This window comes from Pollicipes pollicipes, unplaced genomic scaffold (assembly GCF_011947565.3).
Source record: "Pollicipes pollicipes isolate AB1234 unplaced genomic scaffold, Ppol_2.1 Scaffold_2555;HRSCAF=2994_pilon_pilon_pilon, whole genome shotgun sequence".
Lineage (NCBI taxonomy): Eukaryota > Metazoa > Arthropoda > Thecostraca > Pollicipedomorpha > Pollicipedidae > Pollicipes > Pollicipes pollicipes.
This window is the reverse complement of record NW_023596136.1, coordinates 4,684,008-4,756,096: the sequence shown is the minus strand read 5'-3', so window position 1 is coordinate 4,756,096 and position 72,089 is coordinate 4,684,008. Positions and strand designations below refer to the sequence as shown.

At 48.9% G+C, this 72,089-nt stretch overlaps 1 protein-coding gene and 1 pseudogene across 1 annotated transcript; one reads left to right on the top strand and one right to left on the bottom strand.

The window, feature by feature from the left end:
• Window positions 1-12,728: 12,728 nt before the first annotated feature.
• LOC119103507 (ATP-binding cassette sub-family G member 1) lies at window positions 12,729-55,977 on the bottom strand. Its single transcript, XM_037227083.1, has 13 exons — window positions 55,922-55,977; window positions 43,919-44,046; window positions 32,946-33,063; window positions 29,670-29,859; window positions 27,474-27,619; window positions 26,666-26,904; window positions 23,128-23,265; window positions 20,940-21,538; window positions 20,364-20,532; window positions 18,293-18,393; window positions 17,897-18,052; window positions 16,909-17,133; window positions 12,729-14,355 (listed from the first exon to the last, which is right to left on the bottom strand). The coding sequence occupies exons 2-13, from the start codon at window positions 44,016-44,018 to the stop codon at window positions 14,236-14,238; spliced, it is 2,301 nt and encodes a 766-aa protein (XP_037082978.1). The 5' UTR covers window positions 44,019-44,046; window positions 55,922-55,977; the 3' UTR covers window positions 12,729-14,235.
• Window positions 55,978-70,877: 14,900 nt separating this feature from the next.
• Window positions 70,878-72,089, top strand: part of LOC119103516 (dihydrolipoyllysine-residue succinyltransferase component of 2-oxoglutarate dehydrogenase complex, mitochondrial-like) — an 11,750-nt pseudogene continuing 10,538 nt past the window's right edge.

Sequence of the window (72,089 nt, the reverse complement as noted above, 5' to 3'; positions counted from 1 at the left end):
TGCCCCACAAGGACGGAATTTCTTTCACTGGCGGATGCAGGCAGAACTAGTTTGTGGGCCTTATAAACAATGAACATTAGGAACTGCCGGCATCATGAACTTTCATTGTGCGTTCCCTTCTCATGGCATCCCTTCACTAAAACATCACACTCCTGCTTTTGTCACCATCAAGGTTGCATCTCCAACCCTAAATACATCAATTGAACACGTTTGGAATAATAGAAAAATGGATGCAGACAAGCCTCCACAGCTTCTGGTAAATACGGACTGAGACAAGGTACTTAATCATGCCATGGACGAAACCGTGGGTCAATGCTGCACTGACATAAAGGTGATGAAGAGAGGCAGACTTTTCAGGCTTGCTCAGACCTATTCGACTGACGACCATCAGGACAGCTGAAAACAGTAAAAAGAGCTGACCATACACAGGAACAATCAGCTTAAGAACAACCACGTGCAACATCAAGTAGACAGCCTGTTGCATGCAAAGCAAATCCCACACGGGTGCCATCGCATTAGTAAACAAATCGTAGGACGAACACGAACTGAGGCAGTGCCAGCCACCGCTAGTAGGACCTGATGCAATGCCATTGACAGCAGAGTTATACAAAGCTAACCTACTAGGTGACTTTTTGCCGAACAATCACGACTCGTAGCTGACGGCCTACTTGTCTCCGAGACCGTGCTTGCGGATCCACCACCCACGTTTGATGGCATAACCATCACAGAGGACAAAGTCCTGAGCGAACTCAACTCTCTCGATCCAAACAAATCACGCGGCGCTGAAAGCCTCCCAGAAAAAACATTAAACCTGACGGCCAGGATGATAAAGTGTACACTCACTGACTGTTTAATGTGTCACCAAGCCAAGTTTTCCTTTCACCTGCAAAAATTCCATTTTAATGAAGTGTTAAGTCACTAAACTGTTTAAGATGTCACTAAGTTAGGATATTTTCCTTTCATCGGAAAAGGGAAAGGCTTACCCCAGCAAATAAAGGCAAAGGGTCAAGCTAGTATCCTGTCAGTTACAGACCGACCAATTTACTTCTATGTCTGCCGAAAAATCTTGAAATAATCCCTTTTCAAACTGTATGTCAGCATCTGATAGGACATGTGCTGCTCTCTGAGAAACAAAGTGGATACCATCTGGAACTTAGCACACGAGTTCAGTTCGTACATTTTACTAAAAATATTTAGGCAGCTTTGGACTGAGGTAATGACTTGTGAGCCATGTACTCGGACATTAGTAAATATTTGACAAGATGCGGCGTTTTACTCGAGGGCCTTCTACTCAAGTGCAAGAACTATTGTTGCTTGTCAGATACCCTCTTAAATCGGCTAGAACCACAAAATGCGTGCGTGCGTGCGTGCGTGCGTGCGTGCGAGCGTGCGTTCGTGTGTTCTAAGACTCAATCTAAGCATTTTGAATGGATAACAATCTGGGATCAGAGCTATGCGTGCGTGTGTTTTAAGATTTCATACAAATATTTTGAATGGATGACAATCCGGGATCAGAGTTTATACTAAGCAGAGCTTGCGTAAGCCGCTTTGTGAGCTTATACTAAGAAGAGCTTGTATGAGCCCTGACCCGTACCATTCGATCGTGCAATTCCAGGTCGACATCAATGTCAGCAAAAAGGATCATGCTAAAATGATGCGTTTATCTCATTTGACTAACATAATAAGGTTTTTATTTACTATAATGCAACATTTCACACATGTTCATGTGCGTACCAATCACTACAGCCCAAGACCAACATCCCACCATCCGCACTACCGGGATAACAATATATGTCCAAAGGCCCTGTGGTTCAGGATATATCAATAGCGTGCTCACCCATGAGATCATGCTGTTCCTCTGTGTATTGAGTACCGCAATTTCCCCGACGACGTTTTCAAATCGCCGCCCCATACAACTATCTACCTCCTCCCCACCCTCTACCACATCGGCCAACCGACCCCTCTGTCCCGCTGAAGCAATTCACAAGTCTGCTGGAATTCCCACACAGTGCAGTCTTTCTATTCGCGTCGAGCAAAACACACTCGCAAACTTCTCCCACACCCACCCCCCCCCCCCAAAAAAACATTTCTGTGGCTTGTATGGATTACATTGCTGTGGGTCAGTGCGTATGAAACACCGCCGAGTTCAGTACTAATCCTTACTAATAACCTTCCCCCTCTAAGTGCGAATTTGGTATTACATTTTTCCCAGGGCGTGTTGGCGCATCGTTCAGGCAACCAGCGTCGCCTGTTGGGACAGTATTACTATGCACTGCCCGGTAAGGGTTAGGGTGTGTCATCAGTAACAAAGCCAAGTGAGACAAAGGAATGCTTTGGCACAGGAGTCCAAAAGTACGCGGAATAGGAAAAGCTCTTCGCAAAAACTTAAATTCGTCAGCCGTGAATTGATCGAAACATCACCGTAAGCCGACACCCGACGTTGCAGTCACCCAATGCTGGGCGACATCTGCCGCTGCAAGTAGCACCAAGCCGTGGGCGGCAAACGACACAAAATACCTTGGCGTATAGAAACGATGCTACCGAGCCCTTCTTAAGCCGTCGTACGGGAATGTCCCGATCTAAGGTCTAATAGGCGGATCAGACATTGCCCGATTGATTGCCATTTGGCGGAAACTTTATGTGTTGTTGAGTATGGACTCGTACGAGTGTTCTAGTTGACATTGCTTTAGACTTTCGCTTCTCTAAAACGACTCACGTGATGCAAACAAAACTATGTATAGGATACGGCTCAGAATATATTGTCTGGGGTACAGCTTAATACATACAGCAAGTTCTGCAGCCTGTATCACGGACGTAGAGTTCGGGGGTGGGGGCGGTAGGGTGACCCCATGCACATCTTGCTCCTTGCCGAGCCTGTGTAGTCGATGCACCGGCCCAAATAGCAACTGCTCACGGACTGGAATCCCAAAATGCGGGTGGGCAGAGATCGCACGGTAGCAGAAATACCTTCGCAGCTGGGCTCCACATATTTCCGAAGCTCCAGCTCCAGCCGCAGATGTCCTCAGCAGTGCGGCGCTGCGTCGCACTCCTAGTGTGAGCCAAATAGGGCAAAATGGCCAGAGGTGCCTGCACTTTGTTCCGCAGCTCGCAGTCGCTGAGGTCTCGCAGTGGAGGCTGTGCGACTGGTCCGTGCCAGGGAATCAGTTCGGTGTACCTCACCGGTACCGGTGTTCGGTGTGCCTCGAAGTTTATCGCTGAGATGACGAAGACCCTGGGCTGAAGGAGACACTCGGTTTGCTGCTCACGAGCGGCGCGACGATCGGAACCGCCTGTTCGCGGACCATGCGGTTCTCATCCCACACCATGTCCAGCGGCAGCTGTTCCGGACGGACCCGGTACCCGTTACTCTGGAGGACTGGCTGCACCGTGGCCTATGTGTGCTGCGGCAAGTCGCGGAACAGCGCGATGCTCCGGAACAGGTTGCGTGAGCCAAAGTCGCAGCCGCTGCTTTGCCAGATGGCGGACCATGCCGACACATAGTGGCCGACCACGTACTGGACGAGGTCCTTGAGAGCGCTGCTGGAGGTCTCGATAGAGATGTGAAATAGGAACAGACGAGCGGCGAGTGTCAACCATCTGAAAACAAAAGTGAATATATTGGAACAACTCGCTACGAACTTAGCATTAGGTCATAACAAATTATTGCGCCTATTTAATGTATGTAATTATGCTGATATCCAGAGTCCTCAAATGTGAGGGAATGCGTATCAGCAAATATGCTAGAAAGCATGAAGCAACCAGCAAATGATGTGACATACTACGGCACAAGGTATAATAATAAGTAAGTGCTCAACAGCGAGCACATGAAATATCAACGGATACCTGAACTTTAGACACGCATTGCTATAAATTCGAAGATAATGCGTTTTCATATTTACCTGACATGGTTCGATGGTCCGATTCGCCGCTGGCCTGCCACGTTTCGGACGGAGCCGTTTTGAACGCCGGAGGCCAGAAGGTACAGCAGCTGCTGGTTGGTGCTCAGCTGCTGAATTCGGTCGATCGACAGGTTTGGCACGTGCCCCGACCTAGAATGCCACAACGTCCCTCTCCCAGACCTCCCTGGCCCAGGTCTTGCCGACGGGTCCAGAAAAAATTTAGATCTCGTGGTCGTGCCGTCCAATCTCAACAGCAGGTGGAGGCAGTTCAGCTCGTTGCCTTGCAGCTGACAGATAAACCAGTGTACGGGTGACTCGGTGGCCAGCTCAAACAGCCGGAACAGGACGCCTATCGTTTCGGTGTTGACGGCCGTGCCATCGCAGCCGAGCACATTAATGTAACCGTCGCATTGCGGGCCCACTGAGTGTAGGTCGTTGAACAAGTGCAGGGCGCGGCCGAATTCGGACGTAAAATGAGTCACGTAGCGGCTGCCTAGCACTATGATGACGACCACGTGCTTTCGACGGCATTCGTCTGGCTCCATGTGGCTCATGTAGCTCCTGCCTTCGCGGCCGTCAGAGAAGAGGATGGTCAAACCTGACTCGTGGATTGCTTCAAAACTTTTACGAGCCGTCTCCCTTCTCGCTCTGTCTTTTGCGCAGCAGGTCTTTTTAAGATCTACGATATTTGGTTTCAAGCAGCCAGTCCGTCTCTGCTGTCTTGTTGAAAGGCGTTGATGATAGCAGCAGCGGCCCGGTTCGAGCCACTGTAACAGTCAACCCCCAGAGCGGTGTTAGTCAGATCGTTAACGCTATATTCTACAGTGACAGTGGTCTCAATCGGAGCAGACAACCGGCGTCGTCACCACCTTCTACCATGTACGGAACCGTGTAAGAATCCTTGCTCTCGGCTAACTCGCCAGCGTTGAGACCACTTGGTCCTGGAGCAGGCTCGGGGTCAGCACTAGCAGTCAGCGCTGGCTCAGCAGACGGTGGGGAAGGCGATTCGGGTTCAGCAGCAGACACCGTCTCACTGGCGGCCGAGCCACAACGCCCCTGGAGATGTTTGGCCATCCTCCGCCCTCGCGAGCCTCCGTAATCACAACCATATCCCGGTCATATGACCCCAGGGTAAGCTTCCGGTGCATGCACTGGTCCTTCATGGCAACCTCCTCCTGATTCACTATGCAGGCAACTGGGCATGGAAATCTTCACTGAGGCTTGCACTTGCATTTCGCGACATCAAGAAGCTTGTTGAATTTCCTGGTGGCGGCATTGCTGTGTCACTCTTTTTCTTTCTTTGATTTCTTGCAGATAACTCTTTTGGGATGATATCATGATATCAATCCCTCCCGATCAATTTTGCCACGTATTTTAGATCATGAACAGGGATCACTTCCTTCTACCGTCGCGGTCTTGAAGATGATATTAGTGAGATTCCTCTTCGATTCGCTCAGCCACCTGATGGAGCTCAAGGCTTTCCCGTAGTCGGCAGTTGGTGGTGGGACAGTAGAGCCGAGTGGCTTATCACAAAATGTTTTGTGCGCGGCCGTGTAGCCTCCGTCATGCTTATGCAAGTCATTATTCGAAAGAAATGTTTCAGTACCAACAAAACTAAACTAATAAACCCATATATCCCACGCAAAAAGCACATAAATTGCAAATCAACATCACAATGGTGCGTTAGCAATAACAAACTTGAACGTAGTCCGATCTACTGGAGTATTCTCACAGCTGCACAGCTTTAGGTTTTACCAAAAATTAATGTTCTTTACTAAAAAGTCAACTTAAAAGCTGATTGGCAATGTTTTGCTGGAGATCTTCGTGATATACATATATGTATGCATATATATATATATATATATATATATATATGTCTCTCTTTCTCTCTCTCTCTCTTATATATATATATATATATATATATATATATATATATTTCACACTTAATCCACCAAGTACCAGTAGTGTGGAAAGTGGGGGCTTTGAGGTGGTTGGAGGAAAATCCCAGTGAGTAAAATAGGTGGCGTTAGTATCCAATACGGCTCTCTCGACCTATCGAAGAAAAACTGCTCTCGCGTCACGAATATCAACATCGGTGCGGTGCGATAGACCTGAAAGTTTATCATTAATCCGCGTGCCAAGAAAAAGCTCTGCCTCAGCTGATTACAAGAGATTCACCCCCTCAAAGACACACCCCAGAAAGGGTGTCCACCGGTCGCGTGTGTAGGACGGCCAGATCCCGCATGTAAGGTGGCCAGAACTCGCGTGTAGGGCAGCCAGATCCTACGTGTCACGTGGCCAGATCCCGCGTGCAAGGCGGCCAGATCCCGCGTGTAGGGTGATCAAATCCTGCGTGTACGGCGGCCAGATCTCGCGTGTCAAGCGGCCAGAACCTGCGTGTCAGGTGACCATATCCCGTGTGTACGGCGGCCAGATCTCGCGTGTCAGGCGGCCAGACCCCGGGAGCATCAGCACGCGGCGGTCTCCGCTCGTTGGTCGGCTGCGTCTTATAGCGTGGCCATCTACTTGGAAGCTTCCTGGTCTTCAAAGCGCTAGAGTGGACTGAGAACATTGGAAAACGTGCTCTGCGAATGCTTCCATGACAATTCAGTGTGATGCCAACATGCTGCAGACGGACGTTGCGCGTGTGTTTGTTACACCCTGTCTGCGCCAAAACACATCCCAGTGTGTCTGGTGACGGTTAAGGTGTGACCTACGTTATTGCGGTTGATGATACACTGAGCAGACCTTCAAAACATCCCAGTATGTTGACTGACGGAGGCTGCATCCTCATAAGCCTTTGTTCGAAAACAGCTGAAAATCTTAATTCCAGCATCATTGCATTCTGAACAATGCATTCCATTGCTTTCGTAGACCTGGCCCAACGGAGCCATCATCGATCTCAGCCAGCTCTCGTTATTGGAGCTTTCCGACGCCTCTCACCATGGTGACGCACTTAGCAGCTGGGGTCATATAGCGCCTCCGGTCTCTCCCGCCAATTGTACACGCAGATTGAACCCCCGCGCCTTGGTTTCCCAGACACGCAGTTAATCACTGCACTGTCAGCGCTACTGCCACTCGATTCTGTGACCCGTTTCACTCAGAAGGTCAATGTGCTTGTTGCTGATTTAGACCTGATGAAGTGTACGTTCTTTAATCACTTATGGTCTTTGATGAAACACAAGCAGTGAGGATCTATGATTTCTTCGAGGGGGCAGGGGTAATGCAACATTGTGCTCCCCTGAAGTTTGGCCCCTCAAAATAATTCTTGCGTTTTGGTCATTGGATTTTAAGATCCTTATGTATCCTGTTTGCCATGCGGAATGCATCTTCCTGTGAGCAGCCCGAGAAAACTAGGCGTGTTTCGTATTTATACACTTCAAGCACTTCCATTTTCTTCAATTAATGGTGGATCCTATCAGTTTCAGGCAAATATTTTGGACAACATCTGGCGAACTTAGGTACATTTGGCAGCTAAATGTCATCAAAATCAAACTCGACACTTGCCTCCAAGGTTGGTTACGGCTAGCCCGTTCCCGGCGGCTGGTCAAGCTGCTAGTCGATGTGATCACCTGATGGCTAACGACAAATAACGAGTTTTTGTTTCGCACATAGTGAGGGAGCATGCTACCATTCCAAATGTGTTACGAACGTGGTGCAAAAGTAAAAAATGACCCCCGCCGAAAAGTCAACCAAAACAGCACCTACGACGTCAGCGGTATGTAAAATTATCTTAGGCAATTGCCCGTTAAAATTGGTTGGAACACATGCGGCTGCTGCTCTCTACGACCAAAGGGCTAAGGGAAATCGCCATGTATAGATAGGATTGTATAGATCTCGGGCTTGCGCACATGAACCAATGAAGCTAGGCTCGTTCACACGAGCAAGGAAGACACTATGAGTGACGGGAGTGCTACGCTCGCAAGCACATGAGGGGCTTCTAACAACAGCCAAGTCCTTCAAGCTTCGCCGGAAGAGCCCAAGGCCACTGTGGGGGGCCCCGCGGCGATAGTGAGCGCCCCAGCCGATTAACGTTTACAGCGTGCCCCGTCAGCCAAGATAGGAGATCAGAGCAAGAGTGCTCCGTCAACAGCGTAGGTCCTCCGATAAAATGGGAAACCCGAGACCAATATGGACGGCACCTGAGCAATCGGGCGATCGAGGGTCATGCAGACCAACCAAGAGGCTGCCGTTGGCAATGTAGGATTTTTCGAGCAGACGAGAAAAAACCAACACCAATGTGCATGAATCAATGGCCGTGAACGATCGAGAGTGCCTTGGCAAATGAATGTATAAGGCTCCGGACAACAGCTTAGAAGCCTCCGAGGAAATACGAACCGTCCGAAACCATTGTTGCGGCCCCTGTGCGATCAATAGTGTCAGGACAGGCTAACAGAAAGGACTCCGACAGAAGTGAAAGGTCCTCCACAAATGAGATCAAAGGGAAAAAGCCCAAGATAAGCATGAAAGGCCTCTGAGCAGCGAATGCCCCGTTGTGTTTCGTTATATGGGCTCCAGCAACAGCACAGGGCCCTCCGAGAAAGTGGAAAGAACCCGATACCAATGTGAATGGCCCCTGAGCAGCCCAGAGAGCCCGGGTAGGTGAACATATGCAGCGCCGGGAATACCGTACGGAGCCCTTCGGGCAAATGGGAAGAATCAAAGGAAGGCCGCTGATCTATCAAGAGTGTCCCGCCAGCACATAGTGTCCTGACAGCAGCGAAGGACCTCTGGATAGCGTTATGGATCTAAAAGCCTCAATAACCACCATCCCCTCAATCAGCCAGGAGTTAGTTTTGTCTGCTCATGGGCACTTTAGGTTCGCCTGCTGCCGTTTTCGGTTGCGTGGAAGCACAAAGACGTCCAGTTTTGTATCGTTTGATGTTAAAAAAAAACTTGCTCCCATTCGGTCGGTTGTGGGCCCATTCAGACCCTATGGGCTCCCTCGGCGCCCAAGGGTGGGAGCAAAGCCCCGCAGCCCTCTTTCTGCATCCGCCACTGAACATGGGTGTCTGCTGTCATTGAATTTGACATGTTGACACACACATGACATGACCCAACAAAAAGGCCTGGCATGTGTTTCTTCATTTTATCCTGCCAAAGCCGCCTAAAAATTTGTCTCTGAATATTGGCATACGCCGGTGCCACACGTCGCCACTACTTCTGCCGTGCTGAAGTTACGCAGAAACATCTTCAGCACGGATGTGAAACGTAAATTCCACCCGAGTTATTCACACTGGGATTGGGCCGCCCATGGGGAACAGCAGCCTCAACAAACGGTCCGTAGCAAATCGGATTTGTGTAAAGCCGCACCCATATTTTATTGACCGAGGTCTCCAGCCTCCCTGGAGTCATGCATTATAGTCTAGGGCAAATCGGACCAAAGGGAGTAAGCTCCACGTAGCTTTGCAGGGAATCTTCCTCACCTTCCACCAGGGGCCCGCTAATATGCAAACTAAACACGTTAGCAGGGCACCTCTATTTGCCAGCAACGTATATATATATATATATATATATATATATATATATATATATATATAAGCCGTGCTGCTAAAGGAACCACGATCAGACAGAGGGCTTTGCATATGTTAAAAATCCTGAACACCCAAAGAGGCCTTGAACGGCCCGTAGCGTACTGAAAACCCGCAGGAACATCTCAATAGCCAGTGGGCTCTTCAGTGGCTATAGCAACCCTGCAATAGCCAGACCCCCGGCGAGCAGCTAAAAGGCCCCTGAGCGGCAAGGGACACTGAGCAGACAACGAGGTAGGTACATCAGTGACTGGATGGTTCCACATGGGACTCTCCAGTGTTACACTCCTGGGGGATCACTCTGGGAACCATACAATGGCAAGAGTGGTCACCTATTTTGACCAAAAACGTTTTGGGACTCATTTTATTGATCTCCTACATTTTCCTTCATACCGCGTGAGCCAAAAAGAACCATCATCCCCCAATCACCGGAACCCCAGTCTACTAGACCTCTCCCCCCTTTGGACATCTGAACTCCTCATATTTTAGGTCCGCCAGGACCCGGGAATCTCAGTGGTACCTCTTCCCCAGTCCTCCCCCCCCCCCCCGCTGCTATCGTCGTGGGCCATGTTCCGTCACGATAACGTGGCTCTGCTGGGGCTGAGCTACCATCTATGGGGAGGCAGCATAGCAAAGGGGTAGTCAAGCCCCCGCCCCCGCATGCCCGAATTTATTTGTTATAGATAGCTGCAGACATAAAGAACATCAACGTCGTGCCTGCCATTACCGAGACCCCTCTCCCCCAACTCGCTTTATGAAATGCTGCCTGCGCTCATGCGGCATAGTCATTATCATACTCATAGTCATAAGCTTTGCAATTTTAGTCTTAAACGTGCATGCATGCAACGTGCAAATCACATCAATCTGTATGCATGTTTCATTCGCAACGGCATGTCACAAAATGTCTCGATTTTTCATTAACCGCAAAATTTTTTCCGGTTTTCCGCTACTCGAGGCTCGCTAGGGGCTAAAAAAGAAAATACGCTGGTAGCAATGGCACATTTAGATATAGTTCCATTATGGCGTTATCGAATGCTTTGTCGCTGAAAACGTTATCGGCAAGCACACTATGCGCACGCGGTCAAGAGCTGTCCGCTTCCCGACATAAAAGACCGCCAATAGCCTTTCAATCGTTTCCAGGCGTTACTTTGTGAACAACTATGACTTTGCTGATGAGCAACCGCGCTTGCTTGGTCTCTTAGCCAGGAGATAAATGGTGGTCGGCCGAGACGTCACGCGAAAGGCAGACAACGTCTTAGGGCGGACAGACGTACTCGAGGTAGGAAATCAGGGATGGGCTTTTGCAGTGATGTCAGGCGCCCGTTCTGCATTCGCCAATGGAAACCCATTCCCAAATTCTAGCAGCCCCATTCAAGCCATGACGTACCTAGCGACTGATCAGTGACGTCACGACCTAAGTCCATCCCTCACTTGGCTGAGAGGCTGAGCAAATTAGGTCGTTCACAAATAATTCGTGGTTGTATGCAAAACGACTACCAATGGTCGACGCGCTCTTGTTGGTCTTGGATGTCGGGTAAGTGGACAACATGTGGACGAAAGTGATAGAAGATGATGATTTTGACAACGTAACTAACGGTCGAATCGCATAAATTCCAAGTGCGCCATTGCTGCGGACTACATGTCTACATGAGCCAAATCAGCTGCTTCTGGGCTTCCTCTGCTTCTTTTTCTCCTTGCCTGGGTTTTTGCCCATACTTGTACCTATATAGGCGTTTTTGAAAGACGCACATGACGCACTTGCCTAAGACGTCATATGTTGTTACCCCAATGGGCGGAGCTTGGGTTCATAAGTAAGTCAGATAGGTGAGTCATAGGTGGAATAGGTGTGCTCAAATTAAGAAAGGTTTGATAGCTTTAGAAAGGTTTGATAGCTTTAGAAAGGTTTGATAGCTTTAGAAAGGTTTGATAGCTTTAGAAAGGTTAGGTTAGAAAGGCCAGAAACAAAAGGTTAGATAGCTTGATACCTTTGATAGCAAGCTATGATTCATAGCTTGTGTTTGAGAACGGAGAACTGGCCGAAGAACAGCAGAAAATAAACTTATGAAGACCATGCTTAACCAGGCGCATTTAGGACTGCAATAATCTAGGATTTAGTACTCGAGAAAACGCGACAATTTTTATTCATGCAAAGGCGCTGAAAGGGAGAAAGAGGGATTGTTCGTGTACGAGCCAAGAATGAGCGGGATGACGTTGGTCTCAGCGGATGTGTATGCTTGGAGTAATGTGGTAAGGTGCCTATTGTATGAAGCGTGTGGCTTAGTTAAGGACGACAGGGCTCCCGGGGCTGACATGTAATTCAGTGTAATTCGCTGGCTGCGTGAGATCGTTGCCAATTTACGGCTACCATGGCATTTAGGAAGCTTTTTCAAAGCATCTGGTTCCGATTTGCCCCGTTTCGATGATATGACCAACCAAACGGCGAGGGTGGGATACCGTGGTTAAGAGCACACAACCATGTGCGTGGAGACAGCCGTTCATGGTGCCATCCCGCCAGTACGCCGGCCACCCCCTTCATCCCAGCTGTCTGGCTCACACTTGTGTGTTGGTGCCCGGTGTACCAGTCTGCACGTGCTGCGTAGTGCGCCTAACGTCATCCGGCTCGTTTGCTGACCCGTGGGCTTCTGATTATAATTGACTGCCGTGAGGAGACGTAAAGAGGCAGCTGGCGACGCGCAGCACCAGCGGCAGCCAGAACTGCCGTGAGGAGATGAGATAGAGGCAGCTGGCGACGCACAGCACCAGCGGCAGCCAGAACTGCCGTGAGGAGATGAGATAGAGGCAGCTGGCGACGCACAGCACCAGCGGCAGCCAGAACTGCCGTGAGGAGATGAGATAGAGGCAGCTGGCGACGCACAGCACCAGCGGCAACCAGAACTGCCGTGAGGAGATGAGATAGAGGCAGCTGGCGACGCACAGCACCAGCGGCAGCCAGAACTGCGATGAGGAGATGAGATAGAGGCAGCTGGCGACGCGCAGCACCAGCGGCAGCCAGAACTGCCGTGAGGAGATGAGATAGAGGCAGCTGGCGACGCACAGCACCAGCGGCAGCCAGAACTGCGATGAGGAGATGAGATAGAGGCAGCTGGCGACGCGCAGCACCAGCGGCAGCCAGGACTGCCGTGAGGAGATGAGATAGAGGCAGCTGGCGACGCGCAGCACCAGCGGCAGCCAGGTAACTGCAGAACGCACGCACGCATGTCCAGACGCCCCCCCCCCCCCCCCCACATACACACACATCTGCCATTGGTTGCATGTGCGCAAGATAATGTGAGGCGGTTACCATTCAGCGGTAGTCATTTATTTCCAAACGACTTGTTTGCACGCAATGCGCATACGTGTCTGTTAACGGTTCAGAAGCGTCGGTAACAAAAACTCTTCCTTGTATCTTGAGAGTTCTACCCCGTTCCACCGGCCATAATGTCTGTCAAATACATTGTTTAGATTCATTCTTTGGGCTTATTTTGATAACTGTCTCGGTGACCTTTGAGACACATGGAATACCAACGACAAGATTTGCTGGCGCATAAACGCTCAAGGTAATTAACCCACCGGCCGGAAAAAAACTTGCCAGTCTATAGGAATCACCAATACCATGCCAAGAAGGTGTTCATTGCTGCGGACCTTAGGGGTGGGCGTTGGATCCCATTCATCCGGCCCGCGTCATAGATCTTCCAGGGTCTGCGATTCATCCCGATTTATGTCTTCTTGGTGTCCTGGACCCAATTCAAAACTGTGCTGAAGGTTTTCCAGGGTCTTGCCTGGGCCTTTTCCAAAGATTCGTTGGGCTCCATGGTATTTTGCTTGGTTTCGTTTTAACCTGGGACCTTTCCTTGGCATTCAGGCATGACCAATACAGCTAACATGATGAGGAAACTTTACGATAGCTTACAGCAAACATCTGTGGCACCGCACAGGTTATATTGCTTGACGACCGCAGTCACTCTCACTTGAGTACAGCTTAATGGTGGGTCCATCGCGAGCTTGCAATAATATCAGTATCATATCAGAACTGAGGCGGACGGTATTGCGTGACCTTTTTGCAGCATCTTTCAGTTAAGAGCCGTTGGTCGCCATATTTGCCACTGATCTCCGCCTAACGCAAATCCGCTGAATGTAAATGATCCAACGCATTGCCTTCAAAATGTAATCTAAAGTTACACCGATCGAAATCAACTCCAGCATGCAAAAGTTCCCATGCCTTCCGATCCATTCCTCTAAACACGATCAAAACGAAAAAAGATAACTGTGGCTTCTGATACAACTCAATTACAGCTTGGAAAACACCTCGTAGCTTCTTTCCTATCCTAGAAATATCGTAATGTCACATGCATTTGTTTCGGAGAGCGGCCGAATGGCGAAGTTGAGGCGCGATGTCTTCCAGGCACCCGGAACCTCACTCGTTCCGCCGGGGCGCTGGTGGAACGCCAGCGGACGGCGCCGAACTGGCGGCGTTCAAACGGTCGTCCACGGGCCACCTGGCTCAGGCTGGGGCCAGTGTGGCGTTACGGGCTGTACAGCCAGACCACAGCACCAAACGGAAGAGTGTGCGCAGGTCAGACCCGTGTCTAGTCAGCGCAGCCCGTACGCACGCGGTCCCGCACGCTCCATCGCTGATGAGCCGCAGCCCTCCCGCACACGGTCCCGCACGCTCCACCGCAGCCCGCACGCACACGGTCCCGCACGCTCCGCCGCTGATGAGCCGCTGCCCCAACATCCAGCCCGGTGTTGGGCTGTTGTCCAGACTGCCACACCGGTCGCTGGTGTCACCAGAGTGGTGACAGGCCTCATCGCTCCATCTTGAGCTTCCAGCGGAGCACGAAGTATCCAATGAGTCGCAGGCAGACGGTCATCGCGCAGAGCACGGCCACATCCGTCCAGTAGTCGGCGTCCAGCATGTCCATCTCCTGGAGGGAAGCCCACACAGATAGATCAGCACGGGAAGACAGCGCGTGCGGTACAAGAGAAAGCAGCGTTGCATAGTAAACATGTTTCGCAGCAGGAAAGTCCCTGTGGCATAGATATCACATTCAGGCCACGCTCGGGATCGGGTATAGTCATAATTACGCAGTCATTGAGGATTCGGAGAGTCTGCAGAAAAGTACGGTTGGTGAAGGCTCGTTCACGTAAGAAAAAAGCACGCTCGTAGCTTATGATGGTAAAGCCTACCTGATACTAATGTTTCTTAGATTATCAAAGTAGCGCACATACATTTGTGAAAGCTGAGAAACGAAGTTGAAACTACGAACATTTCTACTAGACATGACGAAAAATGCCAGGACATAGGATTTGACCAGAGAGCCTACTATTGGAAATCCAAGAAAAATTATATCGCAAAATAATGAAGCAATGCGATAATGCGGACACTGTACTGAGAAAAAGTTCCATGTTTGCTTCATACGCTTAAAGGAAACGTTCCACATTGGGAGATATGGAAGCAAGCATCAGTCATGATGAAATAGCTCCCTTATAACCATTGGTATACTTTAAAGTGGGAAAGACTGCTCTCGACAACACAGTTCTTTATTTAATAAAAATGTCCCTCAATATATCATTGTTTGATTGTGTCATGGAGCATTTACATTACAACATTCATTTATAGCTTTTCAATCTCCCGAGAGGTGGCCCACGGCCGTGCTGGATGTGCGCTAACCAAGCATCGTCAGGTGCTCGTGTTTTGGTTCATTCCTCGTGGTGTTCTTGCGTATTTATCCTGAGTTTAATGTATTTAATTGCATCCTCACGCTCGGCCATAGCGTTTTTCATAACTCACTCGATTGCAAGTCTGATTTCCGTAATAATTACGAAAAATGCTTAACTTTTTGTATTTTTCTTTTTTGTGTTATGTAAAACACAACGTAATTCGTGTCAGCACCTTGCATAGCTTGCACACATCGGCTGAGTCAGCTGACGGCCGTTATGTCTGAAAATCGTGCTTACGAACGCCAGGTATGGACGAATGAATAATCATATTTGTCTTTACCACGAGCGTCGCATGACCGGAGGAACGGCTGACACGGATGACGTTATTTGAACGTCACGAATGCCTAGGTGACCTTGAAATATTCTGCACGAAACAGTGTGCACATCTTCGCAAACGTACAGCTCAGAAATTGGGCGGTTTCAGGTCTGAAGAAGAGCATGACTGTGAACTGCGCCGAATGATCTTTAAGAAAATTATTTCAGTTAAAAACCCTTACGTATCTGGCACATTCCTTTTAAAGCTAGAGCACGTTGTAAAATGTGAAAAAGCATGCAAATTAGGTTGTGAAAAATGTTTTGAGTCGACAAGTTTTCCTCACTAATTACTATACATTTTCTGAGCTCATTTTATTTAAAAAACAACAACGCGACGCATGTTGTTTCGACACTTTGCTGAAACCTCAATAGCTTCGCCTACCATTTAAGCGCTCAGGGACCCTATTGTAACTATTGTAACCGGCATTCGAGCTCGTGCCCCACACAGAGGTCCAATGAGCTAACCAATCGGCCATTACAGGTAATTTTATGAGTTATATGGTTTTCTCTCCTTTCCCCGGCTGTAAGGACGACATTTGAGCTGTCACCTTGTGGTGAGCTGCTATTCCTCATCCAAGGCAAGCACGGAAAATTTGGTCCATTGAACACGAACAGCTGGCTTCCTGCACATGGAGTGAGCGCTCCCACTATTGAGCTACTTAAGACCCAGCTTATCCCTGCTTTGCTACATGTAGGTGCGATCTAATGTAACGTGCCACATGAACATTTTCCGCACAGCTGTAGTACGGAGAGAAAAACATCATACGCACAGAAACGTCAGGAGGAAAATCCATCCGAGCCTACCCAAGTCTTAAAACTACGACTGACTAACCATTCATCCAACCCATTCATTCAAACATTTCTCAATCACTCATCCCTTCTTTTGAGTTATGGTCCAGCCATTCATTAACACAACAGCTATCAAATGAACCTCCCACCTGCCCGCAACTAATCATATATTAGTCAGGTTTTGAGTGAATGTATTCCCCGGTAGAATTATATAAATGTAGCGATGTTGAATGTAAACTGACAAGTCAATGTTCCCAGTGACTCTGGGTCACTGCGTGACCTCGTGGCCACGAGGTCACGCAATACGGCGCGCGTACGGCGTGGACCATGCGTAAATCATACGCCCAACGTGACCGAATGATGTCCAAATAACACAAAGCCGGGCAAATGTTGGACTCCAAGTTGATCAATGGTGAGAGCGTGTCTCGATCGCTAGTGTTTCATTCCCGGCGGGGCGGAGCTGACCGTGATTAGCTCAGGTGAGCCACACGTTTCATGCAACGTGCCAGCCCAAACGCTATCCTCATGGTTGGAGCATGAATACAAACACCACACGCAAGCTCTTCTTGTTGTGCTTGCTGCTTCGTAAATATTTTCCTGTACACGCCACTTGATAAGGTATGCTGGACGTCACAATTCTCAAGGGTACCCACCTTGAGAAACTTCTCAGGGCTCCTGAAGTGGCAGTAGGGTAGTGAGCAGTGCATATCTTCGCGACCAAAGCCGTAGACGGACAGCATGAGGCCCTGGAAGCTGTATCGGGCGTACGAGATGTACGACACCCACGACAGCCACACCGGAATCGTGTTCAGGTTCACAAAGAAGCCCGAAAACAGGATGATGGGGATCATCGTGACCGGCCCCAGGAACACGGCCAGCTGTAACGACAGCACAACGCCACTGTAGCGCACCTGAAGCACGTCTCCGTTGGCAACGGCTCGCGACCACCGCAAGAACGCATGCCAATGGCTTATCGTAAAAACGGTTGGTAATAACTGCTGACCAAAATTCGAAAAACGTTTTTTCTCAGTCCAATGCTAGTATTCTGAGCTGAATGGAACATCCAGTGTTCACAAAATAATCACACGCTTTATTGCTCTTATGTCCCTGAAACTTCGAACGCCCATCAGTCAGTTCTATCGCATGTCAGAACGAAAGCAGCTAAATGAACCTATTCGGAAAAGGCAAGAGACAAAGACATGTAAGAAAACACACTACGTCCATGTTCAGCAGACGGTTTAGCAGCAAAATATTTGCGAGGACGAAGTACTACGCAGAACACAACAAACATACACAGAAACACGTCTAACACTAGGCCGCGCCGAACCCACGCGGCGGTCAACGGATGCTCCTCATGGCAGACGCGCGCCCGTCACGCTCAGAGGGCGAGGCGGGCTCACACTTCTCAGCCTCCCTCGAACCCAGCCACGGGCCGGCCAGGTATTCCGCCCGAAGAAAACGGGTGGCGGACGGGCGGGCCAGACTCCATAACCTGAGGGGTGTTGCTCCCCTCCCCTCCCCTCACCCCAGCAGCGGCCGATTGCACGGTCCGGTTCGCGTGTTCCCGTGTGTGCCAAGACGGGTTCATAATCGCTGTAGGTTACTGAGAGATGCACATGCACTCCAGCCATGGTGCGTTACCTGTATTCCACAGCAGGCGCCTATGACTAGACCGACGCTCTGCGCTACAAGCGACGTCAGAATCGTCATCAAGCAGAACATGCAGAACCGGTCCCACTCCAAGGGCTGTGACGTCATGAAGTACACGATGGCGTCGTAGATAACCGGAAATGCTATCTGCAGTACGAGGACGGAGTCGGATGACGCCCGGAAAATATCACATACTGAAGCCATTTGGGACATACACGCAGCGACTACATCAAGAGTGTGGAGAGAAGTCATGTATAAATTGGTAGGAGATTTGAGCCCCAAATTATTCAGTACCCGCTAGCATTTCGCCGGCATTATAAGAGACGATGAAAAAATAGAGAAGCGATGAAGGCACCAAAAATATGAAACATACTTTCTGAGCCTTACCTGAAATGGCAAATCAGCTAACGTCTTGGCTAGATAGTATGACTTGACAGAATACCAGCAGTTCATGTACTCCTTCTTGAAAACAGACATCTCCAATGGAACTGGAAAAGGGGCCGGCGGAGTGACCACGAGTGAGGAGAACTGACGCGTCCTCGTAGATATCAGAGCTGGCGCTGATGATGATGAGGTCATGACACGACATTTCATCCCTTGTGAAATGCACATATGCATGGTAATGTTCCATTAATGCAAAAGTAATTCGGTTTTTGTCAAGGTACCGCTCCCAGTGCGAAAGCATAACGTCCGCCAGAGAACGGCTGAAATGAGAGTAAATTGCGATGCTTACTACTCGTTTAATTGGCCAACTGTTGCTGAACGGGCCTCGGAAGTCACTACCGCCAATTTTCCGTATCAACAACACCACCTTGCAGCGCGTAGAAGTACCATGAGTGAGTCACCCCGTTTGATACAGCGGCAGCTTTGGAGCGACAGCTCCGGCAGCGACTCTGACGTCATAAAGACTTCCCATGACGTAATCAAACGATGCCTAATGCGGACCATACCTACCCATTAGTAAATTTGTATCACTAGAACATTCTTCTGCGGTTAGAAACGTAACCGTTAGTTACAAATAAATTTTCCCATCACACCTGGTGTTTGCCCAAATATCTTAGAAGGTGAAGAGCACCCTTAAGGCCTGGCACACGCCCCATTACTCACAACATTTATAAACTTTTTTATAGGAGTCCATTCACTATGACGATCGTTGAGTGTCCTTGGTCTGCTGCAAGCATGGCAACCATGAACAAGTACAGGAGACAAACTACAGAAACTTCTAGCACACAAACATCCTGCTGGATGGCCCAGCGATTGGTGTCTGTATGCAAATTGTAGGTCTGTGGGTCCAAAGCCTGATGCTACGTTGACGGCTAACATGCACACATGCCTACGTGACGCGCATATACAGAAAGTTCCCAGGATCGATAAATTCTTCCCAGAATTCACCGCATTGCATAACATGGACGGATGAGGGTGGCCAAGATCACCTCCGTAGTATATCCAACCTGAAAATTATAGAACCTTCCAGAAAGACCGCTGGATTGTCCTTTTGGAGACCGCGTTTGGCCAAGTGCTTTGTATTCCTTGATACCATACTAAGCCAGGCAAAAGCAAATTTTTCCTGAACGCTGATAATTACAACGTTTTCTACCAACATTCACAAACACACGCCACACAGAAATACAAAACTGATACCAAAGTTTTCTTTGTGAATTTTGAGCACAATCGTACCTGTTTTGTTTTGAGCAGACATGAGTGATACGGGGTGCTGTAAACCTCACAGTGGCGTCTCACCGCTTACGATCTGCAGATTCGTTGGTTGCTGACCGCCTCTTGTAATGTTAGTAGCTACTTGGGAAGTAAAAAGGCTCAAAGGAAGGGTTCCACATTTGTGTCGGTTGTTAAACTAACATCGCCATTTTGAAGATAATTCTGTGTAGTTCACTGCCCTGCTCTTTTCAAAGCTTAAAACTCCTTGATCCCTGAGGTAAACGACAGCGCAGTTGTGAGAGCTTTTTTTGTGCACATTATTTCAAGGTCATCCGGGCATGCATGACGCAATAGGAACGTCACTCAACTTGTGTTGAGTGACGTTCTCCCGCGATAGGTAACGACGACATTCAAGGCCACGACAACTATGGTCGTGGGATCATTCGCGTCTGGTGTACGAAGAACGATTTCTGGATTTACAGGATTTGAATTTGCTCCCAACCGACGTTTTGCACTCAGTGCATATTTCACACATTTAATTGTTTGGATAAGAGCTCTTTTGAGAGGAAATGGTCATTTCAGGGTTATGGGATGAAGGAGAATGGATATCGGTGGGAGAGGACTACACGCGCCTGGGGAGCCAACCGCTAAACGACGCACTCAGCTGCTGAGGTGAGAACTAGTGATGCACAGGTCAGGAGAGTGAGCAGGAGTATGTCTGTCTATAATAATGCAGATGGGGCGATAGCGAGCGGCGACATGACTGACCTAGCCCGCGACCGGGCGAGCACTGCAGACTCACAGGTGAGAATCGTGGGCATGAGCGCGCTGAACAGCAGGAACATGAGCGCGAAGAACAGCTGCGCAGCGTTGTTGTACACATCTTTTGCCTCGTTGCCAATGCGGAAATAAAGGCTGCCGATGAGCAGGCCGAACAGCAGGTGAGACGCCAGGCGGGCCATGGTCAGCATCTGACACAAACGCCATCAACACGCTGTCAGGCGACGCCACAGGGTCGCAGATAATTGAACTATAAATCAACAATCAGTGCGTGCTCCGGAACAGGGCGTTCTGTCAAGATAGTGATCGTTGAAAAGAAAATGTTCGAGCCTTTCCAAGCATCGGGAAACAAACAGGAGCACAACGAATGCAATACCAAATCTCTGACGAACTCCCAAGAACTGTTCAGTCATTGACAGTGGTGTGATAAACAATACTAGTCCCAAAAGAAAGCAAACTTTTAGTTTCGTAACTTATCGGATGCTTAACACATCAATCGACAGACAAGCTCCTATAGGTTATGCAGAGTAATCAGATCCAAGCACGGCGTCTGGTGATGCAAAATCAGAGAATAGTGAGACACCAGCAATGGCCTTACCGGATCGCGAACGATCGACTTGCACGTGCGTTTGAGTAGCACGCAGAACTGCGTGGTGGCCGTCGTCCTGTACAGCTCCCGGCCCGAGTCCAGCCGCTGCAGCCGGCACACGGGGTCGAGCGGCCGAGCTCCGGCGTCGGCTTCGAGCCTCGGACAGAGGACGCCCAGCTGGACACGCTCGGCGTGGTCCCCAGCCGCCTGCTCTTCCAGCAGTCGGCTGGTGCAGCACGGCTCGTCGGCCTCGCAGCTCAGGGGCGATCCTGGTGCGCTCGACAGAGCGCCCGAAGCGCCGTTCGGATGCTGAGCCGCGCGACTATGATGCGGTACGCTCCCGTCCACGTACTGAGGTAGCGAAGACACGCCTTGGTTTGCCGAAGCGCTGCTATGGTGGGATGAAATGTCATTCGAGCGGGGTAACGGACCACTAAGGTGGGACACCGAGAAGTTCTGTTGGAGTGACGGTCCGTTTTGGTGAGATGACGAGCAGTTCTGGAGGGGTGGCGAGCTATTCTGGTGGTGCAACTGACTGCCACCATTACTCTTCCCGTCCGCCAGCAGTTCACCGTTAGCCAGCCTTGAAATGGCAAAGTCTGTTTCGTCTGTAAAGAGAAATGCGCACATTGGAAACGTGATGCATTGGCACCGACAGAGACTTTTCAGGATACAGACACAATGCTGGTGGATTATGTATGCAACAGCTCGACGCCGTGTATATTTTTGACCATGGCGCCACCGCAGCGAGGCTTGACCCACGATAGGGCAAGTCCCAATGGTGTCAGGGGAAAACAACAGCATAACGCTACGGTTAAACAATCAACCGTGCACGTGCTTCTGCACTGTCACCGAAACAGAAGGCAAATGTATAGCTAGGATGACCCGAAAATGACGACAATGCTTGCTCGGAGAGCACAGCAGGCTAAGAGCCGTTTACACCTGAGGTTCACTGCAACATGCAACAAGAAATCATACGGATCACGACAATGAGGACTTCTTTTCGAGCACATTTCCCAGTAGGATATGATGACAGAGCTGCATATTCTTCAGTTGGGGAAGGATTTTAGCCTCTATCCCAATCGCCAAATTTTGAAAACCAAGTGAGAAAAAATCCGACAAGACGCCGCCTTTGTTGAGTAATTTAAATAATTTTTCCTTCTCAGCATTGCCGTTCTCAACTTAGAGGTTCGAACCTGGACCGTCAGGGGAGCTTCGATTTAACCACTCCGTCAAGACTTCCTGACACCAAATGGCGTGACGTGATATACTTTCGCCATCGCGTGCTGGTAGCAGTCATTCACTTCAAACAATTTATGGGCGAGTACGAGCTTTTGACAAAAATTCACTCGCACTCTATCGAAAGTGCGTGAGTTGTAAGGATGACTGACGGACTTTCGCTGAAACTGAGCCATAATGTCCATATTGGCCTTTGTAAAGGGATGGAGCCCGACATTACTGAGCGTAACATTACTGCTTTGTTTGTAGACTTAGTATATCGATGTCTTAATTGTATACCTGCATCTCACAAACCGGTAATATGATGGAGATAAAGCTCCCAGAAATAGTTTGTACTCAGTTAAACAATTTTCTTCAAAATATAAGAGAAGGGCGTCCAGCATCAGTCGATTTGTCGTGAGATGTAACAACTAAAACACAAACTAATCGTTCCTCGTTGTGTTATTATCAGTATGCAGTGAAACTCTGACACAGCAGCTGACCCCTACCGGAGGCTGACCCACACCGACGGCGCAGCGGCTAAGTCCCACCGGAGGTGCAGCAGTTGACCCCCACCGGAGGTGCAGCAGCTGACCCCCACTGGAGGTGCAGCAGCTGACCCCCACCGGAAGTGTAGTAGCTGAACCCCACCGGAGGTGCAGCAGCTGACCTCACTGGAGGTGCAGCAGCTGACCCCCGCCGGAGGTGTAGTAGCTGACCCCCACCGGAGGAGCAGCAGCTGACCCCCACCGGCGGCGCAGCAGTTGAACCCCACCGGAGGTGCAGCAGCTGACCCCCACCGGAGGCGCGGCAGCTGACCCCCACCGGAGGTGCAGCAGCTAACCCCCACCGGAAGTGCAGCAGCTGTGCCGGTCCGGGCGTAAAGTCAGCGGGGTCTGCAGTCGAGCGCCCGCAACGCCCGCCCGCTGCCCGGGCAGTCTGCCCGCCGGCCGGGCAGCCTACCCGTCTAGACACTGACCGCTCTGCTGAAAGTCGTCGGCTGTAAACTGTCCGGCAAGCGGGTCCGGCCCGGTCCAAGTCCGAGATCGGCCGTTTTGGGCGGCCTCCACCAGCGGGCTGGTCCAGTCGCCGTACTCGCCGCTCGCCGCCTCTATCACTGCGGAAAAGACACCAGCACCTCAGTGCAGGACACCTGCCTAATCAGGACCACTGCAGCGTACGTTGCTGCATTTGTTGCGTGTAAGCACATCAACGGCACCAGAAGGTGCTCATGCACGTGGCGCCGCCGTCACGGTAGCCCAGGCAACAGCACGTGTGTGGGGACGTCGGTGTGGAAGGGCATGATGTCCGAACTACATCGCATTAAATCCAATCGCAAGCTCGCATAATGATGCAAGAGATGTGCTAACCAAAATCCGCGATCAGGCTGCGTGCCCGTTGCTGCAATCGTTGGCAATACCGTCGCTATGGGGAAAGAAATCCTACCAAACGTCACGAATAGCTACATCCCAGAACACGTTTGCACTGCGTCCTATATACAGCTCTCTTCAGACCAGATTTTTAAACAATAAAATATTACTGGCTATGATTTTATACGACAGCAGCTTTGCTCTGTCGTAACACAAGTCAAACAGTTCATAGGTCAGCAGAGCCAGTCGTCACGCAGCGTGCCTCTAAGCCACGGAGAAGCTTAACTGATACGGTGACAATAAAGAGAATAATCGTCCGATAAGGATAGTTATACAACCTCCCAAAGACACGGCGTGTCAGCGCACTGTCCGTGCCGGTGTCGATCTCACACGATCTTATTCGTCGATCGATGAACTCCCCGACTACGTCATCCCTGTGCGTACGGAGCCTGGTACAATGCATTTGCCACCACCAAATCCGGTGCTCAGTGAACCGTACAAACGTCACGTCTTATCATGAACCGCATCAAGCGTAAAAAGAGCGGGCACGCTGGCGACGGTCGCCGCGCTTCTGAAACTCCGAACGGCCCGGGCCGGGCGCTGCCGAGCACGGCTCGCCCCAGACATTAACGCCTGGTGACAAAGCTGAGGCAGCCTAGTGAAGACAATACGCAGACGTTTGTACTACACACTCACATTCTAACGGTGACATGCTTCAGCTGTCGCGAAGACTGTAAACACATTCCCCAGTGCGGCTTTACCGAATAGTTGGCGCCGGACAGGGATCGAGTCAATCGAAACACAAGGCCGTCCAGTTTCAGGGTCAAATATCCCGCTTTGGATTTCGAATTCAGATACGGCAGCACACGAGCCCGCGTGTACACTACCAGCCCCAGGAGGGAGGGAGGAGATACCAAACCCTGCAAGGCTAGCCATATCTCAACAGGAACCATGCTGGTGCACAATGGCGTTTACAAACTTTCGACAGTCGTTTGAAGACGTTCAGCGTCTGGCAAACCCGAATTCTCGTCAGCCCGCGTGTCGAGCGGCGCATGCACGCACGCACGCTGAAATATCGGGAACCCCAGCTGAAATCTCGGCAACTAGGAGAGATAGAGACACCAAATTCACACAGTGTGTTGACCTATACGTGAACTCGCTTAGGTCAAAACTTGGGGTTCATAGGTTATGGCCCTCGGCTCAAATAGGGTCAAACAAGGTCAAATTCCAGACTGGTCTCCAAAAGGGCCCTAGAACCTAGGCAACTGTTCTAAGAAAAATGTCATGCTCAGTTAGGGTCAGTGACCTTGTTTGACCTTAAAACACGCACCCGGGTGGCCGGTTGGACACCCTTCCCTCGAATGGAGGGGTCAATTTGACCCCCCCTCAGATCTCGGGAACTAAGAGAGCTAGAGACACCAAATTCACAGGGTGTGTTGACCTGTACGTGAACTCACTTAGGTCAAAGTCTAAAACTCCTCGGCCATGACCTCCAGTTCAGGTAAGGCCAAACAAGGTCAAATTCCCGACATGTCTCCAGATGGCCCCTAGAACCTAGGCAACTGTTCTAAGAAACATTTCACACGCTCAGTTAAGGTCAGTGACCTCGTTTGGCCTTTTAAGTCATGATGATCAAAATGATATAAGACTGTTTGGAGTTTTGCATGTGAATAAGCGATAAAGATTACGCTAGGCAGTATGTCCCCCAAAACAACGTGTTGACCTGGGTCATTTTAGGTCACTGATCTATTTTGACCTATAAGAAGTACATGGAAGGCGTATAATGCGATTCCTGCTATCAATATATTCGAAATGAGCACCAGAAATCATTCCATACAGGAAGCCCGAGAGTGGTAAAACAGGTTGGCTTTAACCGTGGTCTAACCTTCATGCCTGACCCTAGGTCAATTCTATTTGTTTATTCAATTGCTGTGTTGCCTAGTAAAGTATCTCAGAGATGTCTGGCTTCGTCTGAAACTCCGTTGCTTGACCGGATTGAACAATTCCCTAGAGCGTGTCTTCGCTGAAACCATGGCCTGACGTTGACCTACCACAGGTCAGCGACCTTACAAAGTACATCTAAATTTTAATCTCAGACTATCCGCTATTCGATTCCCTACAGTTTTGTACAATTTGGCGCGGCTACGCCGCGCCGTTCGGAACCCATGCCGGGAAAACTTTCGAGGAGTCAATTTGACCCCCGCCCGAGCGCGTGTTAAGGGACAGCACAGGCCAACTGTCCTGGCGCCATCCCAGCTAATGATATCATGCTCGATCAGAGCCCGGTTACCAAGGAAACTACCAGAGTTTCAGAAAAAAACTGCCGCTAGTGCGACTTCATGTCGCTCTGTACACGCAGATGAACTAAGAACGGGACAAATTTGTAAGCCATTGATGAGTATAGTTTCACGTCCATACGTTCACATGAGAATACTGAAAACGGTGTCAGCTGTAGTTTCGCATGAGCCAGTCGAGTTGGCGTCACTCGTGGCCGTTCGGGTCTGCAGAGGCCTGCATCAAAACCAGAGTCGTGTGAACTCTGTGTTCAGACCTTCGTCGAAACTAGACTAAAACTATACCGAGTAAGGCCGCATGGTGGTAACCGGAGCATTGGCGTCTGGCGTACCGAATTTAGGTGCGGTCAAGGTTAGGTTATCATGTCAGACCATCACGTAAGGCCGTTAATGGAGCTTTCAGTCATGTTGTCAGCCCATTTCGTGGTAACCTCACCTACAAAAGTCAGCCGGGTTGCTGGTAAGTTTCATTTCTACCGAAGTCAAGTCAGCCGGGTTGTGTGTGGTAAGTTCACCTCCGAAGTCGGCCGGGTTGTTGTTAAGTTCACTACCGAAGTCAGCCGGGTAGGGTTTTAAGTTTCACCTCCTACCGAAGTCAGCCGGGTGTGGTAAGTTCACCTACCGAAGTCGGCCGGGTTGTGGTAAGTTCACCTACCGAAGTCAGCCGGGTTGTGGTAAGTTCACCTACCGAAGTCAGCCGGGCTGTAGTAAGTTCACCTACCGAAGTCAGCCGGGTCGTGGTAAGTTCACCTACCGAAGTCGGCCGGGTTGTGGTAAGTTCACCTACCGAAGTCGGCCGGGTTGTGGTAAGTTCACCTACCGAAGTCAGCCGGGTTGTGGTAAGTTCACCTACCGAAGTCAGCCGGGTTGTGATAGCCGGGGCAATCGAGGCCGGCGGCGGCCAGCGCCGGCACCAGGTTGGACCTCGTGCCGCGGTAGATGCAGCTGCCCCGCGACAGGATGTACAACTGGTCAAACTGCTGGAACAGCCGCGAGGACGGCTGATGGATGGTGCAGATGATGGTCCTGCCGCCTTGCGACAGCGTCTTCAGCAGCGACACGCACGAGGAGCATGAGGTACTGTCTAGACCACTGCAACCCAGAAAGAAGCCGCAAGTCAGCAAAGATCAGGAACTGGAAGAGAATCTCCCGCTATCAGCGCTCCACACCGATTACATGGTGTTGCTGCAGTGTGGAAGAGACTGCCGCACTATCCTATGATGTTGACCTCAGTGGCGTTATTTTAATATTCAGGGATGTAAAACGGACTGAATGCAGGGCGGGGGCGCGGGGTAAGATAGACAGGACAGGGCAGGGCAGGTAAAGCAGTACACGATCGGGTCAGACAGGGTAAATGCAGATACGGCGTCTCGTTTCACCATAGTGGCTTGTGGAAGCTGATGACAAAACTGATCATCCGGCACGGGGGATAAGCTTTTGAAAAATATGATTGTTGCATTCGTCACAACACATGCGAGACCCAGGTGATTGAGTTGTCACTCAGCATCCTTCCACCACTGGTGCCGTGTCTGACTACCAGCCGGGGAAAACAGCAGACCCCAGACCAAGCCCTGGCCGACAGCTGGGGACCTATCACCGGTGGCCGTGGCAAAGGCAGGCGATGGTCAGCTGGCACGCGCTCCGGTGGCCTGTCCGCTGACCTGGTGGGCTCGTCGAAGAACATAACTGGCGGGTTGTTGAGCAGCTCAAGCGCGATCGAGAGCCGCTTCCTCTGGCCGCCAGATAGGCGCAGGCAGCGAGTGTTACGACAGGAGGAGAGTCCCAGCGTCTCCAGCACGTCATCCACCTGAGGGTGACGCAGGCAGCACATAACTAGTCAAGTTCTTACTTTTATTGGAAAGATCATTTTATTGGAACAACTTGCTTTCATGGGCTACAAAGCCAAGAGTTGTACAACGTCACGTTTGGGTCGACGTAGGCGCACGTCCCAAAGCAAACGTCATGAAGAATGTACTGCGACTGTGCGGCTGCAATCGCCCCACAACAAAAGGCCTGAGCGCCGGCATGTACTGCCGACGCTCTGTCACCAGGTTAGGTATTCAGTATTGTTGCGCCGGTGGCGGCGGCTGGAAAGCACGACATGATGTGCTTGTTGGATGTGTGTACGGGGACTTGTATACGGGATACCAGAGTGCTAAGGTGACACTCTCGCAGGGCTAGTTTGGCAGCACCTCAGCGTCATACAGATGTTTCATGATGCAATTAAACAATGCCGCATTGAGGGCCATGTTTTACTTAAAAGTCTAGAGCAGTCTTTTCCACCTAAAAGCATACCTTAGTTGTAAGCGAGGTTATCTCATCACATCTGATGCTTTTTTCACGATCTTCAAGTGTGGAAGAAAAGCATATTTCAAGCAAGAAAAAGCATATTTCAAGAAAATGATTTTCGCCACACCTTCACATTGTTGTAAATGGAGCGAAGGGGAAATGCACACGAAAAAAAACTTAGAATACAACATGTTCTGCGCCACTGGCTAGAAATATTTTATGTAGCAACAACCAAAGGCAGCATTTGTGACCGGCTTAATGAACACCATGCAGACGCACGTTTCCGGAGAGCCTAGTAGAGACCCGTGTAGGTCGCGTGATATTGCATTTCTAACCACTTGCTCATTCCCTTTTAGGTTGCATATCGAAAATGCACTTCGCACTTCTGTAACATCAATGCCTAGACGTACTGCCTGCCGTGTGTATTTTATTCAGTTACGAATTTCACAGCATTTTCGTCTTCTGTCATAAGGAGCGTGTTTCGATATCAGTATTATGACCTGTACCCAACGAGACGCCGCCGTGGGGAGCATCGTTGTCCTCAAGAACTTTGAGTTTTTGGTAGCGGAAGACAAGAAGTGCTGGCTAAAGCGCGAGGAATCTATGGTGAGCGTGTTTCTTCACCTTCGTTGTAATTCGCCATGTCTGCCGTTAAAACACAAGCTTGATCAGGAAAATTAGTTTGATGAAATAGCACTAGAATCAGTTGGTTGTGTTGGCCGAAGTCAGGAAATGATGAACCGGGCATAAATCCAAACATTTCAAGACCAAACCAGTCATCGATCAACAACAAGATGATTTGACCTTTTCAACCCGGTCAGGTTTACATGCACACCACCAGGAGAGCACATGACAGGCAGACACGCGGAGATAGAGCATAGCGCGACAAATACCAGCTTTAAAGTTGAAACGTTACCGACAGTTGAAGACAACGCGGACCCAAGATCTTATAATTGCAGCACACTCGGAATCGTAGCCGTTGGCTGAACATGCAAACTTCAGCATGGGACCTGGTCTAAATGTTCAGGTTTCGCATGTTCTTGATGTTCAGGCAGTGTTTGTAGTGACTGATACGCGGCAAATAATGCTCTTACCTAATTATGTGAGTCAGCCCTGGCAATCTGGCGGCTTAGCTGCCTGTGTTGTCATCTTTCTGTTTATTTTACAGGTCTGAAAGTTGGATTGCATACTGGGTGTTGAGACCCTGGACCATCTTTACTATTTAACATCATTTACCGGCAACGCGGATTTCGCCGCATTTTCTGATTTCACGTGAGCTTTTCAAGCGCAATATTTTGCTGAACCTTTCTGAACCCTTGCCACCCTTGAGGATAAGCACAGCGCAAAGATATTGAACATCATCAATATAATCCCTATTTGGCATTACAAAGCCGTTTAACCGGTATCTCCTGGTATATTGGAGGTAGTTAGGCCAATAACATCCAACTTTCAACTCATAATGCCGAAAAACCAGGAGCTGAAATCCTTTCCTTCTAATATTCAGTACTCTGCGGTTACGAGCAAGCAGTAGTCCATCGGACGGGGCCCACACCCAATGCTGAACTTACCACCTGCCGCCGGCTCTGGTGGGTGAATCCTGCTCCCAGCTTGAGGTTGGCTGCCGCCATCATGGCCTCGTCGACGCTGATGTAGGGCAGCAGGTAGTCGTCCTGCATGATGTACGCCTGGATCTTACGGAACGTCTGCAGGTTCCGCGCTGCACCGTTGATCCTGATGCTGCCCTCCACGTTTCGCACTCTGGCCGATCGGGGGTACCGATCCAAGAGCGTTAGCAAAGCTGGTCAGGGGCGCCACTGATGGTGCGTCAATGGGCTCAGGCGCCCCCAACTATAGTTGGCAGCGCTCAGGATCCAAGCGAGTTCATGTCTTTCATGACAAAAGGGTTCGCATGTCAAATTTACGCTATTCGAAAAGTTTTAGAGCTTGTTCCCCTGGCGAAGATTTGGGCGATTGTGGCATCATTTGCTTCCCAATAAGCATACACTCCACCCAGTCGACATCCTTCCAGCACGGCTGGTGTTCGAATCTTTTCAGGAAACTCATCTTTTTGCCCCCCTCCCCCCATTAAGGCCGGGTGGCCTCTGTCAGACCTTGTCCATTGTGCAGTGTTTCGTCAGCGCTACTCGCTTCAAACTGGCCGCTTCTTTGAAACTTTTGCTTAAATGAATACAACTATTGTTTGCTAAAGTAACCATTTAACAGAGACATCCATATTTGTAATTATGTGGCTAAAGCAATGGTTTATTTTGATGCGCATGACTGTGAAACGAAACTAGTACTTCCGTGTTGCATGGCGGCTTCTAATTCGGTCACCCTCCAATCGATCTTTAAATATCTTCGGAGCAGAGGACCGATCATCCAGCTGATCCGGCATTGCATTCATAGAGCCGGAGAAATGTCTCTGACCTTGGTCACGATCGGACCACCTACACGTGGTGCGGCGCAAGCAAACCTGCCCCACAGTGTACTATCTCTTTCTTTATTTGGTTTGAGGTGCTTCGGCCCGTTCGAACCATTTCACGCCCTCTGAGAGGATTATTTCAAGTCGAGCTTAAATATGTTATTGAAGAAATCAACCACGCTTTCAAGTTGATAAAACTTGTCAACGACTACACAACGTGTTGTAGTGACGACAATATATCCTCCAATGTCTCTCCGCTGCTGTTGACACTCGCCACATTCAAGAAAAGTTATTTAACTACAAGGGTACTATAACGCGGTATAGGGAACGAGTGTGTTTTACATATAAACTATCTATTTGTAAGCTTTGTGTGTCCAATTCGAAGACCTGTTAATGTTGTTTCTTCCAAACGTTCTGGACGGTGTACTGACGGCCAATGTGCAATTTCTGGTTTAATGTCATGAAGTGAAGTCCTGGCGGCTCCTGCCCACTATCGTTGCCAAACTTATTTTGCCAAATTGTGAATCACCATTTCTATAGAAGGACGGTCAACAGGGATGGTTGTGATGTCAGGGGACGTCAGTGCTACTTTGGCCAATTGGTTTGCCCGTTCATTCCCTGTGACACCCCAATAGCCTGGCACCCACAACAAATGTAATGCCTATGTCTAGTGTGCGTGAAGAATTATATATGATTATGATGTTGACAGGGCGGGTGGTGGGTTAAGTCAGAGGCAATAAGTAACGGCAGGGCCGCCCTTGAATCCGAACAAAGTGCTATGGGTTTGGTCGCATGACTTTCTCGTTCGGCGTATTGCAAAAAAAAAAATAGGGTGAATAGTTTTGCAAGATAAACCCAAGATGCAACCCAAGATGTTTGCAACCCAAGATGTCCCATCCGGTAATCTACAGTTTTGTGAATAGTGTGTGACAGAGCACGGCACATCCGGTGCGGTTTTTCAGTCGTGGAGAAATCGGTATAAATAAAGTGACGGTTTGATTGCATGTTGGTTTGTTTGTTTGTTGGTTTGATTGCATCATCGCCCCCGCACATCACTGACTGAGAACCTCTCGCTCTAGCATTTCGCTCTTTGCACCAGTTACAGAGATTCCTAGCTGGTCTATGCCCAAGCACATAACACGACTCTATAACTTCACGTTTTTGAACTGCGCGTTGACTTCTAGTGCAACGATTTTGCGCAGCCTGTATTTTGACTGAGCCTTAATCTGCCCCGTGAGAACCCTTCGAGGGCTAAGCGTCACCGGCTGGACTACAGCCAGCGGGTGGCGCCTAGCAGAGGTGGCAACCCACGCTGGACTGCAGCCAGCGGGTGGCGCCTGGCAGGGGTGGCAGCCCACGCTGAGGCCGGCAGCTGCGCAGTGGTTAGCTAAGGCCGGCAGCTGCGCAGTGGTTAGCGCCACGTGACAGCCTGCTCCTGCTAATCAACCCCTCACAGCAGGGTGGCGTCAGGCATTATGTCCGGTTAGACACTGCTCAAGTCAATGACGCTTGGGCATGTTCCACGTTAGTACGACTAGTCCACCTGCCATCAAAAATCAGAAAATAAGTTGGAGACATAATTTAATTGTATCCGTGTCTGCGACTTTTGTCACACTATTGTCTACGGTGCATATGTTTACCGCTGTGGTTAAGGCCAATTTGACATACTTGTGTGCTGTACGGTGACTTAATGGCAACACCCGGCTTAGCACTAATAAGGCATGACGAGGAACTGATCAAGGCACTGCCACGACACAAGGCACTGCACTGCACTTGTGCACTGCCACGAAGCAAGGCACTGGTGAAGGCACTGCACTGCACTTGTGCCCTGCCACGAAACAAGGCACTGATAAAGGCGCTGCACTGCACTTGTGGCCTGCCACGAAACCAGGCATTGATGAAGATACTGCACTGCATTTGTGCACTGTCACGACAAAGAACTGAGCAAGGCACTGCGCTGCACTTGTACACTGCCACAAGAAATTGATCATGACACTGCGCTGCACTTGCACTTTGTTAGGACAAGGACCTGCTAGGCATTCTACAGTAAGAGACTACGGTTGAAGTTGAAGTTAAGTTCGTTATCATTAAAGATCTGCAAGATCCAGACTTGCTATTTGCGAAAGCATGTGCCTATGCCGAATGGAGTTTAGCATGACAAGGCACTCGCTTTTTGAAATTCCATGATGCTTCACGGCGTGTTTGCCTGACGGAATGCTTGCCTACGCACGCGCGTCACTACGTGCGTGCGGCGTAGATGCGTTTAACTTAAATTTGTTTGCACTTTGGAAGCAGCCTCCTAGAGTCAAATCGCGGCACACAGGTGACCGTCGTGTCAAGGCAAACATTATGTAAGTCATCTTGGAATTTATACAGAATGTTTGCCTTCACATGGAGGGACGGGGGAGGAATGGCAACTGACTTGTATCCAGCGAGCACGTTCAGCAATGTGGACTTGCCGGCGCCCGAGGGACCCATGATGGCTGTGAGCTGACCGGGTCGGAAGGTACCCGTCACCCCGTCCAGGATCGTCTTCCACTCTGCAACAGGCCGTGGAAAGGTCACTCACACTCATACGGCGTAGGCACGGCGGTCCAGCGTGAGCATGGAGCCGCGCACTGTCGGTCTCACGTTCACGCAGGCCGGACAGTCCTATGCGAGGTCACGATCTCTCAAGAAAGTACCAGCCGCAGAAGTCGTGTATGTATATACGTGCATTTGAGCGCAAGTACGTAAATACCCGCGTGCATGCATGCATGCGTACGGGCACGTGTGCGTGGCGTGTGCGTGTGCGCGTGCGCGTGCGCGCGTGCGCGTGCGCGTGCGCGCGTGCGCGTGCGCGTGCGAGTGTGCGTGTGCGTGTGCGTGTGCGGTGCGTGTGCGTGGTGTGTGTGTGTGTGTGTGGTGTGCGTGGCGTGTGCGTGTGCGTGTGCGTGTGCGTGCGTGTGCGTGTGCGTGCGTGTGCGTGTGGTGTGCGTGTGCGTGGCGTGTGTGTGTGTGTGTGTGTGTGTGTGTGTGGTGTGTGTGTGTGTTGTGTGTGTTGCTACTGTTCATTTTTGCCGATATCCTCGGCACAATCAGCTGCAATAAAATATACTGTGCTCAGGTCCACAAAACGCAGCTGGACTTCACCGGTTTCCGTCGCTAAGCGCCCTTCGCAAGGTCGCAACGGGACGTCCCGTAGCAACATACTCCGCACCAGCGACTCATCACAAAAACTACCGTCTGTTCAGTCTCCAGCAGTGGCGCGGCCAGAATTTCGTGGGGTGGTGTGAGTCGGATCAAGAGCCCCATGGCACGTGGGGGATATGGTTAAAATTAGATTATATCGTAAAACGACGGGTGATGCGGAAGGTGGGCCCTATACCATCTTTCTACCTCGATTCTGTATCAGCTGCTGTCGGAGTGTTTCAGTGCTGCTGTCGCGGCCGTCCGAGAGCGAGCCTAACTACACGCCAGGTGCTGCGTGACCAATCTTATATTCGCCAGCCGGCCTCACCCGTCATCGCTGACTTCCATGTCTCGGACCATCACATGGCCAGGGGTTAGTAGATGACTGAAAAGGAACCGTATGCAAAATGGATTGACGCCAACTGATAGCATGCCAGCTTTGCGGCATTGCGAAATGGATTGATGAAAACTGATCGCACGACTGTTGATGCATCATCATCACTACTGATTGGTGCATCACTCAGATGGGACCCTCGCTTCAGTACGTATGTTCTCATTGTCTTCCCTTACATCATACCGCAGAAAAATTGAATTCCAGGAAACTGCCTGTTTTTGGCATCAGCTGATCCACAGGGATTCATCTGCTTCTCCTTCAATATAGCCAACGTGATCTGTTGCTGTATGTGGGACGTGGGTACACAGTAAACACTTAAACAAGCTGCGTACCCACATCTGCCGGAGGTGGCTAGCGCAACCCGGCATTTTAGGACATAATATATATATATATATATATATATATATATATATATATGTATATAAATATTATCGTATATATAGTCAGCTGTTATCGCAGCTGACTGCCCGGTTATTGGACAATTTGTGCCGCTCCTGTTGTGTGTCGCGAACCACCCGGTTTTCTTGGAATTGGGCGGCGCCGCTGCCGACGTGGTGGTCGGTGTCACGTGACCCACCGCTCGGCCTGGCCGCGCGGGATAGCCGGCCATTTGTTGGTCGGATCGGAAGGCGGCTGGGCGCCGGCATGACCGCAGGTGTAAGGCCGGCCATTGTTCCAGAGTGTTTAACGTGTGTTGGGGTATCGGTTCATCTTTTGGTAATGTTATTTCACTTTCCTTATTTCTTCTGCATCCAATTTGATTCAGTTTCTAGTTTTTGCTGCAGATATTTTTTACCCATCTCGCACGGACTCAATGCACATTGTGGGTTATCTTGATGTTGTGGTACTGCACCGTCGCCGTGCTTGTTGTAACGTATCTTCTTCGCCGTCCGATCAAGCGTAGCTGTGCTCCAGTGTTATCAGTGTGATGTAACGACACGTTGTTAACACGCGCCAGGGTGCTAACAGGCCCTGGATAACGCCACCCACGAAGGTTTTCCAAAATGACTTCCGAACGGCGCGGCGTACCCGCGCCAAACTTTGCACGACAGTAGAGGATTAAATAGCAAATCTTTTGATGTAACGAAATAGATGTTCCTTGTAACGTCGCTGAGCTCCGGCAGGTGCCAGGCCGTGGCTGCAAGCAAACGGCATTTCTAGGGAACCATGTAACATGATGCAACAAATCAGTGTTAGACGAAGACATACATCTCCGGGACAGTTTGTGAGGCAATACAAAAAGTTAATTTAGAATTGCTTTTTTTATAATTTGACAAGGTGGTCATTTACTGAGTCAAACGATGGGCTATGGTTCGGGACTTTGTATCGTGTCATTGATAACACCGCAAGGCTTTTGGCTCGAGAGGTAATTGCAAGAAACGATCAGCGGTCGTTGCGTTAACCTCCCGAGCCCCCTCGATGATAATTCCACAGGTTACGCACTTTCGGGACTGGTCAGCCGACCCCCGCAACCGGTGGGTGTCATCAGACTCGAAGCTACGGGTGCAATGGGTATCCTCATCCCGTGTGACCCGTGTACCGCGCGTCTCCCCCGACCTTGACTCGGCCAAGTAGAGCTTCAGAATCCAGTCGTCAGGGGTGTTAGCGGGTGCCGCATGCACCCGTTCTCGGCAACCACCGGGTTGAGGTCGGCAGCCAGGGGTGCTGGTCAGTGCTCGCCCGCTCGAACCTCGTCACACATAGGTCACTCTCGGAGTCGCCGCCCCGAGCCAGCAGCCCACGTGGAACTGCGCCGGTTTGAGCTCCTGTTGAGTTACTTCTCCCCCAATCTCACCGCCCTCGTGCAAACGAGATAACATATCGACGTGCGGCACGTGGTTGATCGATCTGTGTTGTGCTTTATCTGAACTGGCTGATGAACGCTCTTCAGATAATCAATCTTGGGTTAATCCGTTTCCTACTGTCCAAAATTTGGAGGGCACTCCTACAATTGCAAACCCGCTTGAAGTCTATATCGGCCAAATGCTTGATAAACTTCTCCAGGTCCTGGATGAAGCTAAAACTTCAAGCTCAGAAATGCATTCCCTCTGTGCCCGACGACAAATATATTTCTGTTGAAAGCTATAATACGCTGCATCCAATATTGCTCTTGACACCAAATTTGGTCCATGCGGATCATATAATGCTGATGAGTCCTACGCGGGCCATACGTTTCCTTAACACGCCCCAGAGGTGGCCGGCTAGATACCTTCGCTCGGGTGGGGTGGGGGTCAATTTGGCCCCTGAGACCTCGGGAACTAAGAACGCTAGAAACACTAAATTTACAGGGTGTGTTGACCTATACGTGAACTCACTTAGGTCACATTTTTAGGTTCCTTGGTTATGACCTTCGGGTCAAAAAGGGTCAAACAAGGTCAAAATCCGGGTTGGTCTCCAAAGTGCCCCCAGAACCTAGACAACCGTTTCTAAGCAAAGGGTCACATTCTCATCAAGGTCAGTGACATTTTTGACCTTATGAAGGTCAGGTAGCCAAAATCATACAAGATTGCTTTAAGTTTTGCATTTGAATAAGCGACAAAGATTACGCTAGGCAGTATGTCCCTTAAAAAAATGTTGACCTGGGTAATTTTAGGTCAATAACCTATTTTAAGCTCTAAGAAGTCAATGGAAGATGCATAATGCGGTTCCTGCAATCAATAAACTCGAAATGATCAGCAGAAACTATCCCATACAGCAAGCCCTAGAGCAACAAAACGGGTTTATTTTGACCTTGGTGTGACCTTCATACCTGGCCTTATGTCAATTTAATCTGCTCATTGAACTATTGTATTGCCTAAGAAAGCATCTCATAGATGTATGGCTTCGTCTAACACTCCGTTGTCTGATCAGATTAAAGGATTCCCTAGAAATTGGCTTCGCTGAAACCATGGTCTGACTTTGACATGCCATAGGTCAGCGACCTTACAAGGTACATGTAAAATTTTGATGCCAAACGATCCGCTATTCAATTGTCTACAGCTATGCAAGATTTGGCACGGCTGCGCTGCGCTGTTCGGAAACCATTCCGGAAAAACCTTCGGGGGGCAGCTTGGACCCCTGCTCCAGCCGAGCGCGCGTTAAGACATGGAAGGCAGATGTTTCACTGGAGCCCTCTGACAAACGTTCAGTTCAAAGTAGATATGATCTTGCAGTCACCGAGCGAGAAAATAAACTCATGTATGTTTGAAAACACAAACATTTTCGGAGCCAATGGCTTGTTGAGAGCGCGCATATTTATGCTATATATATGTATATATATATATATATATATATATATATATATATATATATATGCATGCATGCATACATGCATGTATGTATGTATGTATGTATGTATGTATGTATGTATATGAGTATAACTTCATCAGCTATTTTTCTTACGTACTGCCCATCCTCTCAAGACACCGCCTTCACCTGTGCTGTCATTGCCATTGGCACCGCCTGACGCAAGCTGTGGTTCGCAAGATTGAACATTCGTGATCGGTTCAGCATATCCGATGCTGCTGCGTCTGTGCAGGGTAATGGTGCGATCAGATCGACCGCGAACACGCAAAGGAATTTCGGTTTCGGAGAATGGCGTCGTCAAGGAATCTCATATGTCCATATTGACTGAGCGTTGTCCGATTAAGAAACACTTAAAAACACATGACATTCGTTGGTCAATTTTCATGGCTTGGCAAAGACAGTCTGTGGCGGCACCGACACATACTGTTTCAGTTTTGGTTTAATTGCATGGTCTGGCAAGCAGTTCAGCAAGATTTTGTTTGACGACAGAAAATCTCAGCCCAAGACCGGTCGTGCCTCAAATTATCAACCACTACAAACTCCGCTTCGCAGGCCCCTGCACCGGCCCCTATCATCTCCACTCGAAGCTTGCAAGTACCCACAGCATTGAGAGCGTGCCCACAGAAGGAAACTAGACGGGTGGGCGGCGTCAAAGGCGAGTCCGGGGAGATGAAACAGAAGAGGCGGCTGCCTTTCGAAGATACTTGACTACCAGAGTCAATGAAAGTTCACTAACCATGAACAAGCTAATGACTACGTGAGCTGTCGGGAGGTCCACCACCCGGCCGCCACCCCACCTGCCACCTGAGCTGTCGGGAGGTCCACCGCCCGGCCGCCACCCCCACCCGCCACCTGAACTGTCGAGACGTCCACCACCCGCCCGCCAGCCCGCCGCCGCATGGGCTGGCGGGAGGTCCACCACCCGCCCGCCAGCCCGCCGCCGCCTGAGCTGTCGGGAGGTCCACCACCCGGCCGCCAGCCCACCGCCACCTGAGCTGCCGAGACATCCACCACCCGGCCCGCCAGCCCACCCACTACTCCGTTTGGGCGGTGCTTTTTGAGATGACCGAGGCCATGGTAAGACCAGCATTGGACGGTCCGCCGCCAGTGTTCGTGGCCTGATTTGTTCGCCCCTTACCGAACCTGCCAACCTGGTGGATACCCCTCACAGGTCATCAGTCGCGTTTAAGAGGAAAGCCGGGGCACATGAAGAAACATTCAGAGGCACTTGCTGGCCTGTTTGCACCCACCATTTTTTTCGGACAGGCCCCGAAGCGAACAATAAAGTGTCCCAGTCGGCTTCTGGAGGGTTATTTTGCTGACCTGGAAAAAGGCGTCCGTTGGGCAGCACAGATGAACTCAGTCCGCTTGTGAAGGGGTCTTCTGTACTGCTAAGGTGCCCGCGTATGCCTACAAAGATGCTCCTCCCAAGCTAGCGGTGTCCTTTACAGGACGGTAGCAGCATCTTTATAGGCATGCAGGATCCCCGTAACACTCAGCACACTTCACTTATCACCTTTACACTTCACAACAATGAGCCCCCTACAAGCCAGCAGAGGGCCCAAGACGCTCCTTCAAATCACCCCACAGGCCTCTTGTCATGTTAAGCACTTTCCAACCAGCACTTGGCTGGAGAGCTAGGGCACACCCACGTCAGCACCTGGCTGGACAGCAGGGACACATCTGCGTTAGCACCTGGCTGGACAGCTAGGATGTATCCGCGTTGCCGCTGGTTGGGGCGGTGTACAGTTATCGAGAAGCGCTCATCTGTTGAGCCCGGACAGAGGCTAAATACAGCACTGTAGGTAACAACAACATGTATGTATGTATGTAACACTGTATGCAAGAAAAAACATCGACTGCTGCAATTCCATAAAGACTTACGCATCGCTGGCCGGTTCACGCGGCTCGTGCGGTGTCATGCGGTTCGGCTATCAGCAGCCCTCCGAAGATACGCAATGTTCACAACAGATACTCGATAAGCGAATCGTCCAACGGTTAAGAATAGCCATCCAGCCGGCAAGCAGCTAGTTTCTCAAAACAAAAAGTCGTAATTTTTGGTATATTTCGCACATTTTTGGCGCATTTCGTATAATTTTAGCGTGTATTTGTACACTACAGTTGCTCGACGTAAAAATATACGATTTACAAGTTCAAACAGGGACAGCTTAAAATACGACGTTAATGTACAATCTACAACAAAAAACGAACGCAAGTTTGCCTGGATTGCTCATGCGTACACAACCTACACCAAGGCGTATATTATGATGGATGAAGACCATATCTGGCAACATAATCAACGACACCAAAGATTGCGTATGTTTTCCGCATTCTGTCAGTTCCCTATACATGATGTGGAGTCAGTAGCCAAGCAAACGAGTGTTCTAACATATTTGCCCACTAGTTGAAGCACGGAAGGGCAGGATGCTCAACAAAGAAGGCTCAGTGCGTACAGGCCCAGAATTAAGCCGAGATGGCAAGCGGCGGAGAGCTTGAGGTAGGGCGTGTTATTTAAGGTATTTGGAGCAATCGATTGGATCATCTGAAGCAACAATATTTGTGGAACAAACTAATCAATTGGTATACTCAAGAATGTTTTCAGCAAACTGTACTATGCATAACAATTTGCTACAAATGCACATTTGCACACCATACGTGCAAAACATCTATTTCCCAGGATGAGATTCAGCCTGTCAGCAAACGTGGCTGAGACCATTCCGGGCCAACAAGACCACAACTGGTTAATGGCACAGGAAGGGTAGAGCTTTGTTCCCACATGACCAATGTCTCCTTGCATTGAGGCAAATATGTCGCCTGTTGACTTTTATCATGACTTATGAGCACCAAGCTACACATGACTCCAAGCACTACCCCCTAAAATCATTGTCTCTTTTGATGCACTTGGTGTCGCACAAAATGTTAATTGCAAACTGGTTTAAAGCTCCTGTTGTCAGCTATGTTTTACAAAAGGCTATTAAAAGTGATTTCTGAAACACCCACTTATTGCATATTAGTCACACGCTGCTGCTAGCATGTGCCAGTATGCTTTTCTCAGTACTTGAAATCCCTCGCACCAGCCGGCACAGCTTTGCCACTGCAATGTGGTAAATTGGAGCGTGTATCTAAGCTAATTTCACTGCTGCCTTAATGTCTCGGTTATTTGCGACAGGAGCTTTTTATTTGTTCATTGGAGATAGACACGGGCCATCGAAAGCTTATGTTAGCCGCTGTGTTCATGGCGCCGCGTCAGCCTTGTTCCTGGCTTTTGGCAAAACGGTGGCACGGCCACTAGAGCGGCTCCAGCTGCAGAGAATGAAAGAAAAGTCATTGAGGATGCATGGGCTGCCCAACGTGATCGGTGGGTGATTCAGCGATTCCAATTTCTGGAATGCATCTCATTTGGTTCCTTCCCCCAGTACAATCCTGGTGGCTGGTTGCGATCACACATCATATATGGTTGACTGCAGACCTGTACCCTGCTTGCGATTGATATTTAAGAACAGTGTAGAGATATCGGTGTGTCTTTTCCTTGCCACGTTGATTCAAAATGCCAATATATATATATGTATATATATATATATATATATATATATATATATATATATATATATATATATTGTCGCGCTAATATGGCATCTTGGCATGCTTATAACATATCCATTTCGGCGTTCCTCTCCCTTGGGGGCTAAATGACTTTTTTAAGCATGATTTTGCAGTATACTACTGAAAATTCAGTGGCGTTACCCCAGAACAGAAATATGTCTGTGAAGAAGCCAACGCAATGAGCTTAAGAACAAAAAGGAACAACAAAGAAAGCTCCCGGACTCGACTTGTCCTTGAAATCTGACGTACCGGCGGAGGGGTGGCCGACTGCACGTTCGTCTAAGATTAAATTATGCACCCCCAAAAAATATTGCCACCGTCATATATGAGTATTTTATCAAGGTGTTAATTTTATTTTCCATTGCTTCGTCTTGCACATGGTGAGTGGTACCGCCATGACCACTGATCAGAGATATGCACGCCTGGTTGTTACCGAACAGGGCCTTTCCGACGAACGTCCATGCTTGGAGCTGGACACCTTAGCGGTACAGAAATGCTAGTACTCATATATCATGAGCTGGCGCTCATGTGCAGGTTATTAGTTGCATTCATGTTAACAGCTCTGGAACACGGAAACATTGGCTCGGGTTGTGTCACCCACATCGCGGTGCATGAAACGAAATGAGGCATAAAGCTTCGCTTAACTTTCCTTTGCCAAAAAAGATTCCACCACCAACTCCGTACATCATTCGCTCTTTCAGCATCTATGGGGGAGGGGTTACCTAGCTCTTGAATAAGGCTCATTTGGAAAGCAAAATATTTAGGTACCAACGACCTCCGCCCCCCCCCCCCCCCCCCCCCCCCCCACTCCACGTTATGGTACCCAGCGTCTCAGGTGACAGGGGCCGGTGGACCGCGCATTTTTTCTGAGTTTACCACAGATGCCTTCCGACTGTTAAAACACCTGTGACGCGAACTCATCCCGACCCCCGCACCGTTAGGAAGACCTGGTCGCGCCCCTTGATACACCTATGCATGCGAAAAACCTTTACGGTCGGAAGGTTTTGCGGATTCCTCTTTGAGATGAAAAGATGCATAATCGAAGGAGTCTAAAAAATCAGGACACATTTTCTAGCGTCTGCACCGCCAAGCCGACGTCAACGCAGCCTGTGTTTTGGATCAGCCCTCCCTTGAACGTATGAGTTTTTGTCATTGTTGGGGCGGGGGGGGGGGGTCAAAACACGAATGGTGGTCGCATCTGTGGTCATATTTCATTAGCAAAACGATGTGAATATAGAATGGTAGAACAATATTTTCTAGGATGTATTAACGGCATTTACATCGACGTGACGGTACTTACCAGCATAGAAAACGTATATATATAAATGGGAGTGTTCCATATTTGTACGGGATTTTGAAGTGAAATAGCCATCTTGAAGATCATTTGGTGCAGTTCACAGCCCGGCCCTTTCAAGACCTAAGCCCCTCTAGTTTTCGAGCTACACGCCCGCGAAGGTGCGCAGACTTTTTCGCGGAGACTATTTCAACGTCACCCAAGGCATTCATGTCGCCATAATAACGTTATGACAAGTCAAGTCAAAGGGTGAATGACTTTTATTGCATTAGCCTGCCTGGTTATCACGAGAAATGAGCTCAAATCCAGAAATAAACAAACTACGGCAAAGGGAAGACAGGGTGAGAAAGGCGTTCAAAAGCTGTAATACATGCGACATTAAAACATTAATTGTACGTCTCAGAATGGTCAAATCTGGTAACAACAGCCCGAGTTGGTTCTAGCCTGACATCTGATGATCTGAACGTAAAGAAAAACCAGGGTTTTAGTAGAAGATTAATAATGATGCAACTAAGACGCGCAGACTAGAAAATCTCCGACTATAGTAATGTATTCAGTGCGATACAGCTAAGAATCACGGTCCAGAAAATCTCCTCGTAGTATCCTTCCTGCGGAAAGCAGTTGTTAATGGGCCCTTATGAGGATAATGGATCAATATGATCCACATTACCCACATGTTACCTATACTATGCGGTAGCAGGAGGTCATCGCTGACGAACTGCCATTTTCGGAAGCTGCAAATTTAAATCACGTGGCTGACATGTCGTAAACTCAGCCAGTCAAATTTCAGCACCCTTCTCCAAACCGCACAGAAATAGTTACGGCAGACCGTAGGGATGGAAACGGGGGGGGGGGGGGAGGGGACCTGGGGTCTACCTCGCTAGGCCGGGGATAAAAGACAACTAGCTTTCCGCCAGCCGTGACCGGCGCCGCATGGTCATGAATGGCATGATAATCATTGGGAATAATAGGCTGCGCGGACTAGCATCGGAGAAGTTGACTGCTGAAGGATAATTATTTTCTCCAAAATTTGGAAGTTAGAAATATTTTAGCCTCACCAACGGGGTTCAATCTACCATCTATGTTGTAAGGGACCTTGTGGAATCCTGCCCGATGTAAGTGGTCAGGCACAAGGCACTGCACCTAATGTGCTCCTAAACAACTGTCTGCTCGCAACATACACCAATGGTGGTGACAGGTTTTTGAGGGTTGGATGCACGATTGGCTGTGGTGAGGTGGGCTCCAAGTTAGGAATGTGAAACAGCTACATCCACATATGTGTGATACGAGTCATCTGCAATAATCGCTCCGGTTACGTACATTGTATAAGGCATTTCCCATACAGGCAGGCAATGGATATTTTTTCCAGAGCGCTTCCGTTAGGGACCTTTGACATTCAACGCGGTTGCAATTGAATGCCAATTTGGCGATCCAGGCATACATTAATCTATGGTTCTGGCAAGCATGACGTTCCTCATTCGCAGCATGACAAAATCAGGCAAAGAAAGTAAGGAGACAAGGAAGCTGATACAAGCACTCAAAATACACAAATGAAACAAAAAGGCACACTTTGTTTAGACCTTGTAAACAGCCATCAACCAGCGCCTCAGGTGCATATGCCGTGTGCTAGATAGTGCGACTCACTCACCTTTTTTAACTTGTCCTTTGGGCCGGGGTGCCGCTACCTTGTACGAAAGGTCATTGAACTCTATGGTGACTGGTTGTGACTGGGGTAATTTGCTAAACATTGTGACGGCCTTGTGACTTGCAGTCGATCTGTGGAACGGAAGGCAATCGTTTCATCAGCAAATAGAACGGTAAGGTTTTGACGACACAACTAATTGAAATACACGGAAGTGCAGGCCACCCCGTGAATAGGCATACATGCGACGTTGCTTTATATCGAAAACAGATCAGGGTCTATGGGAAATTCAGCGACGTGGGTATATCTATCCATACAAACATAAGTATACGTAATACCGCTGGCAATGCATGCCAGGAGGAGGGAAACGAGGGACTCATGCTGAGGGGACTCAAACTGAGCAATCACGGCTATGGTTGACGAGGAACGCACATTATTCCACCCGATAAAACTTGAAATAAGAGCTGGCCGCTGTCATTGCCGGCCTGAAATCTGGCCTCATCAGCGGGATTTTGCCACGGGTACAAAACAGGAGACGAGAGAATGTCAGGCTTCCCAATCTCGTCAGGCGTTTTGTTCCACGTTACACCCACATGCGCTACATGAAATACACAGAATTGAGAAGACGTTTTCCTTTCCTTTTAGCAGCATGCATATTATAAGCTTTGCCTGCCATCGGAAACGACCAAGAGTACCTAACTCGACGCTATCGACAAGGCTTCACATCTCAGCGACGCGCCCGTGCCGACTCCCGGCCGGTCACAGAAAACACGCGCTTCAGGGCGGTCCTCCGATGTCTCACACGATCTGGCGGTCACCTATTCCCGGCACAAAACTGGTTTATAATCGTGAATAGCCCAACCCAGTGAAATGAAAGTGGAAGCCAACCCGACCGGCTGGGATAGGGCCGCGCGGGCTCCGATCCCGTGGTGTGGTTCGGGCTCAGCCCAGCTGGCTCCGGCGGCAGCTGGCACGCACAGTCTCAGACGTACGCCATCCTGCGACGGTCTCAGACGCACGCCATCCTGTCACGGTCTCAGGCGTACGCCATCCTGTCACAGTCTCAGACGTACGCCATCCTGCCACGGTCTCAGACGTACGCCATCCTGTCACGGTCTCAGACGTACGCCATCATGTCACGGTCTCAGGCGTACGCCATCATGTCACAGTCTCAGACGTGAGCCATCTTGTCACAGTTTCAGATGTACGCCATCCTGTCACAGTCTCAGACGTACGCCACGCTGTCACGTTCGAGCTTCTATCGACGCACGCCAGCCTCTGGGTGGTCTCTGATACGCGACTTTATTCCGGTCCACAGGAGATCAGAAGCATCTCGTTCGGCTACGTTCAGTAAGATCACGCTTGGCACGGGAAGACACCTCTAAGGAACGGTTGTCAGTTCTAATTTAACCACACGAATGCTGGTAAGTTTCACGCTAGGAAAAAAACAGACACGTCTCGCTCCGTAACGGCACCAGCGCCTGTTTGCAAACCCAGCCCAACCAGACTGCGAAAGACGGTAGGTGCGCCGAGTAGTCGGCAGATAGCTCACACATGTGACGTCTTAAATCCACACGGCAATCACACAGCTGCACCCACTCGAACCAGACACATGCAGCGAAGGCGGGTCACCCCGGGGAAACTTTGACACGACCTCCATTCAGCGAAATTTGAACACGTTGGTCAACCTGATCAAGGATTGCTGCGGCAGTGCTGTCTTCTGAAGGTGAGGTAAAAAGGCTCTGCACGTCGAGCCAGGTCATACATTGGTCACATCGTGTGAACTATTCGCCAGTACTTACTCATGCGGTTACGTATTTTACAGTCACTGCATACAACCGCGGCATATGGCGATTGCCTGAATCCTCCACATGGCCGCACTTTCTGGTTGACCCGACACACACACTCCAGATGGCCGCACTTTCTGGATGACCCGACACACACACTCCAGATGGCCGCCATTTGTAACTGCCGGACGCATTCCTAGTTCTCGAGTGAAAACAGCTACGCTTTTTTTGAGCATAAAAGGCTGCGCAGGGGTACAAAAAAAACGCTATTTCGTTTTCACCGACATGGGGTTCACTTCACGGATTAAATTTCTAGGATCCAGTCCAGTCCAGTCCGGCCTGTCCAGATTCAGTCCGCCAATCCGCTTTCCCCAATTTATAAATTCAATCCCGTTCGGTCCGACTCACGAGAAAAATGCATCAGATCAATCCGTGCCGATCAATTTCCACATCAAACGGAGTGTACGACATTTGTATGAGGCTTTGAACTGAAATATCCGTATCAAAGATCTTATCACGGAGATGGAAAGATATTATACGGAGTGTTCGACATGTATGAGGCTTTGAACTGAAATATCCATGGTGAAGATCATTCAGGGCAGTTCACACACCCCGGCCTTTTTAAAGGGTGTGCCCCACCTTTCGAGCATATTTCAAAAACATAACCTAGTGGAAACTCAGTACTAGTTACATCCAATCAGAACACTGGGTAGTGTCATTGCCGCACCATCAGTATATAATGATATCAATTGTAGTTATTTTAGGGTCCAAAGAACGCTCTTAACGCATTGTGACAGCAATATGCTTCTTCCCTGCAATCGCGATCATCGTCGTCATGACACCCGCCGTGCGCATCTCTGCTCGTGCGAATAAAAAAAAAACGTTTGTGGTTAACCCAGCGGGCAAGAAGCTTCTACTACTGAGAAGCGCACTGGTTGAAGTTTAAACCAGTGCGTCACATGGATCATGTGACACTCCATTACCAAAACTAAAGTGCACCTCGAAAAGAGTCACTGTGGTGAACGCCATGGCGGAGAAATCAAACCCACGATGTAACGTTTCGTTGAATTCACGGGATAATAGCTTCAGGTTTGGTCATCTTTTTGCCGTAACAGAGTGTTTCAAGCTTTCGTTACATATATTACACAACACATTCTGATATATTAGAGTGTTGCAAACATTACAGAACACACACGCTGCAAAAAGCAAGGCAAATGAAATGTAATGGTTTTATGGTCGTGAACGGGAAGTCGAATTAATTTTTCCCCCGCGGGGTCACATGCTTCGAATAACAATTCTGAGCTATTCAGATCAGTTTTGAGAAAACTGGTGTACCGCTCAAATCGTACGCGTCTGATGTAACGGTAAGTGAAAAGTAAACAAGGGGTGAAATACTCCCTTCAAGACGTAATCACTTTATTTTCTGAGCTACACAGCCGCGAAGATGTGGAGGCTTCTGTGGGGAGACTATTTCAAGGTCATTCTGGCATCCATAACGCCAAATAACGTCATTCAAATCCCATCATTCCATTAACCATGCAGCTATTCAAGCCGAAAATATAATTCCTTCGCTTTGAGTCGTTCATGTCTGCCGTCCGTGAGCGCGACTTCCAGATAGGACGGCCGTCAATATTCACTACACAAAGAAACTGGGCTGTCTAGAACAGTCTTTTCCACTTAAAAGTACACCAATAGTCACAAGTAAACTCATTTAATCAGGTATGATGCCTGCTTTAACATCTCGCAATGTGAAACATCCACCTTAAGGTGTTGCAGAATCTCAAGAGCAACTTTTGTTAGTTTTAATATTAAATTTAAATTTTTCTTTAAATTCCATAGAGAAGATGCGCAATAAGTTGCTGTAAGCCCGTGGGTGCTAAAATACTAAATATAGCTTGTTGCCTATTGGCAATGCAATTTTGCACAAAGATCAGAACAAGGCCCATCATATTGCTATGTAATTATATCACAATTATTGGACGAAAGCTCACAAGTACCGCCATATCGCAGGAGCCAAAATCGTTTTCTGGTCCAATAACCTAAAGGCATGAGCACTTTGTCCAGCATTTTCAGACTCCAGTTAGGTGCAACATACCTATACTTGCCACTCGATAGTTTGAGCGGCACCCAATTTACAAGCATAGGGCAAACCCGATCTAGTACGCTACGCCTTCCAAAAATCTAAGATGACCATCTCATCTCATATAAGATACTCCAGGTGTGCATCGGTTTTCGGACACACCAACTGATGAAATAGTGGAAACTGCGACCATAGTTTCCTGCTAAACGACCGGCTGCAACACAATTATCGTCCACATACGGGACTGCCCACTAGTGCCAGCCAAAAAAGAAAGATCGGATGGCATTTAGTCAAAGTGTGGAACGTCTCTTGTGCGTCGTGAGAGCCCCAGAGTCATACGCAAACGTGACTTAACAGAAACTATAGTGTTGCGATGGAGCTATGTTTTTATTTTTCTCAGACAGGAGCTTGTTTTTCAAAACTCGGTGGTGTGCTGCCTACCAACGAAACATGCTCCTGCCCAGTTTTTCAACTCTGAAATGCAACATCACCTACAATGTTAAATGGGGTTGTTGACAAGATCAGGAAGGCTGGTAGCTGTGCTATTGTGAAGTATGCTATTAGACCATTGAATATTTATGTTACCTTGGGAGGAATGAGAGCTCTAGATTTCCTATAGTATGCAAACATGAGTGCCACTCATTCTTTTCAAGTTGTCTATGTGATATATTCATCAGATTTTGTTTGTGAAATATGTGGCTGAGTTATGTTGTACGTAGCCTGTTTGTACCTTGCTGTGTTTTACTGGTTAAAAGTCCTTTTCTGAGTTGATGTCCTCATTGAGCAATACATGGAATATCTAGGAATAATTTCCATTTTATTGTTTTTCAACCATTCAATCTACGTGGCCTTCAAATTTGGAAATCCGGCCAGGTGGTGATCCACGCTTTGGTAAAAATATAATAAAATGAAATCGCATTGCATATATATGGTACTAAAGCGATGATACAATGACATTACGTCAGATATGATGATATCATATAACATATGATGGGCATCATATCTGATGATCATGTTTGCTATTAGGTTCCTCTGGAACCCAGGAACCACAAGTTTTGACGGAAGTAAGTTCATATACCGGCCAATCCATCCTTGAATTTGGTGTCTCTAGCATTCGTACTTTGCAAAATCGCAGGGTGTGTCCTTCAACCGGCCACACAGATACGTGCTAAAGCCTAAGATCTTCTGAGCAGCTGCAGGGCCCTCTAGCGGCGATCATAACGGTGTGTAGTTTTATAACCGGTACTTAAGGAAACGCTGTGTTCTGACGCTTTAAATCGTGTCGTAATGTCAACAAAGGTCATGAGCCAACGATAGCTCGGGTTGGCTTATGTTAGTTGCGTGCTGGCAATCGCCAGCGACAGGGGCGACCCCACGGCCGTTCTCTCAACTTGCTGCTGGATGCCTTTCCTTTCCAGGTGGTTGTCATCGCTCCCCAACCTGCTCTGCACGACAAATGGGGCGTCATTTGCTCGCACGCTGGAGAACAGGTTCCCCGCGTTCAAGCTGATCGTTTGCGCGCGAGGTGTTTGGCACGTATCATCTTTGACAGAAAGTGCATAGGATTGAGTCACAGAACAATAATATCACACGTGCTTTTCCTTCTTTGGGACTGTTCCACACGTGTCCATTCCCTCCAAGTCTGAAATCCACTGCAACGAACTGTAAGCCACTGGTTCCAGTTGGCACACTGCGGTTATAATACCGCAACCTGAAATATCACTTTCCACTATTCGGATTTCCACAACCAGTCAACTTGGTTGTTATGAAAGTGGAAGTCGTTGACAGTATTGCCGTGTTGCGGGACTCATGCCTAATGCAGAATTATCATACCAAACAATGCACAACTGTAATGCCAGGGAGCAATATAAAAATATCCATACCAGAGAATGACAGGGGTTAACCGCCCAGACCTATAGTCAGCTCAGGTGACTGCGAATGCATCCTAGCTTTTCCAGAAGCCCGACCAATACCCACGGCGTGTATCGGCGTCATTTGCACCGCGTCGCCGCCCATCTAGCGCAATCTCGCATGCTCGGAGCACTCACCACGCCCACACACGCGATGTACCCTTGGCACGGGCCAGGCGGCCTCGCCCGCGGCGACTCTGGCTGCTCCAGCGCTCAGACATAGCATGGGCTTGCAAGTGCGGCCGCACATAGACCGAGCGTGATGCGGACCGCTGACCACAGACCGGTCACAGCTGAGCCCTGCACCGCCGCAACGCCTCGAGTCAGCGTCGCAAAAGTGGGCACCCCTTCCTATTGGACTCCCCGCCAAGTGTCGTGCAACGTTACGTGAGCGCAGTTAGGACAGGTGTCGAAAAAGGCAGGTGTACCAGCCTCTGTAATGACAGCTTATCAAAACATGACTTTGTTGGCGATTCCGGTGCTGAGCTGGAGGCAAACGGTTGACAAAGGCTGAATAAATGACCGGCCTGGCGCACCTGATGGCACCAACACCAGGCGCAGGAAATGAAAAAGCTAAGTCTTTTAAGCGCGTTGCAGCTTAATACTATGGCGGACATTTGCAGAGATGTGCGGCTTTTGCATGCCGCCAGTGGCAGCAAACAACATGGTATGCGCAACTGATGGCTTATCCATGCCCCTAACAGCAATGCATCCCAATTCTAAGGTGTGGTGGTGCACATTGTCGTAATCGAATTTGTAAAGCAAAGCATGTTTTATGTGCTAGTCAGCAACGTAACAAATCAATTGGTCACAAGTTTTTTCCATAGACAAGTTTTTCGCGCAACGCCACAGAGCGCATATCAAAACTCAAAGGACTGTTCCGTATTTGAAGATATTGAAGAAAACATCAGTTATTATGAAAGAAGTTCACTCCTATCTTTAGAGTGAAAGACTGCTCGAGACAATACATTCTCACTATTTAGTAAAAACGCTGCTCAATAAGTTACCGTGTCTACCATAAAACGCTCTCATGATGTCATGTCACCACCAGACTGACCGTGTCAGAGTTGCCACTTAAGCGGACGGACTGATTCACTTATAGTACTTCAATCTCGCGAGAGGTGGCCGTAGCGGTGTCGAAAGTGCTTCCTGAGCCGATTATCGTTACGTGCTCTTGTTTTGGCCCTTTTCATCGCATTCCTGCATATTGGCCAGTGATTGTATAGTGTTGGCTTGCATTCATGTACCCGGCTATGGCTACGGCTATGGCGCTTTTCTTCAGAACTGAAGAAGAGCAATAATAAGACTGGAAATCGAATAACTTTATTCGATTGTCAGTCTTAGTTTTTAATAACTCGTATCACTGCCAACTTCCTGCAATATATAACAGAGAACAGGAGTGGAATTCGAAACTTGCATTAAACGCATTGGAAGTCGTGCAGTGCATTCCACATTCACAACTGCCCACAATGCGGCATTTGCGCCTCACTTCACCAGCATAGCACGTTAACCCTTTGAACAAAATAGTCAAGTGATCCTTCATATCTTAGGGACACAAAAATACAAACGTGAATTCAAAATGTAGTTTTATGATACCTTATTTGCAATCCATTTGATATCTTTAACTATCTTAAACTATCTTTATTTCATAAGCTGTTTGGTGCATTGCGAGGAGCATTATGCACACAAGTAAGGCAGTAGTAATAGCCTTATTCCTCGGAGAATGACCAGGAGAATGGAGATACAGTTGCGTTGATGTTTATGCAACATGCCTGTATCCAAACGAATAGCAGAAGTAAATCAATTATCATTTTAATCAATGAATTTCTAATAATATAATTCACTGCTGCTATTCGTTTCGACGAAGGCACGTTGCCAAAATATCAACGCATTTATATCTCCATTCCTTTGGTTCTTCTCCCAGAAATAAGGCTACAACTACTGTCTTGTCTTTACTTCAAAGAGCTGATAGAGTATCGGGAGACATGGCCCACATTGTAAAGGCCCAGCCTAATACAGCAGGGTCCAACCAAATAGAGCCCCAGCCCAACATGAGGGGAGGGGGGGGGGGGGCAGCTCAATCTCGCGGGGGCGATGGCCACCCCAAGTAAATACAAAGTTCTACCCCAGGGTGCAGACGAATTACGATTTAAAACAGGACTGCGTTTGATGATTTGGAACTTGATGCCAACATGCATCAAGCAAGGCGGTACGTTACTTCAGTGAAATCCCAACAACCTCTGAGAAACGAATTTATTGGGCAGCGCTTCAACCACTGCCAGCTCACTGAGCATAACAAACTTATGTAGACAAATGCACGACTCTACTTCATTCATAAATGTTCAATATTGGCTGAATCACATGGACAACACCATTTGATTAGGCTGAAAAGGTCACGCCATTATTTTGGCTGACCTGGGCGTCTCTAGAAAAGGCCGAAAACGAGAAGCGCTGTCCTACAATTCGAGTAAGATACGGTAACTTTGTCATAAGAGCGTCTCGGTTTCAGAAGCAGATCGTATTACAAGTGTAGACCTTAAGCACCCGGGCTGCTATACTTTGTCTCATCATGCTGGGGGTAAGAAGATGATCAAATATTGAATCATGAGCATAAGCCGGCAAAAGCATTAAACATTACCATTGTTTGCCCGTTTATGACCACCGGCTTTTGTGCCTCTGGTTGAACCATTTCAAACATTAAACATTTCATGTATGTGAAAACGAACACGCCCTCTTTCAGCACCGTTGTAATTCATAAGAATGCCACTGCATCGGCACGCTGGCTTTTGTTTTACACGCGACCCATACGTTCATAGCTCACCGGAGTACGCCCATTGAAACGTTGGCACCTGATGCACGGAACAAACGTCCTCGTCTCTGGAACAGAGCTGATAATATTTCTAACTTAATCTACTCGCGATGACTCCGGTTTTCGTCAATATCCTCAAGCTGTCGGTGCTCTAGACATCGCGCGGACAGATTCTCTTCCGCCCGCCATACAACTCAGCACATCATAAAACGGGCTTCCACCGTCGTTCTCCCACGCTCAGGCCGAGGGTTCCACAACTCGTAGCACACCGCGCGGACATCCCTCCTCACGCACAAGGAAGGACGTTCTGTTTCGAGAAGCAAAATATCCGCTCCATTATAGGCAGGGCACATGAGTGATCAGTATAAGCGAGACCGCCTACGGGGCTAGCGCATGCCTGCGCACCACGCCGCAGACCTCACTCTCGCCGACTCTTTCCTAATTCATAACTACTCTTTTCATAATGATTCATCTATGCTCCATCGGCTCGTTCTCGTTGACGATACTTGCCTATTTTTCATAATTATTCATCCATGCATCAGTCGTTGAAGACTACTGCGTCAGGTTCACAGCCAGTTACAAAGTTTGTGCGTCACTAAGACGCCACGGAGCAAGCATCATGTGACGTCAGCCACGAGAGTAAGCAAGGGACTTCAACGGCGAAATTAGACCTCACACCACTACCAAGCATGAGCAAAATTGTTAAAACAGCTATTCAAACTGCCAAGCATGAACAAAACTGTTTAAACAGCTAGTCAATGTGTTAATAACGACTTAAACCACTTTTGAACAAACGGAATTTAGCAACGTCGAATGATCAGGTTTTACTAAAAAAAAGTGAGACTATTCATAAAGTACTAAAGCACGTGAACCCATACATACGAAGTACCAAGAATAAAGTATTCGACAAACGTGTGTTCGACTGTGGCGACAACCCACGGAAAGCCTTTCCATGCTTCTCAAAACAAGCTTTTGCACCCTTGACATTTTATATGTTAATGATGTTTAAAACATCTCGTGAGGTCCGTGAAAAGCATACAAATCATAAGTAGTTTAACTCACCGTCTTTATCGCTACTTGCGACCCATTTGATGCTTACCATCTGATCAGAAACCTCTCCAATGTGAAATATGTCGAATGACTTAAAATCTCAGAAACGGTCAAGAATCTTTAGATGAAACAAGGTGATGAGCACGGCAGGTTTAAATGAAGAACTGTGCCGTCGCAAATCAAATAAGTTTGTGAATATATGTAAAAATGTGCCTTAGATAAAAACGCATGTCTGCCCCGGTGGCTCATCATCATATCTTAAAGATGTAAACATCCGATTTAGAAGGGTAAAAGGGTGGTCCATAAACAGGCAGCCATGGTACAGCAAAACATCCGAATCTGCACTGCCTTCAAGTTCTTGCCTGATTTTCTTGAAATGTTTACCAAATGTTTACTGTGCCATCCGAATAATCCGCTACACTGAACCTGGCGACCTCAAGCTACCATAGTGAGCTTCAAATGAACGGGAAGCCAAGGGATGTTGCTGCAGTATTCTCCAATCTCAGAAGCCGACCGCATGTCCTGGAATAGAGGTGCCTTTTCCCGATTTTTCAAATTGGCCCCGCGCACAAACAGGAAATTCTGAGAGCCTATCTGGCACCAAAGGAGATCTTTTCAGCATATAGATCTTTTCAGCATAGTCACAAGCGGCGAGGAGAAAAAATTAAGTACGGTAGGTTGAAAATATTCACAGCGACGCATATTATGTACTTGAAGGTGGCAAAAACATCGCGCGTGCCCCTGATACGAGGATACACTGTGTCCCGGCGCATTTAATCATTTAGTCAAAGGAATTGAATTGACTAAACAACTTTGGTGGATCCGTCATGTCAGGGTAAGCAGTGGCGTGGCCTGGATTTCACCCAGCAGGGTTCATGTCGGGTCAGAGGGAATATTTTCAGTCACGGGGCTCTTTCTTACTATTGGGACTTTATTGTTTCATTCGGATGATCTTTTTCTGACTCGGGGCGCTATTCGGATGCTTTATGATCCATTTTCATGTTCAAGAACTCCTTCGAGGGCATTGAGTAGTCAGAAATTTACTGGATACTTCGACCCTAGACAGCCTCCACCAAGACTGCCACAGAAATACCCCTTACGCAACACCGAACATGCATAGGCGTAGCCACGCCGTAGCAAAGTCTGGCGTAGCACCGTCTGGCGTAGCAGCGTCTAGAGCAGCAGCGTTTGGCGTAGCACTGCCTGGCGCAACAGAGTGGTGTAGCAGCGTCTACCGTAGAAGCGACTTTGCGGCAGCAGTTACAGCGCATGCAGGCAATAAATTCGGATGGTCCGGATTCGGCGCGCGGCTAACCATGAATTTCAAGACATATAGAGTCAATGTTTCAGAAGATGATGATAGTCTCAAAACACCCTGTAAGCAAAATTATCCAAAAGCATTCTTTTAATAACAGTCCAATGTGGCCTGGCCTGAAATCGGCGCTAGTGTGCTTCCAGTTCAGGGCACTGACGTCACGGAACCGGCCGGCGGCCGTAGATACAATTTATTGTGCTCACTGTGCTCCCACCATCTCGCGAACGGGCGTGGTCCGAGCTCACCCCCTGGGTGAGGCCACGCGGGGAACGTATGATTGATCATGGTACAAATATGGAATTGATTTCAAGACTCATTCGGCAATTTGGCACGCCGTGAGAGGCTAGTGGGGCACGGCGGACGGGCTCATGGACGAATATTGTCTAAACTATATTGTCTCCCGAGCATCGGTAAAAGGGTCGTTGGGATTCTTCCACTCATTGCATGGGCTCGCAATCGGAAAGAGCGCGACGAGGACGTTCCTTTAATGAATGGATTTCAGGCTGAAACGGACATTTAGATCCAATGTCTTGCAGTAGAATTTCAAGGGAACTTATGCAATATAATGAGGGTGGCACCAATCATGTCTAGCCATAGTGTCCAGTCCAGCCCACTAGAAACTGGAAAAGCACGTTAGTACGCCTCGCCGTGTATGCCTGGACGGAACGACCCTCTCGGTTACGGGTCCAACGCACCACCAACCGCATCACCCATACCAGACCCACTTATCTCGTCAGCCAAACAAGCTCGCTAGTGGCGTCCACTTTCAACTACATCTGCCGAGTAGAATTGGGTTGCACAACTGCCACCGTGGAGCTTTATGTTTGCAGCCAAGGTCCTGCAGAGGCCCATTCCTCCAACGCCACAACACGCCACCTTGTGTGGGTAAGCCCACGCTATAAACATTCTCGAAACCAGCGTCATCAGATACACTGCTATGTTGGCCCCGTCATGGCCTACGCGATTTTCCACACTGGCGTGCACCCATCACTGCAGATCGTGACGCCAGCCGTGCCACAGTCTGCACTGCGCACACAAGGTCGTCGGTATTGGCTCACGTGAATCAGTGGTAGCCCCGCGCCGTGTCCCAGTCTGGTCCAGAGCTGGCGCTCCGGGGGTCGGAGCGGCACCTGCAGCCTCCGCAGCTCAGTGTGCGCCATAGCGCTGCCTCTCACTCGGCGCACCCAGCTACAGACGCGCACTTCTCCCTGGCGGGGCCGGAGACTGTCTGCGGCCGGCGCCGCCTCCCGCCGTCGGCTGGCCGGCAGGGACCGGCGCCAGGGACGCCCGGTTAGGGGGTGGTCAATGGCCCGCTCTCACCGGCTGGCCCTCCGCGCCGCCGTCACGGACGCGCCAACCAGGGGCCGCCCATCAGTGGCGTGGGGATTGGGAGGGAGGTGGGCACAAGGGACACACGCCTTATATCCGGGGGGCCCGGATGGACGGTCAAGGGCCCGATTTGAGAGCCCGATGGGCTCAAACATTTGGCAGACGGTCGTAACAGGCGTCCCAGTCTTGCGGGCCGGGCCATCAGATGCCATCCAGAGGGCCCTTTGCGCCGATTGGGGACTACTGAACCAATGAGGGCCTCTATATCGGTCAGGCACCACCAAAACCGAGCAGCTCCGTGTTCAGTCTGGGCTGAAGGTCCCATTTCCCAAGCAGTGACAAGGCTTGGGCCCGTGTTTACAATGGTCATGACTCATGAGTCAATGAGGAACCCCCGGTTTTGGACAGGGGCCCCAGTGCTTAACGGTGGGTCCTGTGATGGCAAGTTACGCCGATTCGACTAGGGTCAGTGTTCAAAGAGACCTGAAGAAAGGCCCAATGAACCCTTGGGACCCACGATCGGGGGGCCGATCGCAAGGCAAAGGCCCAAAGGGCTGGCCGCACATTGCATGAAGAACCCCAGCCCGAAGGGCCGCAATCAGCCATGCCAGGTCAGAGGGCCTCTTGCACCGATGTGAGCACTCCGTGGGATAATGCGGTTCTCTACGATGGCCAGATATTACCATCACCAAACTGACGGCTTCCGCGCCTGTCGAGCCCCAGGGCCTCATTCCCCGAGCAGGGACAGCACGGGGCTCGCGATTGGCATTGGTCGGGGCTCCCGAAAAGGTGAGTGTCGTCTGAACAGTATGTAGGAGACAGCATGAGCCTTGTCGGCCAGAGACCCACAGTGATCAAACAGGGGCTTGTTTTACATGAGGCCTTGGATTGGCCAAAGGCCGCGCTCAAGGGGGCCGAATAGAGGGGAACGAAGAGGGGTGAGAAGGGCCCCTCGGGACTCAAGATCCAGAGCCTGATTAGAGCGCTGAAGAACCCGAAGGATGGTTTGTACGTCGCGTTAAGAACTCCCCCTCCGCAGGGCCGTGGCCTCAGATGTCAGTCGCAGGGCCTCTTACGCCGGTACAAGACTTTCTGGGACAATGCGCGGCCCTACTTCTGCCAGAGGCTACCAACATCGAGCAATCGGTTTCGTCTCAGTCTGAGCCCCGGGTGTCCATTTCCCAAGTGGTGGCGAGGGCGGGACACGCAATTTCCATTGGTCGGAACCCCTGCTGTTGAACCGAATCCAGAACTGAAACTGAATCAAGATCAGCTGAATCAAATCAAGATCATTGAATTGAATCTGGAACTGAATCAAAGGTCCTGCATCAGTTAGGGGCCCACAGTGCCTAACAGGTGCCTCTGCGCCGACAAGGGGTCCAAGTCGGCCAGGGGAACATTTGTTGAGGACAGGGACTGAATCCCGAGTGTCGTCGGGCCTCTTGCATTGGCCAGTCTCCTGACAATGAAAGAAGATGTGAGGGCTATGATGAGTCCACAATGAGACAGTGGAAGAGTCTTGTGTCAGGCAGGGCATTAAGTACAAAAGAGTGGGCCCTCTATGCAATTTTAGTAATGGGCCGTTTAAGGGAGAGCTCCACATTTCGATGGGGTTTCGACCTGAAATAGCCGTCTCGAAGATCATTCGGTGCAGTTCACAGCCCTTCCCTTCTTAAAACTAGAATCCTCCCAGCCACTGAGCTACACGCCCGTGAACATGTACAGACTTTTTCGTGGAGAAAATATCAATGTTACCGAGGCATCCATGGCAGCATAATGACACCATTGAAATCTCCCCCCCCCCCATTCCATTGGGCATGCGGCCATCAAGGTCAATAAAAATATGATTGTCGGGTCTCTCATACCTGACGTTGTGAACACCATTTCCAGATATGACGGCCCGTCAATTGGCTCTCAATCGATTTTGCGCAGGTTGCGATGGCGCAATTAGACAATGACGTATTGATGAGGCATGTTTACAAAATACGTTGAATTGTGTTGTCTATGGCAGTCTGTCACATCAGACACATGCGACTTGATTAGCAGCACCCGTCTTCTCAAAATTCCTTCGAAATAACTCAGAATTCGATTTAAGGTTTCTGACACTGCGTAAGAAATCTCATTTGGCTCATCGCTCACCCCTATAATACTAATGTGTTTTGTTTGCACATATTTCCCCAACGTGCGATTTCTGTAATGCTTGCAGCACACCGTCGTGTCAGAATGTTTGCGTAACAAAATGCTACAAAAGCTTGAAACACTCTGTTTGGGCAAACAGGTAGGTTACCATGAAACTATGACCACCGCGAATTCAACGAAACGTTATACTATGTCTTTGATTGCACCCCTATAGCGTTTACCACAGTATGGGCACGGGAACAGCGGGGGGAGGGGGGGGGCAGGGCAGTTTTCTCCCTCCCACGTTTGAACTGGGGGAGGCGATGCTCTTTTTACTTTGACCGGGTCAGAGATCACTTTGCATAGCAACTGATCCCTGACAGGGCTGATACTAAGGCTTTCATATGGCAAATCAAGTTTTTGTTCTTAAAGGAATTCTTGGAAAATGCGAGCCGGTTATGCTTTTCCTTCACAACGTTCAGAACAAAGCATTGTTTTTGGCTGCCTTCGGTTTTTTCCTTTACGTGTCTTCCGTGTTTTTGTGGAGACAAAGCTTCAGCTTGGCAGCGTTTGACTGCTTTTGCTTTCCTGGTCAAGATAGTGCATTTACCGGCGGTGAATAGATTCTTTATCACCGTTACCAGCGCCATCATGTATGGTAGTTGTTGCCGTTGCCACCAGTTTGTTCCAAAATGACACGCTCAGAACAGCCGACGTTGTTCAGATTCTTCAAGAAGAACCCCACGCGCCAGGCACGAGCATTTTCTTTGGCTAAGCCTCACAGAGTTCATCACAGATTTGTCGGGAAAAACCGTGCCTATGTTCGGCCTGTTCGATGCCTTGAGTATAATTTATTTTAACAGGACAATGCGCGAGATATGGTGTCTACCGCCTGCAGGCTGCCTCACCATTTGTTTTCTGGGAAAAAAATAATTTGATTATTAAAGTTTGAAAATTCAATTTTATGTGTGCCGTGCTGCACCATCTTATTGCTGGTACCCTTCCATGGGTACCAATCCTCTACTACCAATCATCAATATTGGAGATCATGTGTGATCAGAATATTTGGCCATGCCTAAATCAAAACATTGTGTGTGCGTGTGCATGTGCATGTGCGTGTACATGTGAGTGTATTTGTGCGTGTGTGTGTGTGTGTGTGTGTGTGTGTGTGTGTGTGTGTGTGTGTGCGTGCGTGCGTGCGTGCGTGCGTGCGTGCGTGCGTGCGTGCGTGCGTCGTGCGTGCGTGCGTGCGTGCGTACGTGTGTGTGTGTGTGGTTGTGGGTGTGTGTGTGTGTGTGTGTGTGTGTGTGTGTGTGTGTGTGTGTGTGTGTGCGTGTGTGTGTGTGTGTGTGGTGTGTGTGTGTGTGTGTGTGTGCGTGTGTGTGTGCGTGTGCGTGTGTGTGATAGCAAAGTCTGTCTGCAAAACCTTGGCATTTGATTTTGACAAGCTTGTAGGAAACTTTGGATGTTGACACTGGCTCTTCATCACCAATGGTGATGAAGAGCACATAGCAAATATGTATGTCACGTTTCTAAATTTGCATGAACACATCAACCCGCTTTTCTGCATTCGGTGAAGGTGTGGGGCAGCTCAGATTTGAGTGAAGGGATGGGATCTTGTTGGGCACCAATAGTACAGCAAGAACACCACCCTGTGTAATGTCAGGCCTACCGCACTGGGTCCTTAATCTTTTGTTAGTACATTTGCGAATAAGTACTTGCTTTGCTCTGCTACTGTTTTCGCTGAAGCATGTAAGAGTTGAAACTGCACTGATAACTGTACCTGCAGGTGCCTTTCTGGAATCACGTAACTAGCCAGATCTGCCCAACACCCCTCCCCCCCATGTTATAGACTAGGAAGGGGTAGATAGATATGGCAGGTGTCAGCGACATTGGTAGGGGTGGTAGGGTTGGATAAACTGGTGCGTTGTTGAATTTGTATTATCAAGGAGTAACCCACCTCAGCTAAAAAAAAAAAACGCTGCAGAAGTCAACATCTCCTCAGATAAACTAAAGACCTGTTACGCAACGACATAGCGAATACCCAAGACAGAATGTATCTAATCTCATGCAAAAGACGGTGTGCACTCAACACATTTGTAGATGCGCATTTGACTGCAGTATATTCTTGTTATCCAACCTTGGGCGGTAGGCAGCTGATAACCAATTTGTAAGCAGTAAGCAGTTGGCCCCTTCGGTTGGTAACGAGAGAGGGTCGATGAGACCGCCTTACGGGTTTCTGAGAATATATCTCCGGCATGTTGTACAACCGCGCCAAAATTTTTGTTGGCTGAAAGAGCTATTCTGGTTACCTGAACCGAAGTATAATGAGGCATATATTAGCTCTGATGCGTTAATTGCGCGTGTTTTGACACCAAAAACGTGTCTGTAGCGTTTCTGGTTTCGGAGAAACGACGGTTTTTAGGAACACTTCGCGGCAATCCGCGGCTGGCGCGGACGGCAGGTTGCAACCGATCAGGCCGCTGATCACGCGCAGCGGGCCTAGACTGTTACATTAACGGAACCCTACATCATACATATATTCTCAAAGCACACATAACTACATAGTGCTGTGCTCAGAATTACACAAAGGACACGTCTGTTTCAGTTTTATGTTGTTACGCGACATCATTTTGTAAATATTAACATATCAAACTGCAGTAGTTCGGTTTTCGGGTAAATTAAACTGTTTTTCTAAAGCATTGACCTTTGACTTCGTTTTGTGGGGCCAATCATTGACAGCCGCATACAGATTATTACCAATCGCGAGATCTCGCTGAGACCAATCCACCGGCTCTTTCCCGCGCGACCCTATCTTTCGTAGCTTGGAGACGGCAGGGAAGGGGGGGGGGGGGAGGTGGAGTCGCATTGACCCCGTTCCCCGTGTTAAATGCATTCCAAGATGAATTTCTATATTTCATTTCCTACTAACGCTGGGCCCAACCAGGAATAATTCTGAGCAATCGCCGTGGTCGGAGCTAAGAAACTGCTCTTGGTTCCGGATCAATGCTCTCCAAAATGGCAATATTCTGTCGCCTAAATAAATTTCCGGTTCAGCATAAGCGAAATGGGTCCCCAGATGCCATGAACACTGCCAGTAACGCTACAACCTGCTTGCTAAAAGCATGTTGCAGAGTCCCATTCAGTCCTCTTACTAATTTTCTACCCTCTAAACGAAATGACTGAGGCTATGAGAGAATATGTTTGTTGCAGTTTGCTCGTCAAACGTCTTCTGTTAACTCGATGTCGTAATAGCGCGAGACCGTAAAGCATTTTATTTGATATCAGAAAGAAAGGTCTTGATCTCCCAGTTCTTCGTTATTCTGTGTATGTCAACGCTTACTCGGCAACGCTTAGCCATTGCCTCAAGGTATACAAGAACTGAAGGCCGATTATTTTCCAAATAACTCATAACCCATAAATGTTATGAGTGAAGACGCGAAGGAATATATATATATATATATATATATATATATATATATATATATATATATATATATATATATATTGATGTGGATTTGCGCGTAATTTGCTAACCAGTTGTAGCCAGGTCAATGATTGAACCTGTGGTCTGATCGCATTGGAAATGATTACAGCAGGGTGAAAGTAGCTATGAGGGTGCAAGTGTCAATACAATGGCAAACAACCTTTTCATAATATTTCGATGGTCATCGCCAGTCAGACCAAAAACAGACCTCCGCAGTGGCTAGCGGTGCACTGGTGCTGAACCCCAGTGTACGAAGTGAAAACAGCGTGAAGTCACCGCAGTTACAAAGCAAAGTTACTGCGAGCTCTACCTCGAGATGCGGTAGATCGTAGCTAAGCATATCGTGACCGTCGTTGGCATGAAATAACTATGGTTTCGTAAACATCTTTGACATTTCCAACATCATTACTTTCTTTCTTTGGTACCGTGATTGTGAAAGCCGACGGCATTGGATTTTGGGATATGTATACCATGATGTGCTGCGCTATCGTTGTATGAGAGCTCATTTTGTTCTTAAATAAATATTTTTCCTAAAAAGATCACTTTTTTCCCTAAGAGGCCGAAATTCTGGGATGACAGAATGCGGAGAAGGCTTATTTTTCCCCGCATCTCCGCTTTATAACCATATTTCGTTTGCCCCCTCCCAAACTTTGAAATTGTTCCCACCCCTCTGGACCACATTGTCTCTTTTCAAAGTGTACTTTGGCTTTGGGAATGGGGATATCACGTGTTGACGCTCCGGTTTGAACTTCAACCAATACCTTTTCGGTAACAAGCCCTTGCCCGCTGGGCCAATCACAAACGTTCTTTTATTCGCACCAGTAGAAGCGCGACCGGTAGTCGTCATGACGACGGTGGGTCTCGATTGCAAGGAAGAAGTGCAGTGCTGTTACAAAGCGTTGACAGCGTAATTTGATTCGAAAATATTAAAATTGGCGACCTTTTATGTTTTTATGCAGTGACACTTCCCAGAGTTATTATAACATATAACTAATCCTGATGTTTCACTGAAGTATATTTTTGAAATATGCCGCCAATATAGGACCTCCCTTCAAGCTGAAATAGAATATGTTTGCTAATTGGTGGACTACCTGCGTCGATAAGAAATCTTGTTGCGTCAGTGAAGGCTCCAGCATCAACCTGGGGCCATCTAACCGGGTCAGAGGGACTCTTGCGTTGGGGATGGCGTCATAATGCATGATGAAGACGCATTCCTCTAATGGGATGCAGCCCACGTGAGTACCTAGCCAGGATGGCAGCTGAAAGAGATCACACGCTGGAACGAAATGGTCCTTTACCCTTGGCTGTAACGATAATGTGTCCCCTAGTGTTTCACCTAGAGGCCCCTTGCTCGGAAAAAAGCGGGGGTCTCATTACCGTTCCATTGAGAAGATCGAAATAAGGTTAAAGAATGACGGAGAGACCAGCCCATGATTGCCTAGGAACGTCCGTCCTTTTGCAGAATTGGCTTGTGAAACAGCTAACATAAAGTTTTGATCCTACAGTAGCGATCTTTGGAGTAAGAACAGCTTTGGCCAGGGTTGCATTTGCCGTCAAACCGAACGGCGTTGGCTGTGCAGATTACACCAGGCGGAAGGCGCCGGCGCGAAAACGGCCGTCGTGAAATAATGTTCCCAAAAGTCTTTGAAATCAGTTTGTGGCCATCAAACATCTAACCGGGGCGTAAACCTCACCATAAGGATTTTGGAGATATCCTCTGAACAGAATAACAGTTACAGCGAAAAGAGAAATAGATATTTTACCTTTACTCTCTTAGTTCCACCAGCAGATTCTAGCACAGTTTGACAGTAATCCGTTCGTATTAGGTACATAAAATTCAGACAAGTGAAACATTCGATAGGAATAACCTCTAAACTTAAACATTATGTCCCAAAACGTTCAAAGGTACTTCTGTCAGAAGTCAATAATCTGCATCCGCCCTTTGGCCGTCACCTGGTGTTAGAAGCGGTACCAACACCATATGAAGATTGGGGAAGCATATGAAAACATACCGAGATTTTGGTTCCCATGAGTATGTATATATATGTATATATATTGGACATGTGTGTATAATATATAAATATATATACGTATGTATGTATATATGAGTACTTAAGGGGAAGTTTTCTATTTGTTCAATGCTTCGATCAGGTCCATGATCATCTTGAAGGTAATTATTGCATTTTAAATATGCAGTTACAAGCACGGTACATATGATAAAGTTCGGTTCCATCCCATCAGTACAAAATGCATGCTCGAGATTTTGACACGCACCCGGGTGGCACAGAAAACAGGAGCGCATGCCTAAAAAAGGACAGGATTGCAAACAGCATCGAAATGTCTTCAAGATAGCTGATGTCGATTTCAGTGCAAAACCACATATCAATGTTTGTACCATCTCCCACATCATGTGCCACATTCCCTTCAAATGCCCTTCGCTTCGCTTTGGAACGGCCTAAATTGCCACCTGCAAATAAATATATCAGACATAGTTGCAGCATATCTCTCGATGCAATGAACCTCACAAAACAAAACGAAAATTAAATAAAGTGGAGTGCGCCATGAACATTATGAACCTTTTCGTTTCGAAAGTTTACTTTGCAATTAATCGTCATGTGCCGGCCATGCCCAGAAGTCCCGGTGGTTAGGTCGTGGGCATTAATGCATGAGTGGCCGGCGCAGCGGGCTTAAGACCGGTGGATGCATACGTCGGTTCGGTTCCGACCCGCCCGACCCTCCCGACCCGCGCAGGTCCGTGGGGTATGCGGCGCTCGCTCCTTCGACCCCCCCCCCCCCCTGGCCCGCACTTCATGCTCTTCAAGCACGACGACAGCAAAGTAAACCCCTTTGCCGATGCGCCGGGGTCTGAACCTCACCAGAGGCTAGGCTGAGTGGCCCAAGCTCCTGAGATGAGGGGCACCCCAGGTGATTACAGAGGTGATCACTGTGGTCACAGATCAGCTCAGAAGCTGTGACACCGCGTCCAACTCTAATCTGCCCTTTACAGGACGGATGACCATACAAATGTAGTCCGGGCGCAGCGGCCACTGTGCCGTGAGCATAATCACTCATGCGCATGTTCGCACTGATGACGTGTGGTGTTACAACATTGTCACCTGGAATGTCACTTCTGCATGTAAGAATCATTTCAGGTCCAACGTGAGACAACTGTCGGTGGCCTGGGGTGCAATTAAATGATTACGGTTACGTTACTCCGTTACGCGAATTCAGAAACGTGTTGGCGACACGCGCCATTGGGATCATTCCGTAAGCATGCAAAGCAACAAATACAATTTATCACACTTATGGTGACCTTGACATTCACCGCAGACGAAAACGGCACCAGTCCATGCTGTCTCGTGAGAACTATCCACGACGCTACCTTGGTTTGTCTTTCAGCAGCGACATTGCAGGCTACTTTGCCTCCTCAGTTCTAAGACGACGCGGAGCCCCCTCAGCGCGAGCTTCGACACCCGACCACGCTCAATTCAGGCGTGCAAACAAGGCTAAATAACGAAATCCCAAAAAGGCAACACCGTCGCCGTTGCGCGCGTTGCTGGAGGCGCTGCAGCTGGCTGCGCCCCTGGCGCAATCAGCTGTTCTGGCGCGGCCCACATGGCGCGCCGAGTCTCAAGGCCATCCGGTCGGTCGTCTCGGGTTGGCCCGAGGTAGAAAATAGAGCCGCCAGTTTTGTGCTCACGGGCATGCGCAGCGCGGGTGGGAGAGGCCACAGGGATTTCAACGGGTAGCGCTGGTTAGGTGGCAAGTGTTGAGCGACTGCCGGGGCTGGACGACCTTTTTTAATCCCACAAGGCGTTGTAGGACAGAAAAGAGGATTTCGCCAAGGGTAGGGTATAGGATAAAACTGTATCCTGCGAACCGAGCCCGGCATGCGCGCTCAATTTCTTGCTCGTCGTAAAATCGCATCGCGTGTCCTTGATCTGATTATACGTGTCTGCCTGGAAAAGTAACTCAACATTCAGTTAGGCCATTTTAAATATGTGTCATAAATTTGGTGAAGTACAATTGGAGGGACACGGTAATGGACATGTGGCCCCAAGGCCCTCTGTATGTTTACACCCCGATACGTTTTCTTTAATCGTTTTTGCGCCGACTGTTGTAGCCCGCTTAAGTTGCAGCCAGCACCAGGCAGCGTCCATGGTGGGTGCCAGGCCGGGGCTTGCAGCTTACAACTGCTTGTTTGCAGCGTGAAATCCCGCGGGCCAGCTACAGTCCGGCGCATACTCCGTTTGCTCTGGTTAAAACATTGTCAAAATTTGAACCCCTGACATGCTGGAAGCTGGCCGTTCCTGCTGTGTTCTGTAGTCCAACTGACACGCCGTTAAAGTTACCGCCAAAAGTTACCTGAGCATCTTGTTCTCGGCGTCCTGTGCCCGAAGCTAGAAGCTTTTGTTGTCGCTTGCCGCCTCACAATAAATTGGCAGGATGTTTATCATGTGTTTGTGAATAATACACGTCCCAACGCCAGAACGTGTTGGTACGAAAAGGATCACCAGGGAGGCTTTATCGATTGCTGACATTGACTTCGATCCAAATGGTCTAAAAAGTCATAGCAATGCACGATATGTTTACATATCTGTACATACCATATGATATATGTGTACATATCTGTACATACCATATCTGTACATATCTGTACATATCATGTGTACATATCTGTACATACCATCTGTACATATCGTATGATATGTCCTTGAAATATTAACAGAACTTATGAGTCATTAGGACCAACAAGAAATAGGCTTCGCTAGTCCCCGATTTGAAATTATTCAGGGTTTTTGCCAGTGTGCAGAGAACAACTTCCAATAATCGTTATGGTGGTGCGAGTTGTCGGAAAAATGACGGTTGTAGTAAGCACACGCCCCACCGACCGATCGGCCGGGCACAGGGCGGGGCGGTAGCTGGCCGGCCGCTCGGCCGTGCGAAGCCATCACTGCTCTCTCAGACACCAGGGACGGGGTGTCTCGCATTGTGTGCAGAGCAACACGGAGAGGACGAATAACCTGAACGCGTCATCAGTCCGCATCGCGCGCAAGCAGACTTACCACTTCTGTTCTCTCGTCGATACAGCCTGGGTTTCTCTTTCCAGTACGTCATTCGCGTGTCGTGTGCTTCGCAAGCGATGACCTGAGCGCGGTCTTTAAAACACAAAGCGGCCGTAAATGAACGGAAGGAAAGGAAGCAACGGCATGTTAGAGAGATGATGAGCTTGGTGGTTTGTCAGCCGAGATCAGAGGGAAACAACACATCAAACGACGGCAGCACGGCGCGTCGTGCGTTCCGAGATGTCAGCAAATTCAGTGAAGCCCCACTGGCACACACAGCCAGGAAATTAGGGAGGCGAGAAACAAACACAGCCCGTGGTAAACCAGTTCCACTGGCTGCTATCGCCCGGCGATCCACTCTTAGCCAGAATCATCGAACTCGACATCGACAGACCCCTTCGCCTGCCGATGGCCATCACAAGCTAGTTAGGGCACAGTAAACATAACCCAACTCCTCAAGGACGTCGAGGGATGAAAAAGTGATGCAAATGAAGATGAGGGGAATGCAGCGTCGCGGTCGGCGCTACGAGTTGGCCTTGCCGGTGCTGTTGTTGGCCTTGTGCAGCGTGTTTGTTCGGTTGAAGTGAAGGATGGGAGGTTTACGGCTGTTTTGATGCGCTGCCTGGATGTGCATTGTCTAGTGTGTGTGTGTGTCAGGATGCATGTTACCGTGTCTAGTAATGCTGTAGCAGGCCGGTCGGTGTCGCGAATCGTACAGGTTTGTCCTGCTTACCGGGTACTGCACATAAACGTTCACATGAGATTAAGCCCGTGCGTGCTGCGTATCCTTCCATGTTCCTGGTCATTAGCCTTTCCACAAGACAGACGTGTTTTGTACGTTAAGTTTCGGGTATGCCGAGTGTTATCAGTACCTATCTGCAAGGCGCCTGGTGGTTTCGTCGGTACGCTGGAGAGTTCCTTCAGCCTCGTTCCAGTTTTGGCCCTGCCTCGACACAGTTCACTTTTGTTCGGTTTACGACTGTTACGTGGATTGGTGGTGCGGTCTGTTACGCAGCTGTGATGCAACAGCTATGCTTATGGTGTTCGTCCCGCGGCTGGTCCTTCTCCGATGGTGCCGTGCTGTCCGCGACCGTGCCGTCCGCGGCAGTGCTGTCCGCGACCGTGCCGTCCGCGGCCGTGCTGTCCGCGACCGTGCCGTCCGCGGACGTGCTGTTCGCGGCCTCACTGTCCACGTCCGCGCTATTCGAGGCCTCACTGTCCACGTCCGTGCTGTTCGCGGCCTTGCTGTCCACGTCCGTGCTGTTCGCGGCCTTGCTGTCCACGTCCGTGCTGTTCGCGGCCTTGCTCTGTGGCTGTTGGACCGCCGCGACGGCGGCTGGTGAAGGGTCGCGAGGTACTGCGGGAAAGCGATTGTTGTTGCCCTTATGTGTGTGTCGGTTGTCGGCGGCGTCGGTTGTAGTCTGGTGTTATGTTATAGCGATGGTCCGTCGCCGTTACACTTAATTTGAACGCAAACTGCTTCCTTGTGGTAGCACTTGATTCAAACTTAACTGTTTCTTTGTAACACTCATTCTAATCGTAAGTTGTTTCCTTGCTGTAACACTCAATTTAAACGTCACCTGTTTCCTTGTTGTAACACTTATTTGCACGCAAACTGTTTCCTTGACGTAAATGTCTTGCTACGTAATCGACTAGGTTCCTTTGACTAATTTGTAATGTAACAAGGATCCCTGTCATCATCGGAATTGTTTTCATCTAGTTTCTGCCCCAGTATTGGTGTTTACGTTTACCTCTCGTCATACACGGTAGTAGAGAGTCACGGTCCAGACCTGCTGCCGGGCGGTCGTGATTCAAGATCTTGCAGAGCATTGCGCGTGTCACTCGGCCACGTCTACAAGTGGGCCCTTGCAGCGATAAAGGATCTTTTTACGTCGATGGAGGGCCTCCAGCGTCAGGAAGGGGACCAATGTAAGACGCATGCATTAAGGACCTGCGGATCGACCTGGGGGGCCGCCATCGCATGCCGAGAATGAGAGCAGGTAGGTGCTACGCGTTAGGACGGAATGGTCAGTCATCCCCTTACCGAAAATAATAATGTGTACCTAGTGTTTTACCCATGGGACCCCTTTCCCGTAGAAACGTAATGTATCTCATTGGTTTTCGATAAAGTAGATCAAAATAAGGCTGGAATGGAAAGTACAATCCATGTTAGCCTGAGGACGTCCATACTTTTGCCGAATCTACTAATACAACAAATCGCATGAAAAGTGCGCGCATGCGCGTAAGCAATTTTGGGAGCAAGAACACCGATGACAGAAGTTGAAGTTGCCGTCAAACCGAGCGACGTTGGCCGCTGCAGATAACATCCCGCGTCAGGCACTATGCGCTGGAGCGATCGTTTTAAACAAGTCGCTCGAAAGTATTTCAAAGGTACAGCAGTAAGCGCCAGAAGCATAAGTACAAAGTACAACAGTAAGCACCAGAGATTCTATCTGTTCATTTCCAGTTCTATCACCAGATGCCACCACCAGTTTGCGGATTTCCTATGTATGTATTGGCATAATACGCTCTAAGCATACGAGTTGATGTCGTTAAGCATTCAAAGGTTCTTCTTTCATATGCGTCATCAGTTTTTCCACCCTTAGCTAACGCCTAGTCTTAGCTGCGGGGTCGATGCTGCACAGCCTGCGTTGATTGCAACGCCGTGCGTCGGGTTTTTGTTTTTGTGGCTTGCCAGCGCGCATGCAGACTGTAAGTACCCGAGACCCGGGCAGGGCACACAGTCTGCCTCGCAGCCTCGAGAGGCAGTGGGGCGCTCACCCAAACGGATCAGGCGTGTTTCCACATGATGTGGCAGTCAATGTGCTTTAGCAGTCAGACAACTCTAGCAAACGGTCAAAAGGAGACGTTAGAGAGACATACGGCTCCACTGAACGGTGATTGGGATGGCGGCAAGACAGTGCGACGTTCAATTTCGTGGGACCTGGACTAGACGTTCAGCGGGCTCCACCAAATGGACAAACGGAAGACACTCGAGCGGCTCCTCTGGACTGCCTAACGGCAGTAGCCGTCAGCCAGACAAACATATACCGTCGGACCGTCTGCACGCCGGCGCCCCCGGCCCGCCCGCGCGCTTCCAGCCGCTAGCACCAGCGCTGGCGACACTGTTGGCACATAGGCGAGGAGCAGCGAGGTCAGCACGCCCGCCTGTTTAAACCAGTACAAGACGTCCGAGCTGGTCACGGTATGGAGCAAGAATTTCCCATTTTGGGAGACTATATATATATATATATATATATATATATATATATATATATACAACTTCCAAGAATGAAAATTCTGGACAAATTATGTGTTTGCTGCGCTACCTACTTTACCTACATGGTCTATAAAACTACTGGACGGTATTCATGGGAAAGGTGGGGTGTTCGAGGACAGATCGACAGACATACGCGATGATCTTTCCACTGTCGGCAAAATTTGGTCACAGGGGAATCGATCACGGCAGAATCACAGTTAACACGCCTGTGAAAGCTGGTCTCCCTGGTGAGACGCTTCGAATTGATAGCCTTCGGCAGTTTCGTGTCGCATTTTTGCAGCAGAATTTTCGACTAGGAAATTAGTCCACTGCAACCAACGAATACCGACAAAATCTACACAACGGCAAGGGTTGGAAAAAATGTGATTAGTATAGGCATGTCACTCATTAGTTCATAGCCAATCTATTAATGCTGTTAAGATCAAGACAATTTCTGAAAATGAGTAAAGGAGTAATTTCTCATGCTAGATTGCTCTTCATTACACACATTAAACAACGTAGAACACTCTTTGATTAGCTACATGTAGTATGGCATAAAATATGTTTAAATGTTTTCGTAACGATTCGCTATCGTTTTAATGCATCTTAAAAAAATTACGATCTCGGACGCCCTTCCAGGGGCTCAGCGGCCAAGTGACTAAGTGATTCTCAGTGACGTCACGTAGCTCGCGCGGAGTGGAGACAAATTGTTTCCTGAGCTTCACACATGCATATGGCCTTGCGCTCGTCCGGCTTAGAGGCGGTGGGGTCGTGGGTGTCGGGAGGGGTCTGGAAAATGTCGTACGTCCGGGCATCAAGGAAAATTTTACACTTTTGTGCGGTGAAATCAAAGCAGGTAATTTCAATTTCATGGCAAGCTGCCATGAGCTCCTAAAGTACGTGCGGAAGTGGGCGTACTGTACTTTTGTATGCTTGGGGGCATTAATGGCGCGAACGTTGCTTTTCCGCAGCCGCAAATGCTGATAAAATAATAGTGTTTTGGCACAGTATAATAAGTTAAAAATAAGTTATCATTTTGTCAGGTAGTTAATTCCAGCTTTCATATCCTATTGTTGAAATTGGACAATTTGCAATGGCTCAAATTGGCCGTGACTTGAAGCTGAACCCGGCCAAAGTGAACTACTCAGAGCTAAAGTTGAGCCCAAAGGCCCTCATTCCTGTGCCTACTGCCTGCCGCATTAAGTTCAGTGTGGGATCCATTTTTACACTGGGCCAGATTGTGAATGGGCCAATACCAGGATGATTAACAATGCCTGCATCAGGTTTTAAGATGGAAATCAGTGCATTACTATGAGAAAAGGACCTCTATTATGTATCCACATGTTGGATGTTTTTGAAACCAGCTTAGTGGTCATACTCATTACAGATGTGTGTTGGGAAAGATTTGGTTTTACATGTAACTGCTTTTAGTTACATGCCAATATATGTGGCAAACTATTGCTTACCAAAAGTTGTGTCACAAATGCTTAAAATTTCCATTTTTGCATATGCTTTGCTGCCATTTTATGGACTAAGTTGCCATATGCTTACTTAAGCAGTCTGTTGTTCACTTTTTTGGCCCGGTGGAAGCTGGTGCTGGGATTTATGATGGTGACATTTAGCACAAGTCCCAGATCAGGCATACTGCGTAATCTCATTGAACTGGAGCAGGCAGTAGCAATTGGCCAAAATAATTGTCTGCTCATCAATGTTTTGACATTCCCTTGTACACAAAGCCCTTTGCAGCTATGCCAGCAAATTTTGTGAGGACAAACCTTTGTAATAAGCTGGAGTGGCATAGTTTGGGGAGTGGGTGCAGAGTAGATGCTGCAAAGTTTGCTCAGCAAATGATCTTATTCAGTCATTTGTGCATACCATGTAGAATATGCTCCTTTTTTCCCTCCTCCATGCATCTCTTAATAGGGGTAAGCAGTGTGGAGTATTTTGTGGCAGGAATTGTTGAATGT

Bases quoted from the DNA above. Each gene is read 5' to 3' on its own strand.
- LOC119103507 (XM_037227083.1), bottom strand. From the start codon at position 44,018: ATGTTTAGCAAATTACCCCAGTCACAACCAGTCACCATAGAGTTCAAT. The intron at 29,860-32,945 runs GTCAGTTGCCAT...CCGATCGGCCAG, and splicing joins AACGTGCTCGCTGGATACAA to AGTGCGAAACGTGGAGGGCA. The intron at 17,134-17,896 runs GTAACGCACCAT...CTGTCGTTACAG, and splicing joins GCGCCTGCTGTGGAATACAG to CTGGCCGTGTTCCTGGGGCC.